At 46.1% G+C, this 71,892-nt stretch overlaps 1 protein-coding gene and 1 long non-coding RNA gene across 3 annotated transcripts in view; one reads left to right on the top strand and one right to left on the bottom strand.

The window, feature by feature from the left end:
* The window catches only part of ELF5 (E74 like ETS transcription factor 5), a 41,091-nt gene extending 31,731 nt beyond the window's left edge, over positions 1-9,360 (bottom strand). For both annotated transcript variants that reach the window (XM_046643072.1, XM_046643073.1), the window contains exon 1: positions 9,260-9,360. In XM_046643072.1, the coding sequence (XP_046499028.1) occupies positions 9,260-9,315 (56 nt within the window). In that variant the 5' untranslated portion in view covers positions 9,316-9,360. The remainder of the gene's footprint in view (positions 1-9,259) is intronic.
* A 16,784-nt stretch (positions 9,361-26,144) lies between these two features.
* On the top strand, positions 26,145-27,463 carry LOC124229139 (uncharacterized). The gene is made up of 3 exons (XR_006885827.1): positions 26,145-26,380; positions 26,683-26,771; positions 27,377-27,463. It is a non-coding gene; the product is annotated as an uncharacterized LOC124229139 (long non-coding RNA).
* The last annotated feature ends 44,429 nt before the right edge of the window (positions 27,464-71,892 follow it).

The raw sequence follows: 71,892 nt of genomic DNA, 5'->3' as shown, positions 1-71,892 counted from the left end.
TGGGGCCACGGGACAGCCACCAGAACCTGTGTCTTTCCGCACGTGTGTCCTGCTCTCGGGCAGCCAAGAAGTGTGGGTAAACTGCAGACGCCAAGCTTGAGAGTGAGAGCAGGGACTGGTTTGTTAGCTTTTCTTGGGAACGCTGGGCACGGGTACAAACACACAACTACAAACACAGTCTGGAGAAACAAAAGCCCGTTCATTAGAGAACTCAGGGTGTCATTGTGGAAAAATGGTTGAAGGCGGAGAGGGGACCACACAGGCCACTGACTTGCTGTGTAACCTCAGGCAAGTCAGGTAGCTTCTCTGGGCTTCGTTTTCCCCAGTGGTAAAGGAGGAGGTCGGCTGAGAACAGTGATGTTCAAACTGTGCTCCGAGGAACCCCAGGGGTTCCCAGATCCCTTGTAAGGGCTGTTGCGGGTGAGAGGACAGGAGCCGAGGGGTCAGGCTCTGGGCCTCTCCTCCCTGGTTCGGTAAGAGCATCTCAGCTTTTACACACAGGTTCAGGGTAAGATTTCATCTGAACAAAAGAATCTGCATTTAAAAAGAGCCTGCAAAGACCTGGATTAGATGGGCTTTGCGTCTCCTTGAAGCTCTAAAACTCTGTGATTTGCCTCTTCCTCCTCGCTGCCCGGGGGACCGGCTTGTCCCCTCCAGCCCCCACTGTTGCCACTTGCCCACCTCGTCGCTGGTCTCTGAAGTGCTTCTCCTGTCTGTGTCTGCCCACATGCGCTCTCAGTGGATGGGTCTTCATGGAAAACAGATTCCTCTGCTGTCGTTTTTAGACAAGACTCTGGGAGAAACCATATTTTTTAGGCTGTCTTGGCTCAACTATTTCAGAGTGAAACGTCTTCTGGCAGTGGGTGTGTATGACGGCAAAATGTTTGTCTCATGGTCCTGAATGTATAATACGGCATCTCTGAGCGCCCATGTGGGAGGTTGCAGGCTCCTGGACCAGCAGATAAAAGGGGCCGGCCCCGTGGCAGAGTGGTCAAGTTTGTGCGCTCCATTTCGGGTGGCCCAGGCTTTCGCTGGTTCAGATCCTGGGTGCGGACATAGCATCGCTTATCAGGCCGTGTTGAGGTGGCGTTCCACATGCCACAACTAGAAGGACCCACAACTGAAATATACAACTGTGTACTGGAAGGATTTGGGGAGAAAAAGCAGAAAAAAAAAAAGGTAAAACCAAAATAAAAGAGGAATTTGACGCTAATTAAGTCTCATTACCACAGTGAACCTAAATTTGATTGGAGTGGAGATCTTGAGTGATATCAAACCCTAAGCTTATAAAAACTGTACTATCAACGCCAGCTGAACACAAGAGCGGGGGGCTGGGGGTGGGGAAGGGGGGCCAGAAGAAAGGATGGAGCATTTTAGAATTTTCAGCCTGTCCTCCTCCTGGTGTCTCAGCCACACAGTGACAACAGGTGACACAAATTAGGTCACACTAGTTACAAAAGCAATGTGGTGAGTAAGCCCAGACTCCAGAGGGAGGCGTCTCAGGTTTGCATCCCTGTTCTGCCCCTCGCCGGCGGGGGGCCTGGGAGGCGCGTTTAGCATCCTCACATCTTCTGTAAAGTGGGGACAAGAACGCCGTCTCTTACGGGTCTCTGGATGAGTTAATGAGCTGCGCCCTGGTGAGAGCGAGGGCTCCGCCATCTGGCGCGGCCTGTTCCGTTGGCGACAGTGGCGACACTGTGTGGTGCTCATGCCCGGGCTGCCCTCGCGAGCCCGAGGAGGCCTCAGCAGAGTCGATCACAAACGCGCTCGGATCCGAGAAAAGGAAACTGAGAGACAACCAACCACGAACAGCCAGCTAGGCTTTCCCAACTGAGGCGCTGCTGAAGCTGGAGGCAGCCAGTGGAGTTCCTCGCTTGGCTCCTGTCTGCTCTGTAAAAACCTTTCCCCCAGCCCTAACCACCTCCAGTGTGGCGATACCCATTGGGATCGATGTTTGCTCAAAGAAACACTTGAAAACATTCATGTGCCTCAGCGTATCTTTTAATACCTTCATTACATTAAATTCTCACTCTCTTTGATGAGGAGGTTACCTATTATCTCCATTTTACAGATAAAGGAACTGAGGCACAGAGAGGTTAAGGAACATGCCCATGGTCACACAGCTAACAAGTGGTAAAGTATTTTAGTCCAGGCTGCCTGCCTCCAGAGCCCGTGCTCTTCACCACCATGCTAACTCATCTCTGGATGCTCCTGGGGTGGTTGTGTGGGACAGGGAGGAGGGAGTCACACATGGGTAGACCATCTACCATGTGCAAGCATTGGCTCTCTCGCTTGTCTCATCTTGGTTATTTTTCACAACAACCCTGGGAAGTAGTTATCATTGTCTTCTTTTTAGCACAAAGAAACAGAGGTGCCAGGCTTGCTGGGCCAGCTGGGCAGTGGCCAAGCCTGGGTTGAACTCGAGGCTGCCTAGTGTTCAAACCACACGATAGACACAGGAGCTCAAGCTGGCTCTCTCCTCTTGCTCTGGCCTCAGCACTGGCCTCAGACGGGACCTTTCCCTCTCTGTGGGTTCAACATCCCTGGTTCTCTTGGTGTCGCAGCCACAGTTGTTTCTCAGTGTCAGTGCAGAGTGGAAATTCTGACCTCGCTGACTCCCTGGTGCCTAGTGTGGTTCTTGGGACAAAGAAGACACTCCATAAACACTTGGATCACGGCAGGGAATTGAAAGACAAGTCAGCTGATCGAAGGCCAGAGGCTCCTCCCCAGCTGTTTTTGCCACATATAATGAGTTCCATGCTGATCCTTGAACCTGTCCCCTTTGACCGAGGCCAACATTTCCATGGTTGCTTCCCTTCTCCTTCAGTCTGCCACCCTCACTACCACCCCAACAGGCAGCACAGGCTGCAAACCAAAGTGAGTCAAAAAATGCGTTTAGGTAAATTCAGAGATGATGCCATGGGCAGGAGAGATCTGCAGGGTGATGGTGAAATATATGAGGTTTGTCTTAGGATTCCTGTCTCCATTATCCTGATACTATTTCTAGAAAAGAGTCTGTTAGAGAAATTACGTTTTTCTATGCTCTTTTGGCTCAAATATTTAAGACGGAAAAGTTTTCTGTCAGTGGGGATGTGTGACAACAGGCTCCTGCCCCCTGCCACATGGAAGACATTACCTGAGGCATCAACTTTGTGGGGCCTCAGCCCCCTCATGCAGAAGTGCACCCTGCAGCCCTGGCACGGAGCGCGTTCCCACTGACGGCGACTGTGGCGGTCTGCACAGAGAAGGCAGGTGTCCACTGAGACGGCCGGCCTCTGAGCACCACCGTACCATGCATGGGAGTTCAGATACTGTTGCCCTTCTGCAAGGAATAGTCATAATCACTGCCGTTTATCCGGCCTTTACGAGGTGCCAGGAACTGTCTAGGCATGCTACAGGTATTAAATCATTTAATCTTTACATCGTTCCTCCGAGGTAGGTATCTAAACTATACTAATGAGAAAACAGGCCTGGAGAGTTTAAGTGGCTTACTCAACACCACACAGCTCATAGAACAAAAAGCATGATGAGAGCTAGGCAGCTGGCACCAGAGTCCACACGCTTCGCCATTCTGCTATCATCTGGTACCTCTGGAGGAGGCAGAATCTAAGGTGAAGAGAGACCAGTTTTCTTAGGCATCCCAGATGGCTGGTGGAATCCTTGAGAGCAAGGACAAGGACCATATTGTCCCCTAAAACACTCAGGGTGGACGTCAGCACAGTTAGTGTTCAAGCGGTTTCTGTTTACTTCTTCTTCAGGTGTCTTTCCCAGCCTTCTGTACTGAACTCACCCTTTGGCTTCACGCTGTCCATCCTCCTGACCGGGAGCCCCAACTCAGTCCATAGCAACAGTGAGGTAGCTCCCCTGACAATCCCCCTTGACTATGAGCCTCGAGGAAGCAACGGATCTTTGTGTGATTTCCAACACAGAAGACAGCGTGGAGGGTAAACAATGGCAAAGTCAACGGTTGGCAGAAACATAATGAAAATGAGGATAACAATACTGATTTTGTCAATATAAGATTGAATTATGATAATGTTTATGAAACAGCTGACACAACTGCCTGGCTATATTTCTAGTCTCCCTTCTTCCCATAAAGATACTGGACGTCGACCGAACCAAAGGCTCCACGCTTTGGGTCAGCTTGAATGAGGCTGAGGAAGGATGCCAGGGGAAATCTGCGACTGGATCCATGCAGATCCATCCTCATCAACCAACCAAGTCTCATTCCTAAGATGCTGTGGTCATAATATGTATCACTGATTTATATAATTACTTTGGAGAGAAGACACTATGTTAAATGTGCAGATGGATTATAAAGCTTATCTGGATTTCAGAAATGTTAAAATGTGAATTTGGTAAATATAGTAATTAAGAAAACATATGTATATAACAGGCCAGTACTGTCAGGAACATAAAAAAGAGTAAGACCTGGTTGTGACCTTCAAGTAGTAGACACCACAACACAGAATTCAAGAGCAAACAGCTAAAGGTAGTATACGATCCTAAGCCAAATTTCGAGCTAGTGGCTGCAGGACTTCAGCGGTAGGGAGGTCAGTAAGAGCTGGAACAGCCAGAAAAAGCATCCTGTGGGATGTGACATTTGAACTGGGCCATGAAAAACTGGAATGTGTCCCACAGCAACTGTGGGAGCAGGGGCCATTATTATCCCCATTTTACAGAAGGGGAAACTGAGGCTCAAAGAGCTTCAGTAATTTGCCCAAGGTCACACAGCTAATAAGTAGCAGAGCCAGGGTTCGATGTGAGGATTGTCTGACTCAAAGCCCTGGGATGACCAGGAGAGGCTCTTTCAAACCAGAGGCCCCTGGAGGGGGACAGGAGTGCGAATGCGTGTGGGACAGCCCAAGGCTTATGTGAAGGCTGGCTCAAGTCTTACATCTGTCCCCACACCGCAGCCCTGGAGTCTGACTCGTGGTGTCCAGGGTACCAGCCCCCGTGGGCACATGGACGGGGACCGTGAGGCCGAGGAGGCCCGGGACCCTGTCTGCTCTGCAGGGGCACATCTGTGCAGGGCAGCAAGGTGAGACATGGTCAAAACCCTCGATTTTCCTCTTACTCCTTGCTCATGTATTTTTCCGGGATCATATTGCTATTTCTTACAGAGGTTGTTGCTGGGTTTTTCTCTTCCACCAATTCTGAAATAATCTTGTTTTCTTTGCCATTGTTTCCTTGTATTCTTTTACTATCTCTCACAATTTAATTTGCCACTAAAAAGTACAGAGGTCTGAATTACATACTCAAATGTCCTGAGTTTGGTTGTGTTCAGGAATTAATTCAGAGAAACAGTCTCAGTTGTAAACACAGAATTAGCATAAGGATTTATACATTGTGCTTCGTACAAAACTCCAGTCTATCGCTATTATGAAGCTTTCTGATTTATCACTATTGCAGAGTTTTCCATCATATCCTAACTGAAACCCAACGATTCCTGGGACTTACAGATGTAAGGAGGGAGCTCTCAAATTGGAGAGGCTGCCCAGCCTCACCAAGCGATCACATCAACATGGACCCATCTGTGAACTTGCAAACCTGAGAAGGTTCGGATCAGGAACACATCCCTCCCCACAGTGCGCGTCCAGGGCCAACGTTGTGGGACACTGTCTGTGAGCTATTGGAGTTGAGAGAAGGCAAGTGTCTTCTTCAGTTCTGGACATTACTCTTGCCTGCATTTCTTTTTATGAAATGATTTTTTTTTATGAGGAAGAGTGGCCCTGAGCTAACATCTGTGCCAATCTTCCTCTATTTCGTATGTGGTATGCCTCCACAGCATGGCTGATAGTAGTGTAGGTCTGTGCTTGGGATCCGAACCTGTGACCCCGGGCTGTTGAAGTGGAGTGCACTGAACTTAAGCACTACGCCCTGGGGCTGGCTCCAGGATTCACTTTTATTTTGAATCAACAGCAATCCTTCTGGCTCCAAAGAGCCAGTGAGCTATGGGACACGGCTGGACGTTTTCAGGTGGTGCAATAACCACAGAGATAACACGGTGCTGCTGAGAGCAAAAGCCAGGCGAGAAGGTGCCTGAGGAAAAGCCAGGACTGGAAAGAGCACCAGGCTCCGAGGCTGAGGGATGTGTGTTTGGAGCTCAGTGCTCCCGCGTGGGAGCCAGGTGCTTATCTCCTGGAGCCTCAGCTTCCTTGTCTCAAAGCCTGGGTAAATAAATAGTTACTTCATTGAGTTCTGGTGAGGATTGAATGAGACAATATAATTTAAGAAGTGCTTAGCACAATGCCTGGCACATATTAACACTCAGTAAGCGATGGCTATGCCACTGCTACTACTAACTACTATCATTATTAAACAACTTATCTAAGCCTTAGTCTTCTAACCAGCGAAATGAGGATAATAATAGCTACTAACTAGGTTAATTGAAATAATACAGTGTGTGCATCTGGCACGGAGAAGAAATCCATCCATCGCTTGTTGTTTTCAGCCTCTTGTCTGGTGTCCAGCAAAAGTCTATCAGCCTCGGGGGTTAGGAGAAGGCCATTCTATATGGCCAATGGTCCTTAATTATCTTAAACAGAGCAATACTTTTATAAGATGTGTATTCCCTCACTCAAACTTTTTTTCCGAGCACCGCTGTGCCCTTCTGGGAGCAAACAAACTCCAGGAATCCCAATAGCGCACTTCACAGAGTGCCCAGCAGATCTGCCACGCGGCCGCGAAGGTCCCAGCTAGCCCGCTTCACACCTTTCCACCCACGCGCTCTGTGCAGAGCTTGCACGAGTTCACCTTTCCGCGTTCCCGGGGGAGAGGGATACCAGCTGCCTCCCGGGGAAGGGCTCCGCGTTCGGGTTGTATCCTCCCCGGGATACAGCTTTGGGCACAGCTCCGGCAGCACCTCTGCGTTAAGGCAGAGAGCAGACTCTGCACAAGGCCTTCTGAGGGAGCAGATATTCAACTGGGGTCAAGTGTTCCAGCTAAAGCAGTGACAAGTTGCACAATCGGCTGGCAGACATGGCTGTGCCGAGAGAGGGCCAGTCCAGGGGCGTAATGTTGCGAGCAGATGGGGGGAGGGCAGAGATGGCCAGGCTGGCACTGTTCCTGTCCTATGGTCTCTGGGCAGTTGCTCCCCCATTGTTGTAGGGGGAACCTAGCCTCGGAGTGTCACCTGACACCCATCTGATCACTGATGTTTAACCGTTTTAAATCAGAACTGAAGACTTTATGGGGACAGTTAGTGGCTGGGCCCCACAGAGTTCATTTCTCCTGTCCAGAGCTTAGTGGACTTGACTTCAGATCAGGCCAAACGACATTCAGGAGGATGGCTACTCTTTTCAGATCCCTTGCCGCTGACAAAGTGGTTTAAGGTCATGGACATTTAAGACAAGCCAACACAGGTGTTGAAAATTTGGCTGAAAATTTGGCTGACAATTAGTGGGTAAAGAGGGCACCTGCAGGTGAAATCTGTAATTAGGAACTCTCTAGGCTCCAGCTAAGTACAAATAGTGAAAAGTCTATTTTTACAGGAAAGAGTTATGACAAATTCACAGTATAGCAGAGAAACAGGAGCAATTTCAAGTCCAGTTGTGTAAACCTGAGCAAACACACACACACTGGCCATCAGTGCCACCGCATGTCCTCACATCCCTCGTGGACAAGCCCACGTGACACCTAGACACAACCTCCCTCTTATACCCACCATGCTCTCCCCGAGACGCCCTGCCCTCCCCACAGACCAACCGCACACAGCACAGACTCTCCCCACGCCATGCACCCATTATACACACAGCCATCTGATAAACACAGTCTCCTTAGGAAGCTGATTAGTAAAACTATTTTATCTATAATTACACTTGACTGATAATAATGTCCTCCGAGCCTGCATGGTTAGATTGGCTCAGATTGAAACATCCAGATTAGGCCTGAACTCGCTTTGAACTCTGGCCGCACTGCTGGTCTCTCCAGCTCAGAGATTACAAGTGGCTTTAGCTGGATTCGCCCCACGGAACCAGAGGGTAAGCAGAATTCCAGCTCTCCTTGGTTCTCTTTTCTCTGCAGTGCTGTACAGATGCTATCTCGGAAAACACATGGCCCAAAGTAGGAGGAAGGCCCAAATCAAACCACTCCTCCACCCACGCTTGCAAAGCACAGTGGGTCCACTTTCAAACCCACGTCACACTCAGCCTCCAGGAAGACAGATGTGTTGCTGTCTTCAAGCCTGACACTTGAAAATAAGCAGTTTAATTCCTGGATCTTGGGCTCTTGGAGACAGGCTCCAGTGAGCCATAATTAACTCTAGAGTCTTCACAGTGCCCTGCAAATAGTAAAATAGCTGATTCTCTATGATGTAACGCTGGATGGAGGCAGCGAGGAGCCTTTTAGGCTAATTACATGTTGGAATGAGGTTAACAACATGCCACAGATTGTTTGCGCGGCTCCTCTGACATCGACAGACAGGTCACTTGGTAACACGCTGGGTAAAGACAGCAATGGCTTCTCGAGAAGGCAGGGGCTGGAGATTGAGCTAGCCGGGCCCCTGCTGTCATCCCCTAATCCAGTCCGGGCCCTAGGACCAGCTCCCTCACCTCCAGGAATTAAAAGATCTTGAGTTTAAACAGGCATTCGATGCCACAGGCCTGGAGATGTGGACTGGCATCTGTGTGGTCTCAGCTCTCTCTTGAGTTTTATAGCAGCTGAATTCAGCCAAGGATGAAAGCAGAAGCCTGCTCTCTAAGGGGATGCTTTCAGGCTGAGCAAAAGGCACAAATAAGCAGGTTGTGCAGAAATAAGGGACAGCCGGATCACAGGAAAACGTTCCATACACAGAACGAGTTCTCACACCCGCCAACCCAGTGGGCTTAAGGCTACGATGATTCCGGTCCGCACATGAGCACACGGGTGTTTCAGAATCGCACGGGGAGATCCAACAGCGCTCCTCTGCCCTCCCTCTGCTCAGGGCCGGGCGTGACTTTAGTCACCTGCAGAGCCGTCCCAAGGGCCTCCAGCCCAGACTCGAGGCGCCATGTGCTGCTCTGCGGGCTCCCCAGTGTTCCCCATCTGGAGGAAACTGGGCCAAGTGGATCTCACAGACAGACCGGAGGGGAGAGGCAGCTGGGGAAGACCACCGTGCTCCCCGAGGAGGCTGGCGGCTGGCTCAGTGTGTGTCTGGGACCTCACACGTCCTGGGCACCGGAGAGAAGGCACCCCTGCCCCGCTCTGGGAGGCCGGGGCCAGCTCTGTGCCCCGGATGCCAGCCTTTGCTCCCCGGCACGCGCAGACTCGCAGCACCCACCTCAGCTCGCCCGGCCGGCCAGGCTGGGCTGGGCTCGGGTCCTCCGACGTGCTCATCACCCTGCCCAGAGAAGGCCCGGGCAGGCCGGGCCCCTGCTTGTCGGCGAGGCCGCCGCATGGCTGCCTCCGGGCCGGCGCGGCCTCCTCCTGCGGGCCCGCCAGCCCCGCGCGGCTGCCCGGCTGCTGCAGGGGCCCGGGCTGGCCGCCGGCAGGGCCTTGCCCACCTCCGTGATGCCCGGGGGGCAGCCTCAGGTTCGGTGAGTCTCCTGTCTTGCCAGGGGCGAAGCAGAAGAGACGGAGAGAGCCGGGAGGGCCACCTGCTTGCTCGTCGCACGTGGTGGCGGGGTCGGCGTGGCGGGGCCCGGTCCCGGCCTCCTCGGAGGTGAGCCCGTGTCTGGAGGAGCCCGGAGAAGCGTGTCCGACGTGGCTTGTCTGCGCCTCTGCACTGTGCCAAGCAGTAATTACGGCGCCGCGTGCCACCCGGGAGAGGGAGGGCCATATTTTCATCCCCGTTTTATAGAAGGGCAAGTGGAGGCCCAGGGAGGCCAGACAACCGCTTTAGCCAGTCCTTCAGAGGCTAAACTTGGCCCTTAGGGGGTGACTCAGAGGTTACCCCTGGAGCTTGGGTGAAGCCCAGCCTGTGGGGACAGCACAGCTGGCCTGCCCCAGGGCAGTGGTGGGCCCCAAGGAGCCTCTGTCCTCCTCGGGGCCACCTTATCTCGGCCACCTCTGCCTCGCCGTGGCCCTATCTGACTCTGCTTTCTATTCTGGCCCGTTTGGCATTTGTTTAGAGCACAGTGTCCCCCTGGGGCAACAGCAGTCTCCTGAAATACTGTGTGAACAAAAAGGTTCTCGGGCTGCTGAGTTAGGACAGGCTGTCCTCTGTATTCCTTGCCCGGATTCACAGACCATGTTCGCCTGTTGAAGCTCTGAGCAGTCTGCCAGGAAAGAAACCTATTGAATTGTGCTTAACCCAGAAGTTCCCAAACTTACTGAGCAACTTTTCTAGTAACACCCATTAGCATTCCACCCAGCTGGTGTCCCACCAGCCATGCGTTGGTTGGGAAGTCCTGATGGAGACGGTCAGCTCCTCAGGAGAAGGGTCTGTGCCTCTTTCGCTGGCTGTCCCTGCAGCCGCGCTCACGGCGGGCTCGGTGGGCTGGCGGAATGGAGCGTGAAAGCCTGCGGGCGTCTCGAGTCTTCCTTCCTCAGGGCCCTTGCCCGAAGCCAGCCACCATGCCTTGTTGACTGCCCCCTCTGCCACCTTTCTCTCCTGTCTGTTGACTGCCCCCTCTGCCACCTTTCTCTCCTGTCTGTCCTCTTTTCTTACAGTCAGTGTCAAATGACGTACCACCTTGCAGAGAGGCCTTTCCTGACCACCCTTTTTACAATAGCACCTCCTACGGGGGTGGCCATGTTGCTGCACCCCGGGGGGTTGCTGCACCCCGGGGGGCGCCCCTTCCACAGACGGCAGCACTCATGGAGCCTGCTGGGATTACGCGGTGTGGCTGCCTGCACTCTCAGGCCCTACTTCACCTTAGTTTTCTTCGCAGGACTCTCCGCTACTTAACTTTCCTTAGATATTTATTTGCTTATTGATCATCTCCAGGGCATCAACTAACTGCTGTGCAGGTTGCTCATTGCCCCAGAGGGCTGGCCAGGCATTATGTGTGTCTTTTTGTATGATTCCTGGACCCACACTGACACTGAAACCCGCGCCCATGGCAGGGGAGGAGGGGGAAAAACAGCCTGAGCTCTGCCTTCCAAGCTGAGTCCTGGAAGGGCCTGCATCTCCGCAGAAGGATGCTGTCTTCAGTTTGCATGAGGGATAACTGCTTGTCCAGCTGTGCACCTGTGGGCTCCTCCACCCAGCGGGCGACACTTTGTCTCATCTACAAAAACGTGCCTTCATGGCCTGTTCTGTAGAATGTGCGCTCCGTGAATTGGGTGGCCATTTAATTTATTACCCAAGCCAGGCAATTTTGAGAATAAATATTGGCACTATTTAATAATTGTGTGGAGACAACAGACCAAAATTGGGACTGTCCTGGACAACCAGAGCATAAGGTTCCTGTGTCCGTGTGGAGTAGACTTTGTTTTGTTTGTTGCTTTCTCTCTGTCGTCTAGGACAGTGTCTGGCACACTATATTTGTGGCATAAGGTTTGCAGGAATGACTCCTCCTCTGATTCCCAAACGGGGTTCCTGTTTCAAGCCTCACCGCCTCCTAGTCCATCTTACCAGATCAATCCTCCTAAAACATCACTGCATGTGCATAAACCTCCCATTCCAGCACCTTTGAAGATTCTGCAGGTCCATTTTCCAAATTGTCTTCAAGGAAACACTAAATCCAATGTGACGTATTTAAAGAAAATAAAGAAGAATGTCGTGGCTTAATGCTTGGGGAACATTTGGATGTGGCAGAGATAAAAGAAAAAATTACAGTAAAGTAATTTGCTAAACTTTGCTTAGCCCCGTGATCCAAAAATGCATTTGAACTTGAAATTCCTGGTTTTGACCTGGTACATCTGATGGAGGTGGTTGGGAAGCGCTTGGGAATACTCCTCAGGAGGCCACAGCCCTGTGCTTGAGGTTCAAAGGCAGTAACTACTGAGCCCACATATTTCTCCATGTTGAGCTCCCCGCAAGTTCCCCTACAGGAACCCTGGTCCATTGGTTCCTCCAGTAAATATTTTCTGATCACCTACTATATGCCAGGCCCTGTTCCAGGTGCTGGGAACGAAGGTGAACCAAGCCAGCAGGGTCCCTGTCCTAGTAGAGCTCACGTCTAGATAAACGTGAAGAAAGATCCTTATTTTAGCTGGACTGGTCAGGGAGGGCCTCTCTGAGGAGGTGACGTTGGAGCTGGATGTCACCTGAATGCCCTTTGGGTTAGCCAACTGGGTTGGCTCTCCGTTCCCCAAAGACATTCCATGCATTCCTGTCTGTCCCCGGACTTTAGATCACACTCTCCTTTAAGTCTGGATTTTCCTCTCCATTTTTCTCCATTTATCTAAATCAGGTTTTCCTTCAATGGTCTCCTCCAGTCTAATTTCCTCCAACAGTCTTCTTGGAGCCCTCCTGGGTCTCCACCGATGTCTAAGCTCCTCCAACACGTGGAGCCATCACGTGTTTGGCCCTCAGCACAGGCTACCTGGCATTGCCTTGTATCTCTTCTTTGTTCCTTTCCTAAAGCCACACCTAGACCAAAAACCCTTGTATACATTAGGAGCTCAATAGATGTTTGTCGATGACGAGGATTATTTTCCAACACAGACTAGATAAGGAATGGAAAATGGCTATTTCACATGCCAAATTAGACAGATGGCTATTGCTGCCTGAGGAGCTATATTTAGAAGGATCCTGATGCTGTGTGTAAAGATTGTCACAATCTATTGGCAATGTTTTCCTTGTGTGTGTGTGTGTGTGTGTGTGTGTGGCAGGCAGAGCATAGGCGCATCTACTTGCCATTCCTGAGCTAGACCTTGCAGCGGTTCCACATTCCTAGCTCCGATGGGGCTAAGTGATGTCTAGGACTGAAGGAGTTCTCCAGTAGAATGCTGGGTAATATAGCCCACTCTCGGGTGCCCAGCCTCTGAGCATGGTTCCCGTCAATGTTCCCCGTGCCAGAAAGGAGAAGGGAAGACGATAGGAAAGAGCCTTTCTTAAGGTGTCAGTCTCTGGCTCCATGTTGCCTTGGGGTGGCTGCAGAAAAGAAGCTGCTGCAGGAGGGCACCAGGGAGTGGGAGTCCATCCTTCATTTAGCCCCTGGGGGTGGAGCCCAAGCCAAGAAAACTCCACCTCCTTCCATGCCATAATATTGGACGATGGGACGGTTTTAGCTTCCTAGCTTTAGAGGGACAATTATTTGAAGATGGGTAAAAAAAAGAAGGAAATACCTTTTAAGTGGCATCTGAAAGCTATAGTAACAAAAAACAACAAAGGAAAAATAAAAAGGAAAGAAATCATTTATAATTCCTTATCCTACTGGGCAGGTTATTCACCTCTTCAACAAATATTTACTTTGTGTCTATCATGAGTCAGGCACTAGGCCCTGGGCTAAAATAATTCACAGAGTGGTGAGTATGTGAAAACATAAGATTTCTTTTTGTTGATTATAAAGTGTAATGGGCCTAAAGGTAGCTTCCCAAAAGCCATGTCCACGTCCTCGTTCCCGGAAGCTGTGACTATTATGTTATACGTTGAAGAGCAAATAAGATGTAATTAAGTTAAGGAGGAGCTTATCCTGGATTATCCAGATTAGCCCTACGTACCATCGCATGTATCCTTATAAGAGGGAGGCAAAGGGCCTTTCAAGACAGACACACAGAGGAGGAGAAGAGATGTGAAGATGGAGGCAGAGATTGGGGTGGTGCGGGCTCAAGTCCAGGGGTGCTGGCAGCCACCTGGAGCTGGCAGAGGCAGGAATGGACCTCCTGTGGAGCTCTGCGGGGAGCATAGCCCTGCTGACACCTTCGTCCAGACTTCTGGTCTGCAGAACTGGGAGAACACACGTTTCTGTTGTTGTACAGCAGCCAGTTTGTGGTCACTTGTCAAGACATCCACAGGAACTGATGCTCAGAGTAACAGGTATTCTCAGCGGAATGCAGACAAAGCCGAAAAAAAGAGAAGTCACAGAGAGTGCACACTTAGTAATGCTGCAGTTAAGACACACACACATACACAAACGCAATGTCTGTGTGTTCACGATCCTGAACACCTTTCTGTGACTTGTTGCTTTTCAACATGATTTTAATGGCTTTCATCCTATTCTGTCTCATGCATGTGCTGTAATTTATTTAATGTCCCTGTGATCGATGTTTTGGTTGTCTCCGGTTTTCCACTGTTACAAACACCATTGCAGATCTTTGTGATAGTAGCAAACGGGGCAGGGCACCTCTCCACCGCCTGGAGTGGGGTGAGCCAGCGAGCCGTTGACTGGCAGGGGAGGCCTTGACAAGCCAACTTCATTAGCATGAGGGAGCGGCTTTAAAACCCACAATAACACATTGTTTTTTCTTTTTTTAATGAATAAGATTAAGGAAAGATTTATGACCCAACTGAGAAGAGCAGGAGGATGTTTTCAACTTTGGATTCAGAGAAAGACTGGTGACCGGGGCAAATGCAGATTTACGGCCGTGCAATGGGGTTTGCAGAGTAAGCATTGGCTGGAGGCTGCCTGTTGCTTCAGCCCTGCCCCACCCTATGGGATGCAAAGCTCAGTGAAGCTATTTCCTGCATGAAACACATCTCTCCTCAAAGAGGCCGTGGAAGGTGATGTGGCCTTCAGAAGAATTTACAGCGATCACCAACTGTCCTACAGGGAAGAATATCCCTGGCATTTGTAATCAGGAAAAACCCATTGTGTGTTTCTTTCACATCTAGACACTGTCTCATGCAATAGCACGTCTCCATATTTCCACCTGGGGGACAGTGACCTAAACTGAGGTGGGAACCGCAGACGCATTTGAGTTTAAAGAGGGACAGAGAGTGAAATTCTGACCCATGCTCCAACCATGAAACATGACAATGAACCTTGCTGACATGATGCTCCGGGAAATAAGCCAGTCACAAAAGGACAAAGGCTGTATGATTCCACTCACGGGCAGTACCTAGGGCAGTCGAACTCATAGAGACAGAAAGGAAAGTGGTGGTTGCCAGGGGCCGTAGGGGGACAGGGAACGAGGAGTTCTTGTTTAACGGGGCTGGAGTTTGAGATTAGGAAGATGAAAAAGTTTTGGAGATGGATGGTGGTGACGGTTGCACAACAATGTGAAGGTGCTGAATGCCACTGAACTGTACAAGTAAAAATGGCTAAAAAGGTAAATTTTCTGTTATATGTATTTCAAACAAAAGAGCTCTTTTAGGAGTCCTAGACAAGAACAGAGGGTGAGAGGGAGACCAAGGGCCTTGTGAACAGAACTAACAGAACGACTACCCACCCTGACGCATCAGGGCTTGATTAAGCGTCCTGTACACCCGTCTCACGAATCGCCGCAGCAACTCTAGGAGGTAGACGACGACTTTCCCTACTTTACAGAGGCAGGAACTGAGGTTCAGTGAGGTCTGGTAGCTTTGCAAGGTGGCATGAGAGCAGAGCTGGAATTCAAACCCAGGTCTGGCAGCCCAGAATCTGCTTTCATTACACTTCTGGAGACTCGACGACTACAGCATGTGCTTTACATATTTGTTTCACTCAATCTACATAACAACCTGGTCAATTTGTTATTATTATTATTCCATTTTATAGACAAGGAAACTAACAAGTTAAGAGGTTTGCCTAACTGTGCACAGCTGATGAGGAGCAGAGCCCCAATTTGACCTGGATTTGTAGCTCATGTGAGGTTTTCCTACAGCTTATTGGCTTCAGCCAAGCTCCGGGTCAGAGGTTCTTATCCATTCTCCTGTCAGTTCGGCTCTCGGCCACATCAGGAGGGGGCAATTACTGCTGGTGTTCTCTTATATTCAAGTTCAGTATTTTAAGATGCTCTTTGGCTGGTAGAGTCTCTTCTCCAGCTTCTTAGAAGTTGTGTGGGTCCTAGCTTTCCTGTCTTCATTACTTTTCTAAGAACTACTGACACCAAGACAGTCTTTACTCTGCGACTCTGTGTTTGACTCATCTGTCTTGTCCACCAGATTATGGGCTCCAGGAGGGTGTGGACTCTATCTGATTTATCTGTTTCCTCAGTACCCAGCACTGTGCTCCATTCAGAGGAGGGACTCATTAAATATTTGTTGAAAGAATGAATGAATTAAGCCAGAGAGGCCAATGAAAGTTTTTGTTTTATTTAATTAACTCTCCATTATAAGCCTTATCTGGTTCATAAATGAAATGATCTATGAAGAACAACAGTCAGATTTGCCCCCAGCCTTGGTGTTCACCCCCATTCATCTGAGGGGTATCGATGGAGTCCTTGCTAGGTGTGTTGGGACAACAGAAATAGACATGATAAGCCCCTGACTTAAGGAGCTTACAGTCTAGAAGGGTGGCACAAAATTACTCACAGATCCTGGAGTAGCGGTGACAAGGTGGAGTGGTGAGTGTCCTGAAGAGAGATGAGAGTTCTGGAGAAGGACCAGAATAGAGACCTAGTTAAGTTGTGAAGACCTTAGTGTCTAGGCTGCTTACTCACTCTGTAACCCAGGCAAATTACATAAATCCTCTGAGACTCAGTTTCCTCATGTTAAAAAAATGGCAGATGTTACAAGACCACCCCTACAAGAAATGTTCAGGAAGACCCACATACTTGAAAAAAAAAAAGAAAAAAGGAAAGGGGTTACAAAACCCAGAGCAAAGGAGGTAAGTAGAAAGACAAAATCAGAATGTTGCAGCTCTCCATCAGAACAGCTTAGCAAATGCTAAGTATAACATTAAAGATAAAAGGAAGGGAAACACCAAGAATAAATATAATCTTGTCCTTTTAACCACAAACTCACAACACAAGAAGGAAGAAAAAAAAAGATCTGACAATAACAACCTAGAAGGGGAAGAGGAAAAGGATGGAATGGCCTAATCTAAGGAAATAAGAGGCTATCAGAAAATGGACTATCTCATCTATGAAATGTTTTATACAAACCACATGGTAACCACTAAACAAATCACAGGAATAAAGACACAAATTACCAATAAGAAGAAAGCCAATATAGAAAACTATCTCCCTGAATTAGTAGTCCAAAAATCATGGGACGAGAAACAAAGGAAATGCAAGAGAACCAGAAAACAAGTGATAAAATGGTAGCATTAGGCACCCACATTTCAATCATCACACTAAACGTAAATGGATTGAACTCTCCAATCAAAAGACGCAGAGTGTCAGGATAGATGAAAGAACAAGACCCAACAATATGCCGCCTCCAGGAGACACACCTCAGCCCCAAAGACAAACACAGACTCAGAGTGAAGGGATGTAAGGCAATACTCCAAGCTAATAATGAACATAAGAAAGCAGTTGTCACCATACTTATATAAGACAAAGTAGACTTCAAAGCCAAACAGATAAAGAGAGATAAAGAGGGGCAGTTTATAATGGTAAAAGGGACACTCCACCAGGAAGACATAACACTTATAAATATATATGCACCCAACACAGGAGCACCAAAGTACAGAAAGCAACTATTAACAAAACTGAAAGGAGATATCAACAACAATACAATAATAGTAGGGGACCTCAGCACCCCACTAACACCAATGGATAGATCATCCAGACAGAAAGTCAACAAGAAAATTGTAGAATTAAATGAAAACCTAGACCAGATGGACTTAATAGAGATATATAGAACACTCCATCCAAAAACAGCAAGTTACACATTCTTCTCAAGTGCGCATGGAACATTCTTGAGGATAGACCATATCTGGGGAAACAAAGCAAGCCTCAACAAATTCAAGAGGGTTGAAATAATATCAGGTATCTTTTCCAACCATAATGCTATGAAACTAGAAATCAACTACAAGAATAAAGCTGGGAAAGGGGCAAAAATGTGGAGATTAAACAACATGCCACTGAACAACCAATGGATCATTGAAGAAATTAAATATTAGCTGGAGACAAATGAAAATGAAAACACACCATACCAACTCGTTTGAGATGCAGCAAAAGTGGTCTGAAGAGGGAAATTCATTGCAATACAGGCTCACCTCAATAAACAAGAAAAATCTCAGAGAAGCAATCTCAAACAACACCTAACAGAATTAGAAAAAGAAGAACAAACAAAGCCCAAAGTCAGTAGAAGGAGGGAAATAATAAAAATTAGAGCAGAAATAAATGAAACTGAAACAAAAAAGACAGTAGAAAGGATCAATGAAACAAAGAGTTGGTTCTTTGAGAAAATAAACAAAATTGACAAACCCTTAGCCACGTTCACTAAGGAAAAAAGAGAGAAGACTCAAATAAATAAAATTAGAAATGAAAGAGGAGAAATCAAAATAGATACCACAGAAATACAAAAGATTATAAAAGAATACTATGAAAAACTTTCTGCCAACAAATTGGACAACCTAGAAGAAATGGATAAATTTTTAGACTCTTACAACCTCCTAAAACTGAAGCAGGAAGAAATAGAGAATCTGAATAGACCAATCACAAGTAAAGAAATTGAAACAGTAATCCAAAATCTCCCCAAAAACAAAAGTCCAGGACCAGACAGCTTCTCTGGAGAATTCTACCAAACATTCAAAGAAGATTTAATACCTATCCTTCTCAAACTATTCCAGAAAACTGAGGAAGATGGAGCACTTCCTAACACATTCTGTGAATCCAATATCACCCTGATCCCCAAACCTGACAAGGACAACAAAAAGAAGGAAAACTACAGGCCAATGTCACTGATGAACATAGACGCAAAAATCCTCAACAAAATTCTGGCAAAGCGAATACAGTAATATGTTAAAAAGATCATACACCATGATCAAGTGGGATTTATACCAAGGACACAGGGATGGTTCAATATCAGCAAGTCAATCAATGTGATATACCACATTAACAAAATGAGAAACAAAAACCACATGATCATCTCAATAGATGCAGGGAAAGCATTCGACAAGCTCCAACATCCATTTATGATAAAAACTCTCAATGAAATGGATATAGAAGGAAAGTACCTCAACATTATAAAGGCCATATATGACAAACCCACAGCCAACATCACACTCAATGGGCAAAAACTGAGTGCCATCCCTCTGAGAACAGGAACAAGACAAGGGTGTTCACTGTCACCACTCTTATTCAACATAGCAGTGGAGGTCCTGGCCAGAGCAATCCAGCAGGAAAAAGAAATAAAAGGAATCCACACAGGCAATGAAGAAGTGAAACTCTCACTGTTTGCAGATGACATGATCTTATATATAGAAAACCGCAAAGAATCCACTGGAAAACTATTAGAAACAATCAACAGCTACAGCAAAGTTGCAGGGTATAAAATCAACATACCTAAATCAGTAGCATTTCTATACTCTAACAACAAACTAACAGAATAAGAACTCAAGAACTCAATCCCATTCACAATTGCAACAAAAAGAATAAAATACCTTGGGATAAAATTTAACCAAGGAAGTGAAAGATCTATACAATGAAAACTACAAGACTTTCCTGAAAGAAATTGGTGACGATATAGATGGAAAGACATTCCATGCACATGGATTGGAAGAGTAAACATAGTTAAAATGTCCTTATTACCTAAAGCAATCTACAGATTCAACGCTATCCCAATCAGAATCCCAATGATGTTCTTTACAGAAATAGGACAAAGACTCCTAAAATTCGTATGGGGCAACAAAAGACCCCGAATTGCTAAAGCAATCCTGAGAAAAAAGAACAAAGCTGGAGGCATCACAATCCCTGACTTCAAAACATACTACAAAGCTACAGTGATCAAAACAGCATGGTACTGGTACAAAAACAGGTGCACAGATCAATGGAACGGAATTGAAAGCCCAGAAATAGATCCACACATCTATGGACAGCTAATCTTCGACAAAGGAGCTGAGGGCATACAATGGAGAAAAGAAAGTCTCTTCAACAAATGGTGCCGGGAAAACTGGATAGCCACATGTAAAAGAATGAAAATTGACCATTCTTTTTCACCATTCACCAAAATAAACTCAAAATGGATCAAAGACCTAAAGGTAAGACCTGAAACCATAAGGATTCTAGAAGAAAATATAGGCAGTATACTCTTTGACTTCAGTATCAAAAGGATGTTTTAGAACACCATGTCTTCTCAGACAAGGGAAACAATGGAAAGAATAAACAAAAGGGCCTTCATCAGACTAAAGAGCTTCTTAAAGGCAAGGGAAAACAGGATTGAAACAAAAAAACCTACCAATTGGGAAAAAATATTTGCAAGTCATATATCCGATAAAGGGTTAATCTCCATACTATATAAAGAACTCACACAACTCAACAATAAAAAATCAAAAAACCCAATCAAAAAATGGGCAGGGGACATTAACAGACATTTCTCCAAAGAAGATATACGGATGGCCAATAGGCACATGAAAAGATGCTCATTATCGCTGATCATCAGGGAAATGCAAATCAAAACTACACTAAGATATCACCTTACACCAATTAGAATGGCAAAAATAACCAAAACAAAAAGTAACAAATGTCAGAGAGGTTGTGGAGAAAAAGGAACCCTCATACACTGCTGGTGGGAATGCAAACTGATGCGGCCACTATGAAAAACAGTATGGAGATTTCTCAAAAAATTAAAAATAGAAATACCATATGACGCAGCCATCCCACTACTGGGTATCTATCCAAAGAACGTGAAATCAGCAATTCCAAAAGTCCCATGCACCCCTCTGTTCATCGCAGCATTATTTACAATAGCCAAGACGTGGAACCAACCTAAGTGCCCATCAACTGATGATTGGATAACAAAGATATAGTATATATATACAATGGAATACTACTCAGCCATAAAAAAGGATAAAATCGTCCCATTGACAACAACACGGATGGACCTTGAGGGTATTATGTTAAGTGAAATAAGCCAGATAGAGAAAGATGAACTCTGTATGACTCTACTCATAGGTGGAAGTTAAACACGTAGACAAAGAGAACAGATTAGTGGTTTCCAGGGGAAAGGGGGGCTGGGGGGTGGGCACAAAGGGTGAAGTGGTGCACCTACATCATGACGAACAATAATGTACAACTGAAATTTCACAAGGTTGTAAATTATCATAATCATAATAAAAAATAAATAAAAATAAAAAAGAGTGGTACTTTAAATGCAAAAAAAAAAAAAAAGGCAGATGTGAGTTGAATTGTGTTCCCCACAAAAGATGTTGACGTCCTCAGCCCGAGTACCTATGAATGTGACCTTATTTGAAAATAAAGTTTTGATGATGATCAAGAAGATGAGGTCCTTAGGGTGGATCCTAATCCAATATGATTCGTGTCCTTATAAAAAAAAGGGAAATTTGGAGACACAGACAGACATGTACAGAGGGGAAACAATGTGGACACACAGGAGAATGCGGTCGACAAGCCAGGGAATGCCTGGGGCTACCAGCAGCTAGAGGAGAGCCCTGCAGCAGATGCTCCGCCTTAGCCCTCAGAATGAGCCAATTTGTCCAACATCTTGGTTTCAGACTTCTGGCCTCCAGATCTGTGAGACGACAAATTTCTGTCATTGAAGCCACTTAGTTTGTGGTGCTTTGTTCCAGCAGCTTTAGCAAACTAAAACGGGGGCAATAATAGGACTTATCCTGTGGAGATGTGCGGGTTAGATGAGATAATATAGGCAAAGTGCTTATTGCAGTTCTTGGCACATAGCAAGTGCTGGATAATTGTCAGTAGGATGCCCACCCTTGATCTGGGGCCAGCAGGCAAGGCCTCACAGACATGGTAGTAATTGGATTAAGGCACAAAGGCTGGGCAGAGTGTGGGCACTGGGAGGAGTGGTAAGAGGATGAATTCATGGAACTCTCATTTGTAATGAAATCATGGTCCCAGAAAAGATACAGCCCTAGTCCTTAGGTTTTTCCTTCTGGCTTGAGAGCAAGTAGTCATTGAGTGATATGGGGGATTCTTATTATTTTGTCTGCCCAGCATTCCTTTTCTTGTCCTCTTCTCTTGGTAATAGCTTCTCAGTTTTCCTTTGGTAAAGCCATCCGTCCTCTGCTCCAATCACGCCTCTGCCCTTCCCCGGGTTGGCCAGTTAGAGGGCTCCAGCCTCCTGGGCCTTGTGATGGGTCCAGGAGGGGGCATCTCCCAGAACGGGGCCAGTCAGCATCTCCCGGGGTGTGGGTATGGACCTGAGATGGGGGACCTCTGTTCCTCTGAGATGAGCAACACCAAGGGCAGTGAACCTGGTGCTTCGTGGGGCCGTTTTTCCTGGCTGCATGGAGGAAGCCCTCTTTGAGATGAGGGAAGGAGGCTACCGTGCCAACAGAAGAACTCTGAGAGTTGGAGAGTGGTGGAGATGGATGGATGGAGATAAGACAGAGAGAGAGAGATCTGAAGATAGTGAGATTGTATCTGAGCTCGAAGATCCAGCATTCCCGAATCCAGGTACCCATGGACATTTAAGTTATGAAAACCGACATATGAGTTTTTCTTACACTAGTTTGTGTTGGGGTCGACCACGAGCATCTGGACGAGTCCTGACCTAGTCGTTGTCTTCAGGTGCCTGCCTTTCCCAAAGTGAAGCAGCTCCTGGGTAAGAATATTCAAGAGCGTAGTGATGGTTGTTGTGGTGGGACGGTGGTGTCCGTCACAGCTCAGTGGGTCACAGAGGACAGGAAAGACCTCCAGTGCAACTCCACACCAGGATGGGCTTCTGTCTGTGACTTCCACTCAGATGTGCTCGTCGGTCTGTGACAGATATCTGGGTCTTCTGTTTTGCCCACAGTCCTCTCTGTGGAACAGGGCTAGCCCCGTGAGGAACCTCAGAAGTGTAGGAAGGCAGTGCTCTCCTTTCTCAAATTCAGTGGAGAATTCCGGGGGTCTGAGTTGGGAAAGCTCTAGGACCCTTGGAATGGCTGGGGAGAGGCATCCCCTTTCTCTTGAGGTGTCAAGGAGCTAGGTCTTCTTGGCATTTATGCTCAAGCTTCATTTCTAGTACTCTTGGCATGTCCGCCTCAGGGACGATTTAGCTGTTTTTCTCATCCTAAGGGATCACGAAAAGCTCTGGGTTCTAGATTTCATTCTACTGACCTTCACCCAACTATGTGCAAATACTCATATGTAGATGGAACTCCAGTTTGTCTAAAGACCAATCACCTCTGAATGTCTTCTGCTAATAAGCTAATATATATTTCCATTTAAACTTCGAGTCTAAAGGTGACTTGTTAACGTACAAGGTTATTGAAGAAGAACTGGACTCCTTCAAAAATGTATTACTCAGCAACTGGATCGTGTGGGAGCATCCAGTACGCAGTGAATTGTAGAGCTGCCTTGACGGTTGTCCACTTTCTGCCAGGAGGCTTGAGGAAGTGATGCATACATCATGGCTGCATTTCAGCCATCCAGCTGCTGTGCTCCAAGAGCTCTTGGGGGAGAATTAGGCTCTAAAACTGACGTGGACCAGGACACAGGAGCACACGGTGAGCACCTGTGAGCTTAGAGACATAACTGTGACAGTGTCTTGACTACAGGTTCATATGAATCCTAGTTACTGATTGAGGACTATTGATGAATTCTGCCTCTTACTGAGTACTCAAAATAGGTTTGTTTTTTATGCCTAGAACAGTGCCTGGCACTCTGGAGGCACTCAATCCTTCTTGGTGAGGAAATGAATGAAGCGCTGGCGTGGACCCTTCTCCCCCAGTGTCCCGGCTATGCTGCCTTCTCCTTCAGTTCCTGGGATGCTCTACACTCTCCCTCTCCTCAGGTTCTTTTGCACATGCTGGTCCCACTGCCTGGAAGACTGTGCATTTATCCAACAAATATTTATTGAGTGCTAAGTATGTGTCAGGCACTTGTACAGGTGCTGGGGGCAGCACAGTGAACAAACAGACAATGGAGCTTACATCCTAGTCAAGGGAGACAGATAATAAAGGAAAATATGTACATACAATACACGTTATGTCAGGTGAAGAAAAGAGCTATAGAGAAAAATAATGCTGAGAGGGGGAATAGGGGTGTGTGTGTGTGGGGGGGGGGTCTGTTGTCACAAATTTTAAAGACAAAGTGACAGCTGACCACCTAACTCCTGCTCGTCCTCCAGGCCCGCCCTGACCCCCTGGACTGGGTGAGTGCTCCCTGTTTTAGGTCCCCATGGCTCCTTTGTTTCCTTTGTCATTACATGCATTATAGCCGCAATTGCTTCACAAGAACTGTCTTCTCTGCTGGACTGAAGCTTCACAAAACCAGGGGCCGTTCCATCTCGTTTACGGCTCTATCGCCTAGGACCGTGCCTTGACCGTAAGAGACGCTCTGTGAATATTTCCTGGGTGAAAGGATGAGTGAAAATAGGACATTACTTAGAAAATACCCCACGTTTTCCTCTTGCTATGTATTCAATATAAATGTCTTGACTCTTTGTTCATCGTACATACTAGGAACTTTGGAAAACAAAGTATCAAATAAGTAGTGAGCCTAAAATTGGTGTAGGATATGGCTCTCAAATTTGAGTGTGCATACCTGTCACCTGCACACCATATTTTCTAGAGATGGCTCGACAAAATATCCAGCCCACGTGCTCTTGTTACACTGTAACTTTGACATTCTCCCATTGACACCTGGGGTCAGATTCTCTCCCCTTGAGTCTAGATGGGCCTATGACTATTGTAGTGACTTTTTGAAATGTTTGCTTTGGAAATCAGCCATCATGCTGTTGAGAGACTTAATTTCAGGGTCTTTCTTGGAGCAATTGAAAAGAATTTCTCTTTTACCTGGCTTTACAAGCCTGGAGCTGCTGAGTGTCTGTCACATGGTAGAAGACTGCTCAAGAGTGAGACCCACACACAGGAAGCAGAGCTGCCAGCGAGAGACCAAATCCTGATGCTTGTTTGAACTCTTTGATCCAGCCGTGCCTGAACCTCCCATACAGTTTTCAGTTAGATGAGCCAATAATTCCCCCTTTCTTTTTTGTTTTAAGCTGGTTTGAGTTGGGTTTCTGTTATGTGCATCAAAGAGTCATGACCCATATAATGGACAGTATTCTTGGCAGCACAGAATCTACAAACCTAGTCTTCAAAACTTCATTGTTGTAGAACACCAATAGTGCTAACCCTACATCCCTAAGAACATCCTTGAGGAGACTTGTTCATCAATTACTATTAATGAGCACGTTCAAAATGCTGGCCCTTTGATGATCTAGTCACCCTCATCAGTGTTTCCGCCCTCTTCCTCCATGACCTCTGAAGTTGCCCAGGCCCTGACTCAAGGATACACACCCTACACCTGTTCTTAGCATCCCTCGCTGGGGGCAGAAGTGGCTCAACCCAGGGGAACCCCTTGGGGCTCCCGAGTGACTCATCTTGAACAGAGCTCCAGGTTTGCCTGGGGACTTCAGGGGAGTTGTGTGAGAAACTCTAGAAAACACATGAATAAATAAGTTGGGATTCGGTGCCAATTGGAGCGATTAAAGGATCCCATGAAAGCTGAACCTCTGGAGAGATGTATACGCTTCTGTTGTATAATCCTCTAAGTTCAAAGGGGCAGAGGAGTAGCCTCTTTCCGTGCGAGCACCTGTGCACACCCACTCTTGCCCCTTGGGTTCTTGGCATTAGCAAAGCCCCTCTCATCATGGCGGCCAGCCCCAGGCTCTTTCCTGTCACCCTGGGAATGCCTTGTTAAGAATTCCCCCAGAGACTTTGTTCTGGGCTGTGCCGATTGCTTTTCCTGGGTTTCGACCCGGCCCCTGGTTCTTAACAGCAGGAACGAGTTGCCAGAAGGATTAAGTTCTTTCTTCGAGGCAGGTCACTCTCCTTTCTGTTGGCAGGAAGACGTGATGTTGTCTCCTCTCCGTGCCTTTCCTCTTTCTCCAAGTCCTGGTGTCCTTCCAAGGCCGTCAGTGCCACCAGCCCTGACCCGACTCCCTCACTCAGGCCTTGGAATCTCTATAGCCTGGCGGCTTCAGGACCTTCATACAGGCTTTAGTGGTGAGCGTTTGGCACGGTGTCGGGCACAGTGCTCCGGAGGTATTTGATGGTGATGCTCCAGGATTCAGAAGCAGCTTTCTCAACTCCCATTTCTCTGAGACAACTTTTAAAAACTGCCCAGCAGAACGCGTTGGGATCCTAAGGGCTCCAGCTAATGGAAAGTCAGTGACTCACCGTCCCTCTTCGGGAGAGCAGGATGGCTGAACTCTGGAGATAAGACACGAGGGTTGGAAACCTGCTCCAGCCCTTTCGAGCTGTGTGATCTTGAGCACGTAGCTTAATTTCTCCTTGCCTCACTTTCCTCATCCGTACCATGGGGATAACGAGGAACCTACCGCTCAGCATTGCTGAGAAGAGTAAATAAAATGATCCAGGTATAGCATTTAGAACAGTGCTTGGCTCATAAGAAGAACTCAGTAACAATGAGCTGTCATTACTATGATAAATCAGTAAAAATCTATTGAATATCTAACAGGAGATAGGGTAGAGTTTCAGGTTTCAGCCTCTGAGCCTCACGTGGAATTGACTTCTTGGTGACATGAGGCAGTACTTGGACCTTGCTGTGACCCTCTGTAAGTTTCTTTTTGGTCATTTGATTCGTTCACTCAACAGATATTCACTGCCTGTCTACTCCGTGTCTACCATACATGAGTTATGGCTCCCACAGTCATGTGGTGGGAACAGGAGTAATGCCAGGAAAATGTTTTGCAGCTTTGGCTGAATGATGGATTAGCATTCTAAACTACTTATTTTTTCACTAGAATTTATTTCGCCAGCTCCCAGCCCTGTGGTCAGGGACAAGAGATCTTTGCTTTCCTTTAGGTGAATGCTGAGGATGAAAATAATACTCCTGTTTCTGCTATTTCTTAAACAGAGGGACGCTAAAGGAAGCTTAAGAAAGAAGCGTGTGGGTTCAGACAATGCTTTCTGGCCGGTGAGGAATGAAACCACAAGGATTAGGAGGTACACTGCACTTTTTTTTTTTTAAACAGGAACAAGAAAGGGACTTAACTCTTTGCGTATTGGGCTGAAGTTCTGTATTCATAATCCACAGTCTTTGGCTAGTGGCAGTATAGTGTTCAGTAAATATGTATATTTATATAATATATATATATTGGTCCTGCAGGTATTGTGTTCAGAATCTTAAACCCTTTGCCTGACTCTAGGTGGAGGAACATTGGTTACACGCAACACTCTGACTGTGGGATAGGATTCTGTAAACAGAACTTCCCCCCTTAAATTCTGTTTGCCGCTTAGAGTCCGGCCAATCGTTCAATGGCAAGCTCATATAAAGCTCTGGCAGGCTGTGATTCAGCATGCAGACCATTCCATCTGCCAGCAGCTCAAGGTTGATTGCTCATAATTCTTTACCAAATCTAGGGGCTGCTAGCATTTTGGGTAGAATGATTACTCTTTTTGCGGGACTGTCCATTGCATTCCCACCCGAAGCCGGTCACACTCTCCAGTTATTACAACTGAAAATGCCTCCTCCCATTTCCAAAAGCCCCATAGGGGGACCGCCCCACCCTCTTTGAAAACTGCGAGATCATACAGCGTGTCTCTGGCAGGGCATCTAATCGGACGGACGATGGTGTGGAGATGAGCGTGGAGCTTGCCCCTTGAGACCAGAGGCTCCATGAACCCTGCACAGACCATGTCAGGTTGTATTCACTGTTGTTTTTTGGTGCTTGGGACAGGGCTAGACCCTTAGTGGATTCTTAATAGATATCTGCACCAAGCTGACGGAAAGACTATGTAGTAAGACATTAATTTTGCATAACTTAGTCAAACTGAACTGCAGAGTTTTTTGGCAAGCAAGGGCAATATTCAAAATATTTAACAATTTGAACTTGCGCAAGTGCTGACCAATAAGCACTTATCCTGGAGCGTCTGGAGGCCCCTTGCTGAACAGCAGTCTTCAGTCGTTGGCTTGTGGGGAAGTATGGGGGCGTCCCAAGAACAGGAGTCAGGGAGGCAGGGGACAATGGGGGACAGCATCTGTTTGTCAACTGAATTTTAACAGCCAGCAAGGCAGTACTAGGAGATGCTGCTGCACGTCATTGGGGGGTCACTGTGCAGAGTGCTTCAGCACGCCCGAGAGCTAGTCGTCGTTCATGACCAAACGTTGAAGTTTCTGCACAAAAGGTTCGCCTCCTGCTCCCAGGCTTCACTGTTTATTTTCCCAGAAGCCTCTATTCTGTTCGTTCAATGACAGTCGAGATGTTCAAGAAAAGAGTGAGCAAGGACATTGGGGCTCTTCTTGCAGTGCGTGGATGCACCTCGCAGACGAACGCCCGGTCCTCCGAGGCTGGCCAAGGCTCACTGCACAAGCAGCGCCCCCACCCCCTCCGCCCCCGCCTGGAAGCCCTCCCCTTTCTTCAGGGAGACTTCTAGACTTCAAGTCTCCTTGGCTGAGCAGTTGACCCCGTGGGAAGGGAGGGGTGGTGACAAATCTTTGAACTCCAGGAGATGAAAAGACTTGGATTTTGGTCCTGCCTCTTCCTTGACCAGATGGGCCATTTTAGGCAAAGAGAGAAAAAGCACACCCTAGTTCTGGGCCCTGTGAAGGAATCAACCAGCTTCTCCCAGTTTCATTAGCCAAAACCTAGGGGCTGGCGTCGGCTGGCTCTCCAGGGCTCTCCCAGTCCAGAGTCCTTTGGTGGCATCTGCTCTGACCATCCCCGGGCTGTGGCTTGTCCCTGTTTCCACTCCATGCTCACTGTTCCGCCTGCGGCTCAGCTCTCCCCCTGGACGCCACCCATGGGAGTCGGGGCTCCGTCCACTCTCCCTTGGCCTGAGCCAAAGGGTCTTCTGGGGGGTGGGGCCTCCAGCCCTAGACCTTAGCTCAGAGGGTCTCCCGTGGGAAACTACGGCCACAACTCCTCTTCCTCCACCTCTTCTGCCCTTGTGTGCTCTCCGGCTCTCTCTCTTGCTCTTTCTTTCTCTCTTCTCTCTCTCCTTCTCCGATCTTCTTTCCTTCTTCACTGTCAGCTCTCTAGGCCTAACAGCTCATCTGTTTCAACTCCAAGGAAACCAAAATGCTCAGGCCTCATCACCGAGGCCAGACTGCCGCTTTCTTACTCTGGGTCCTTGAGAAAGTGGCTTAACCTCTCCCTGCCTCAGTTTCCTCATTTATAAATGTAAAATGCATTCCCACCCCGCAGGGTTGTTGGAACGATTCAAAGAGATTATACATGTAAAATTCTGCGGCAGTGTCTGGCAAATGGGAATTGCTCAATGTTAGGCAGTATTTCTTTTTGTCCCTGCAGCAAGTTGACTTGGCTCATTGTATGCATATGGGTGTGATAAAGTCAATTGTTAATCTGCCCTGGAAGGTTTGCATTATCTTTCCTTCTAGCACTTCAAGTCATGAGCGATTTACTTGCCAAGGTTTCTGCTTTCACTCAGCTCCTGTTCCTATTCCTGCCTACAGACACACACGCTTCAGCCTGGCTATGTGGAGCTCCCAGACTCAGTGGGCTTTCTCAACCTCCTCGTCTCTGCACTTGGCTAGCATGCCCTTTCCCCAGTCTATTGTCTTTGCCTTTGGTGGTTGTGGGACAGGTGGATCTCTTATTAATAGATGCTTCAGAAATTGGCTCACATGCCACCTCCTCCAGGAAGACTTCCTTAACCACCACCACTCCCCAAGGCAGAGTCAAGTGATTTTTTGCACTTTGTAGATACTGCGGTCGTGGGGCTTATACTATGGTGGTATCATCATTTCTGTTTACTTGTCTCTCTTTCTAAACTGGTGAGCCCTTGATGACAGGGACTACGCCTTATTATTTTTGTCCTCAGCATCCAGCCCAGTTTTTGGGTCCATAATGTGTGCCTAGTAAGTATTAAGTGAATGAAGAGGATGGGAAAAGACCTCATAAGAATCAGGAGAGAAGTCTCAAAGTCATTACACCAAAGGGCAATCCTGTTACTAAGAGGAAACCTCTCTGTCCCTATTTCTTTCCAGACACGTGTTTCTACTTTAGGCACAATTATAAGTTTGATTTTTGGAAAATCCATAGCCTTTTAGAAAGAGCAGTTTAGAACGGGTGGGGAAGAAGCTGTTATAGATAAGACTACTGAAAACAGAATTAATACCTGGCCCTCCGATAGGCACAGGGACAGGAGAGTAACGAAGCGCACCATTGGTGCTCGAGGACGCGTACGCTCAGAGTGTGGCGGAAGGGCTTCAGGGAGCCGGGTGCTCCTGCACATGCCAACAGCTGGCGCTCAAAAGGAGCGCCGGCTACTAGGAGGGTAAACTATACCTGCATCCTCTAAGAAAACAAAGCTTTGAAACCTGTTGGGTTTTAATGGAATAGCTTCAGCCACCTGGAACAGCACAGGATTCTTCATTCAGGAAGGTGCTCCCGGGACGTTTTGACACAGAAACTGTGTTGCTGGTCTGGAGACAGTCCTGAAATCTCATAACCACTTTTGGATATGGAGGGTATCTTGCCAACGAACAACAGAATGACAAACAAAACGTGTCTTAGGACAGTGCTTTTCAAATACTTCTCTTTGGAGCCTGGGCATTCCTTGGTATTCTTTCAAATACAGACGCTGGGGTGGGGGAGTGTGGGAGCTGCATTCTCTCCACTTACTGTCTTTAGCCCCTTATTTTCTGTGCAACAGGTTGAGCGTCAGTGTAGGATTTTGATTGAAGAGAAGAGTATTCAGCTAAAAAATGTGGTAAGAGTTTTTTTTTTTAAAGATTATTTTATTGAGGTCACTGGTATATAATATTGTGTAAATTTCAGGTGTACATTATTATATTTCAGCTTCTGTACAGACTGCATCTTTTTGGTCATCAATAGGCTAGTTTCCATCTGTCACCATACACGTGTGCCCCTTCACCCCTTTTTCCCCTCTCCCCACCCCTTTCCTCTCTGGTAACCACTAATCTGTTCTCCTTATCTATGTGTTTGTTTGTTTATCTTCCACATATGAGTGAAATCATACAGTATTTGTCTTTCTCTGTCTGAGTTATTTTGCTAAGCACAATACCCTCAAGGTCCATCTATGTTGTCACAAATGGCATGATTTTGTCTTTTTTATGGCTAAGTAATATTCTGTTGTGTGTGTGTGTGTACACATATATACCACGTCTTCTTCATCCATTCATCCATTGACAAGTGCTTGAGTTACTTCCGAGTCTTGGCTGTTGCTTTATGGCAGGTAAAGCAGCCATCCAGATATAGGAGGCAGTGATTCAAAGCATCTTCTGAGGGAGTTCACGTCCTAGCTCCTGGGTTTCATCTCTCTGTATCCGAGTTTACTCATTTGTTAAATAGAGGTAATTATCGTCACTGTCTCACTGAGCTGTTGTGAGAATTAAATTAGTTAAAATATGTCGGGTGCTTAGAAAAGTGCCAGGCATAGAACACATCTATCCAAGTGTTTGCTATTTGTTATTAAGAAGCCCCTCGATCTGGCATGCCCTGTAAGAGGCCAGGTAAAGCTTTGAAAGCTGGTGCTATCTGAGCCTTGAAGGGTGAGTAGGTGTTTGCCGTGTAGAGAGTGGCAGGGCATTTTAGTTGGAAGAACGAGGGTGAACGATCATGTGTTCACCCCTGACCAGGACCTAGCATGCAGGAGAGGCACGATCAACGGCAAATATGTTCTTACTAGCAGTGTCTCAGGTCAGCCAGTGTGGTCAGGGTGTGAGGATAGGAGGGAGGTGACAGGGAATGACGGGAGAGGGAATGGGAAGTGGCCCATGCCGTGGGGTGGACTACCCATCTTGTCCTCCTCCTAAGGAACCAGAACTTCATTCCTAAGGGTATCTTTGGATCTGAGTTTTCGAAAGATGCTCTGGCAGTGCTGTAGAGGACAAAGAAATTAGAAGGAGAAGAGAAGGAATCAGTCAGTGGCTGTTTTAGAGATAAAATTCAGAGGGTGGGGTGTGAAGCAGGGGAGAGGAAGAGGGAGAGGTCGAAGATGAGTACCCTTTCCTGGTTTGGGCAACTGGGTGGATGTGGCGCTCTTCATCAAGATAGGGAGGCGGGAGGGGGAGCAGGTTTGGGAGGGGAAGATCATTACTTAATTCCTGGGGTTGAATTTGAGGTGCCTCAGGGAAGCTGCGGTGGAGACACCCAGCAGGCAGTTGGATAACTGAGTCTGGGGCTCAGAATGAAAGGGCTGGCTGGAGGTACTCATTCGGAGTTGCTGACTTACATAAACGAGAGTTAAAACTTGGGGAGCAGTGGAGTTCACTGAGAGGATGGACGTGCAGTGGGAGAGGAACAAGCATGGAACGCTGGGGAGCACGGACCACAGGGGCAGGCTGAGGAAGGGGCCAGCCCAGGACAAGGAGGGGCTGCTGTGGGATGGGTCCTTGGCCTGGGCAGACGGGATGCAGGGCCGTCTTCAGAGGTGCCCCCTCCCAGGACTTGCCCGCCCGCCCAGAGAATTCATCCGAAAAGCATTTCTGCTCTCAAAGGGCAAGAAGGGATTTCTGGTGCTGGAATCAGGTTGCTTTGGGGTTGGAAAGAATCCTAGACATTTTATGATCCAGTGGTTTTTTTTCAAGTGTTTAAAGCAGACAACCTTTGGAAAAAATGAAACCTCGTGCCAAATCCCCAGAGATGAGGGAGTGACAAACACAGCGCTGCCGTCACTGAAGCTGGGGCAGAGTGGCTTCTCCCCGGTGTCCTGGAGCAGCCCATGCACCCATTCATCCCACAAGTATTTATTGGGCACCAAGTGTGCAGCAGGCCCTGTGCTCGGCTCTGGCTCTCGCTGTGGACAAAGCCATTTCTGCCCCTGGGGCTTACTGGTTCTCAATCTTGGCTGCACCTTCCAATCACCTGGGGAGCTCTGAAAAATTCCCAGTGCCCACGCCGCGCCCCACACCAGTGAAATCGGAATCCCTGGCAATGGGACCAAGTATTGGCATTTTACAAAACTCTCCAGATGATTTCCGTGCACAGCCACGTTGAGACCCAGCTGAGTACAGATGATCTAGTGCAAAAAGTATTTCCACTGAGCCAACAGCAGAAGCTGGGGCCAGCCCACGCCCTCGACTTAGCCACGATGGGCAGGAGGTAAGCTGGCCGCGGTGGACAGTGAGGGCTTGGCCTCGCGCCTCTGCATCTCCACGGCTCAGCCGATGGTCCCTCTTCCCGCACACCAGCGTGGCCTCAGCCCTGTCCGGTTGTGCGGCCCTTCACCCGGTTGGTCACCTGGCTTTGATCTGGTGAATGGTCTGCATTGTTCTCTCTTTTCACCAGCGCTGTCTTCTTTCTCTAAATGGGGTATTCTTCATTCAGAGACGCACAATGGGCCTCTTTCACCCGCAATTCAGTCTCTAGTAACAGAGATCGGGGGCCTGCCAGCAATCTCCTTGTGAAACTGGCACACACCCGGCTTCTGAAAGTGAACCGTGGGCCCAGACGCCCAGAGAAGCCCCGTGTGGTGAGTGGGGCTCCCTGAGAGCCAGGGGCTGCTCTCATGCTGGCAGGGGGAGCCGCAGGCAGTGCTCCGAGCCCGCACGGGGGTCTCCTGGAGTTGCTGTCCATGAGGGGCAGCCAAAGCAGTTTTCTCTGTGAGGCTGACCCAAAACCTGAGTCTGGCAACCGCTGTTTAAACTGGGGACAGTAGCTGTGTGACTTTGAGTTAGTGGCATAAAATCTCTGAACCTTAGTTTCAGGCTGAAACATTGGGGGTATAGGATTGTTGTGAGGATTAAGTGATGTGATCATGCAAAATGTGAGGCACCCACGCTTATGTGCCAAGCGCTAAGTGAAGGCCCTTTTATGTATCATACGTAATTGAACCCATAGAACTCAATCAGCAAACTGGCTGTTGTGGGTCATTATCCTCAATTTATAAATGAGGATCCTGAAGCCCAGAGAAGTGAAGAAATGTGTCCAATGTTACACAGTCCTCGAAGGAGCTGGACGCTGAGCTCAGGCCTCCCACGGGGAGAGGTCAACAGGGGTAAGCTACTAGATTTTACCTGGTGTTGCTCAGAATTCAGCCGGGAGGAGAGGAGAGACGGCCCGCGGAGGGGGAGACCTTGCCTCTTGCCGCGGATGTTGTGCTCATCGCCCTGACTCACTTAAGCCGGAAGCTGCTGGCTTCTGCTGGGAGCTGGGGGTGGGAACCAACTTTCACCGGGACCAGCTATGTGCTAGGCACTGGGCAAACCTCTTTTGTGTGCATTTGCGCCTTATTTAATCCACAGGGGTCAGTCTCCCGTGGAGGTGTTATGGATTTTTCTCTCTATTTTGGGAGTGAGGATTCAGAAGCTCAGAGAAGTTAAGCCATGTGCCCCATGTCACAGAGTGAGCATTTAAGTTGGACTTTGAAGCAAGTCTGGTTAGCCCAGGAAGCATCTGCCCTCTTGCTCTTGTTGGGTCTGACTGTGTCCTGTTGACCCTGAGAAATGAGGTCACCTCTGTGATTTCAGCTCACTCTCTCACCTCCTCATGGATTTCGTCCCTATGTTCCAGGTCCCGCAACAAACAGAAAGGGCGGTGTCCTAAGCTGGTTCCTTGGCAGCCACGTTGGGAGGAGAGCAGCCCTGATATTAATATTAATAATAATAAAGATAATTCTAACGAACATTGAACACTGTGTTCCAAGTGCTCAATACGTCCTGGGCACTGTCGCAAGAGCTCAACAGACGTTATCTCATTTAATTCTCACAACACTCCTGTATGGCTGAGATGATTACTCTCCCTGTTTTTGAAGATGGGAAACTGGTACAAATCAGTTCAGCAGCTCGCCTAAGGTCACACAGCTAGTCACTGTGGAGCCAGGATTTGAACCGAGCCGCCAGACCCAGAAGCCACTTGGCAGAACTCGCTGGAAGCAGGAGCTGTGGTCTTTGCACCTCCTGACTGGCTTCTGATTGGCAGCTCCCACGAGAGGTGTTCCATGGGGAGCATTCACGGGGGCCGCTTCCTTCTGAGGAGCGGCTGTTCCTGGTGTGCATAGTCTCAGAGTGAGTTTGAGAGGGCTCTCGCTCTTCTCTGCCTGGAGGTTCCCACGGACGTGGGCTTCGTCTCCCATGGCCCTGACCCGCTCGCTCGCTGGGCAGTCAGGCCCACCTGCTACTTCCCTGCCCCCTTTAATGGCGGGGCTCCCTCTGCAGGAGGTGGCTCTCCTGTGCCTTTGCACCGTGCTCTCAGCCACACTGTCCTCTGCAGCCACCTTTGTGTCCCCAAACCTTGGATCCAGGAGCTAAACCCAAATCCCGCCCCGGGTGGCTGGAGAACGCTGGGGTGTCTCTGGCCGACTAGCCAGCAGCCCAGCTCCGGCCTGGGAGAGCTTGCCGCAGTGGGCACGGCACTCCAGCCCGGGCTCGGCGCGGTGTCGGTCGACTGCTGTGCTCCCGGGCCTTGTGTTTCAGGGAGGGGACAATCTCGTTTTCCTCTGAAGACTTTAACCCAGTCCCCTCGCTTTTGAGAGGGTGCAAGTATAGTAGCATTCTTTCTGGGCTTCATAGTCTCTACTTGAAAACCAAACCAAACACCAGGAAACAAACTCTGCCTTAATAAGATGAGCAACAGTGACTTATCAATCATTTGCCACGTGTCGGCACTTGACAACATCATCTCAATTTAACCCTCTTAACAGTTTTGAGGAGAAGGCTTTGATTATCCTGTTTTTGTGGTTGAACAAACAGTGTGGAGAGATTAACTTTTCAAAGGCACACAGTAAGCAGCCCAGCTGGAACTGAGCACCCGTCTGCCTGGCAGCGAAGCTCTCACCCGCTCTCCAGGCAGCTTCCCGCTTCTCTCCTCACCCTTGTTTCTTTTCGTCCTGAAGTCCAATGTGTCCCATGGATGGGCGGGAACTTGGATGATTTGGGGTCAAAGGGAGCTATTCCAGTTGCTATTTTCTCCCTGCCCACACTGGGCGCCTGCAATTTCTTACACCTGGGACCAGGGGCGTCTCGTACAGTGTGTCTGGGGCAGAGTGTAAAGAAGTCATTTGTCTTTGTCTCTTGGCTTGGCAGGAGCAGCTCTGTCATGTGTGAGTGTGTGTACATGTGTGTGTCCCGCCCTTACTTGTCCTCCTGACGGAGAGCTGGTCCTCTGCCTGAGTTCGATACATTTCTAGTGAAAAACAACCCCGGCCCGAAGATAAGGATTCACTCAAGCAAGACTGGAGGCTGAGATGCTGGGAGCTGGCAAAGAGTTCATTCCAACTGGTGACTGATTCCACCCAAGAGTTCTCATGGGTGGGCAGCGCGCCCAGCTCTGCGGGGGTGTGCGGGAAGCTGGGAAAGCACTGAGCTCTCCAGGAGAGCCGAGGCCTTCGCCTGCGAATTCTCAGGAGCCCAGGCCCCGGCCAGGAGCAGATGGTGGGCTGTGGTTGCTGGCGTGGGCTTCTGGGGGCCATTCGTTCCGTAGTGGGCACTTCCCATGCAGGTAGCATTTGCCCTTGGGGATACCTTTCTAGGGTTTGTGTCTGGATTCTGAGTCTTGATTTCCCGACAGCAGAGGGGACTCCTGCCTTCTCAGCACCCATTTGCAACTGAGTGGGGACTCATGACTTAGACTCCTTCAAGGAGATGCCCCAAAGCAGACTTTGATCTCGAAGGGGGTAATGTGAGGAAAGTGGCACTGCGAAGGATCCATTTTCAGGAGCAGCAGTGGTTGGGGTCCTGGCAGAGTCAGTGTGTGGCACAGGCCAGCTGTGACGTCTGTGGCCGATGGTGGTGGCAGGGGCATCTCTGCAGGAGCAGACCTGTGGCGGGGCTTGGATGGTATTCTTCTTCTTCTTGGTGGCGGAGCTTTCACATCTGACTCTCTGACCCTCCAGGAGATTTGTGAGCCACTCGACAGCCTTTAAATCGACTGCACTTTGTTTGATGGCCCAGGATGTGGTCGATCTTTGTATATGTTCCATGGGTGCTTGAAAAGAATGTGTATTCTGCTGTTGCTGGGTGGAGCATCCTACAGATGTTGGTGGTCATGTTGGGTTCTTCTGGATTCTTCTTGATAGTCTGTCTAGTTGTTGTATCAGTTGTTGAGAGAGGAGTGTTGAACTCTCCACCTCTAATTGTGGATTTGTCTAGTTGTAGTTATCTAGTTCTTTGTCTTAGTTCTCCTTTCAAGTTGTATTGGTGATTTTTCTTCACGTGTTTTCCAGATCTGTTGTTTGGTGGATACACTTTCAGAATAGCCATGTCTTTTGTGTGGATTGGCTTTTTAAAATTATCAAGTAATGTCCTTCTCTGCCTCTGGTAATTTTCTCTGCTCTGAAATTTGCTTTGTCAGATATTAATATAGCCACCCTGCTTTCTTTCGATTAAAGTTTGCTTGACATATATTTTTCCATCCTTTTTTACTTTCAATCTACTTGTTTCATTTTATTTGAAGTGAGACAGCATGTAGTTGGGTCTTGTTTTTAAATCCACTCTGACAATCTCTTTCTTTTAATCTCTGTATTTAGACCATTTACATTTAATGTAATTATTGGTATGATAGGCCATAGTATGCCGTTTATTTTTTCTTTTCTGTTTGTTCTCTATTTTTTGTTTCTGTGTTTTATTTTATCTGCCTTCCTGTGGGAGACTTAAACATTTCTTTAGAAGTGTATTTTGATTTATTTGTCGTACTTTTGACTGTATCTCTTTGATAGCTCTTCTGGTGGCTGCTCTAGATATTACAACATATGTACGTAACTTATCGCAGTTTATTGGGATTGGCATTTACTAGACCAAGTGAAGTGCAGAGACGCATCTCTCTCTAAGTCCCTTTATCCTCCTCCATTTATAATACAGTTGCCTTAAATATTTTTCTCCAAATACATTTCATACCACATCAGACAATGTTATAACTTTTACTTCAACCACAAAACATAATTTAGGAAACTGAAGAGGAGAAGGAAAGACCATTGTATTTTGTATTTACTTCCAAGATTCCTTCTTTTGTCATTTCTTTCTGTTTAAAGAAATTTCTTTAGTCATTCTTTTAGGGTAGGCCTGCTGGTAACAAATTCTCTTCATCTGAGTATGTCTTGATTTCTCATTCATTCCTGAAGGATATTTCTGCTGGATTCTGAGTTGACAGTTCTTTTCTTTAGCACTTGAACAATGTTATGCCACTCCCTCCTGGCCTCCACAGCTTCTGATGAGAAATCCACGGTAATTTAATTGTGTTTCCTTTATGGGTGAGCTGTTGTTTGTCTCAGGTGACTTTCGTTTTCAGAAGTGTGACTGTGTTGTGTCTTAGAGTGGATTTCTTTGGGTTTATCCTGTTTGGAGCTTGCTACTCAGCTTTTTAAATCTGAGGTTTATGTCTTTTGCCAAATTTGGGAAGTTTTCAGACATTCTTTGTCTGAATGCTTTTCCATCCCTGTCCTCTTTCTTCTCTCTTTCTGGAACTCGGTTGATGTGAATGTTAGATTTTTTTGTCCCGCAGGTCCCTGAGACTCTCTTGATTTTTTTCACTACAGTCGCTTTCTCTCTGTTGTTCAGACCAGGTTATTTCCATCATTCTATCTTCGTGTTCACTGATTATTTTCTTTGTCCCTCTATTCCATTGTTGAGTCCACCTAGTGAGTTTTTAATTTCAGTTATTACATTTTTCAATTGTAAAATTCCATTTCGTTCTCTTTTATATATTCTATTTATTTGCTGGTATAGTCTATTTCTTTGAGGAAACTTCCTGTTTTTTCACTTGTTTCAAACATATTCATAACTGCATGTTGAAGCATTCAAATGATATCTGCAGGGAAACTTCTTGTCAGATAACTCTAATGTCTCTGTCATTTTGGTGTTGGCCTCTCTTGATCATCTATTTTACATTCAAGTTGAAATTTTCTTGGTTCTTGGCATGAAGGGTTATTTTCTCTTGGAACTAGATCTTTCAGCTCTTGTGTTATGAAACTCTGGATCTTATTTCTCCCTTCTGTTTGTGCTGACTTGTTTGGACGCTGCTCTGCCAGGGGAAGGGGGAGGTACTCCCCCTTGAAGAGGTGGGGTGACACTCCAGGTTCCCCACTTTGTTGACACCGAGTGGGGAGGGGTTTCTCATCACTAGGGTGGAGGTGGGAGTTCTGGTTCCCCATTAGGCCTTTGCCGATCCCACCCTGGCTGGAAGGGGTGGGAGTGCCTTGTTACTCCTCACCACATATCCTCCCCTGACACTGCAGTAAAGGAAGGTGGCCTCATTGCCTCTGGGTGATGATGAAGTCCTGACTCTTTCCTAAGCCACCCCCAACACCACCTCCGTGGTGAGAGTACAGGGCGCCTCGATACTGCTAGGTGGGGTGGCAGCCCAGCTTCCCCATGACAGCTCCACTGACACCGAGGTGGGGCAGGTGCTTGTGAGCATTTGGTGGGATGAAGGTCCCAGCTCCCTACTTGGCCTTCTCTGACACAACACTGGCGCGGGGCTGGAGAGCCTCGTTACAGCCTGGCCAGGGTAGAAATCCAGTCCCTCATTTTATCTTTACTGGCTTGAGTGAGGGTAGGCACAATTTTTTCTGTGATATTTGGCTGGAGTAAAGCAGTTATTGTCTAAAAGTTTCCTGTTTTGTTACCCTGCCCCTTTCCCGGTTTTTGGCTAAAGAAAGCTGGCTTTTAATGTCTGTGCTCATTTGCATTTCTGGGTTACTGGCTTCTTTACCTCCCAGGATGGGATATATGAGACAAGAGGAAAACCCAGAAAACTCACCTGCAAGTCATTCCTTGGGTCCCAAGTCTCTAGCCCGTCTGCCTTCCTGTCTCCACCTTTTACTGTCTTCTTATGATTGTTTTCTACATAACGTCTATGGTTTTTAGTTGTACTTAGTTGGAGGAATGGGGAGAAGAATGTCTATTGTGTCTTCCCCAAAGTGGACGTCCCCAAATCCTTTAATAAATTCCCCTTCTGCTGAAACTGGCCATGTGGGCTGTATGGTTTGCAAAGAAGAACGCTGATGGATACATTATTCCTCTGAGAACGGCCAGGGCACAGCAGACCTGTCCTTGAAGTGGGTATGCTGGTCTTATCAACAACTTTCGAGGATTGGTAGCCCTCTGCTGTGCCGATGAGCGGTTTTCCTCTGTGTTCTCCAAACCACGCAGCTTGTCTGCTGAACACAAGCGGAAACTTTTTTTTATTAAAAAAGGAATACTTATTCTTTGTAGAAAATTTAGAAAAAATATATAAGTAAAACACAGAGGCTGTCACACCAGAGTAGCTACTGCTATGTTTACACACCGTATACATATTTACATACCATATACATATTTACATACCATGTACATATTTACATACCATATACATATTTACATACCATATACATATTTACATACCATATATATATTTATGATGAAGATGCGACCCTGTGGTACTTGTTCTTAGTGATCTGCTTCTTTACTTAACCAGATATCTCAGTATCTTTCTACTTCAATAAGCACAGTTCAGATCATCACTTTTTAATGGTTACATAATATTCCATTGCAAGAGCATGGTTATTTGCATATCTGTTCCCTATTGTTGAACACGTAGATTGTTTTCCATTTTTTCCACTGTAAACAATTCTGTGTGGAACATCTTTACAGATAATCACTGCACACTTGTCTGGTTATCTTGAGATAACCCTCTAGGAGTGGGAGTGCTGGGCTGTAGGGAACACACATTTTCTTAAAAAGAGCTTTTGCTACACGTCTTTAGATAGCCTTCCCGTCCTGCTTCTAGTTGTAGGAGCCCAGGCCACTGCTTAGCTCTTGTTCTGCTCCAGAGCTTTCTCATTCACTGAGCACTAATGGTGTCCAGCCTGTGGCCTGCCCTCTGCTTCTCTTTGTCCACTTGTGCTAGCTCGTGGCAGGATGACATGTGACAAATTAATGCACATGACGCCCTCCATATTCCACTTGTGTACATCCGGAGGGTTTTTTTCCATTCAACATGGTGGAACTTCCAAACTGAAATGGCAAGTATTTGCATTTAAGTTCAAATGCTGAGGGTTCAAATGGAAGATTTTGGAAGTAGATGTGATCAGCTATGTCCTTCTCTCATCACTGACCTCTGACCCTTGGGGCAGACGAGAAACAGAGACGAAGTAAGAGGACTAGACTTGAGTGTGAGTGGCCCTACCTTGTGCGTCCCTCCCTCCACCTCCTGAGATGAATCTTGGGGGGTGGGCATGACAGGACCTTCCTTGAAGTCAAGAGGACCTGCCTGTGGCATGCTTCCCACTGTGCAGTCGGGGATGCTTCAGGTGAGTTCTCCATTCATCATAGAAGGGCTGCAATAGAGTGGAAATGGTATTATGGCATGTCCAGTGGGAAGAAAGAGGTGTAGGGCAGCCTTCTAATTTTCCCAAGGCCTCAGAGTCCCAAGGGTTAGGCATCTGAATGTCCCTGTGTCATCAAGTTGTTGTATAGAGAAGGAGGAGAAAGAGGAAGAAGGAGAGGAGAGGAGAGGAGAGGCGAGGAGAGAAGAGAAGAGAGAGGCAATGAGAAATGAGAGTTGGGAGGCCTGCAAGGGCTCCTTGCCTGAATGCTTGTGGAGCCCATGGCAGAGGGTGGTGGGTGGGTCATCCTTCCAACCATCTGATGAGGACTTGGTTGCATCTCAGAGCATTTACCAGCATGGGACACAACTAAGGACCAGATGAGATGAATTGCATTTGAAGCCGGAGGCCAGCATGGGATCAAGACAGATGCAGACCACGAGGTAACATAGGGTGACATTCCTATCACACACATGCATGAGCACACACACACACGTGTGCACACAAGCTGAACTAAAATGGTGACTAAAAATACTAATTTCCGGGGCAGGCTCCGTGGCCAAGTGGTTAAGTTCGTGTGCTCCACTGCGGCGGCCCGGGATTCGGATCCTGGGTGCGGACATGGCACCGCTCGTCAGGCCATGTTGCGGCGGCGTCCCACATCCCACAACTAGAAGGACCTGCAACTAAGATATACAACTATGTATGGGGGCGGTTTGGGGAGATAAAGCAGAAAAAAAAAAAAAAAAAGATTGGCAACAGTTGTTAGCCCAGGTGCCAATCTTTAAAAAAAACAACAAAAAACCCCCTAATTTTAACTTAGTTTACTTGAAGGTAACTAGATTAATTATTCTACATTGGCCTGAATAGGGATTCCAGGTAGAAAGTACATCCAATTAGAGAAAGAGGGGGAAAAAAAGAAAGGAATTTTTGCAGTCCTGAGTTCACACTGACTGAAAATTCATATCAATTATACTTAGTTCTCTAAATTACCATGGCCTAAGAAAATATACATTCCAGATTTGAATGTTTACGTATCTCCAAACCAAAGCTCCTTTTATTTGTTTCTATGTTATGTATGCACAGTGGTGATCAAACTTTTTAAAATCCCATTTTCTTCAAATGAAAATTTTCATGATGGCCAATATCATGTAAAGCAGTAAAGATCAGTTAGTGTGGTGGGGGACGATGCTTCCCATCTACCCTCCGGGGTTCATGGGAGAGCTCTATGGAACCCCTAGGAGTCAACAGATCCAGGGCTTCCATGTCTGGTTATGCAGTGTGCACACTGCACAAAAGTGTTGACCAAGGGACCTCTTGGGAGTTGAAATGCAGCCCACGTTCGGCTCGTGAAGTCTCGGGCTCTGGGACAGGCCTGTCTCCACCTGGGGATAGGGATGGCTTTTTCTTTGCATAAAGTGCAGTCTGCTTGTTAGCTGTGTGTCCGCAGAGCAGAGCGCACCCAGAGGAGCTTTCCTTTGAAACTGACTCACCCAGATAGGGCTCCTTTTGTACACAGGTGATGGTCCTGCGGGAGTGTGCTTTGACATGACAGTAAGTGTTTACCAGGACTTAGAATTTGGCTTTCTATTTTGAGTCCTCAGTTTGCTGGTAAATTTCAAAACCAGTTCAGTACGTTTCCTTGTCCCAGACTTAGGACATTCCTGCTGAAGTGTGGGCAAGGGGCCAGCAGCCTGTTGGAAGATCAGTGACTGATACGGTCGTTAAACTATGCAGAAATGTGCCACCAAGGCCTTCTCTGGGCAGAATCCCCTGTTGTGATTTTTAGGGTAACTGTAAATATCAGAACTAGGAGACCAAGGGGTCACTTTAGTGACACACACAATCAGGGAATGATAATTCTAAGAAATTATGGCTTAGGCTCAAGGCCACAAGATTCTAGATGGTAGAGCTGGGTCTCGAACTTAAAGCCTCCTAGCCATAATCCCTGGGCTCTGGAGTTGGCTGGGGGATGGTGGGGGCCATATAACCAGAGAGATGGTGGGTCTTCCTCACTGGCCTCCCTGCTCCAAAGACAGATATTTGCCCCTTGGAGATGCTCTAGTCAGGGTCCTACTTTGAGACAGGACGATGCCTCACACCACGTGGGAGCTCAGGGATGTGCCAACATGTGATGCCAATGAAATGGGTGGTCTCTATATCAACGGCTTCCGCAGCGTTAAAATGCTTCTTCATTCTGCCCTGGTGCTGAATCAGCCGTGGGAGTCACGCCTGCTTCCTGGCTGCAACATGGCCACCCCCAACGACAACAATAATAACAACACTAATGATGGCAAGCACCGCCATCATCTTGTTTGGTCCAGGAAGAGCACCTTTGATCTGGGGATCGCTAAGCAGGTTGCCAACACGATCTAGCAGCTAGTGTCATTATCTCCTTTTACAGACAGAGAAAATGAGGCACAGACATTTAAGCTAGAGGCTCAAGTTCACACAGGGCATCATTAATAGAGACATGTGAGGAACTCAGGTTGCTGGCTCTGAAATAAAATCTCTAGGCACTTAACAGGCTTTTGGTTAGCAATGGATACTCTTGATGAGAACTGTGTATTTTTATAAACCATGCCATAAAAGCAAATACCAATCATTAGATTTCATTTCAAGCATGTCTCTCACATCTTAAATGCTGTGAGCCGTGCAGACACTCCCCTGCTCCGAGCAGCCAGTTCCACACACTGTACTCTGTGATACTCAGGGGGGCCCCTGATGGCTCAGGAAGACAAACCTTCTCTACAAGGCATGATGCCACAGAGCAACGCTGGTCAGAGTCTCAGGGAACCTCAATTTGTTTTTTTTCCAGTTTTATTGAGGTACAGTTGACAAATAAAATTGTGTGTATTTAAAGTGTACACCACGAAGAGTTGCCATACATACACTTTGTGAAATGATTACCACAATCTTGTTAATTAAGCATCCATCGTCTCACAAAGTTACCATTATTTTGTGGCGAGAATGCTTAGGGTCTAATCTCTCGGCAGGTTTCCAGTTCACAACATGGTGTGGTTAACTCCAGCCGCCATGCTGTGTGCTCGATTCCCAGAGCCTATTCATCTTGTAAGCGAGGGCCTGCACCCTTTGCCCAGCCTCTCCCATCTCCTCTATTCCCCAAACCCCTGGTAACCACCATTCTATTCTCGCTTTTGTCTGAGTTTGACTTTTTTTTTCAGATTCCACACATAAACGAGATCATACAGCATTTCCTCTGTCTGGCTAATTCCACTCAGTATAAAGTCCTCTGAGTTCATCCATGTTGTTGCAAATGGCAGGATTTCATTCTTTCTCATGACTGAGTAATATTCCATTATATATATGTACCACATCTTTGTATTCCATTCATCCGTCAACAGACGCTTTGGTTGTTTCCATATCTTGACTACTATGAATAATGCTGCAATGAGTATGGAAGATAGATATCTCTTTGAGATGCTGATTTCATTTTTCCTTCGGATATGTACCTAGAAATGGGATTGCTGGATCATATGGTAGTTCTATTTTTAGTTTTTTGAGGAACCTCCACATTCTTTTTTATGATGTCTGTACCAATTTACTCTCCTACCAACTGTGCACAAGTATTCCCTTTTCCCACATCTTTTCCAACTCTTATCTGTTGTCTTTTTGATAAAAGACATCTTAACAAGTGTGAGGTGATGTCTCATTGTGGTTTTGATTTACATTTCCCTGATAACCAGTGATGTTGAGCACATTTTCATGTGCCTGTTGGTCATTTGTCTGTCTTCTTTGGAAAAATGTCTGTTCAGGTTCTTTGCTCACTTTTTTTTGTTCCTCTCCCCAAGGGCCCCCAGTACATAGTTGTATATTCTAGTTGTAGGTCCTTCTGGCTCTGCCATGTGGGATGCTGCCTCAGCATGGTTTGACGAGCAGTGCTAGGTCTGCGCCCAGGATCCAAACCGGTGAAATCCTCGGCCACTGACGTGGAGCGCGCGAACTCAGCCACTCGGCCATGGGGCTGGCTTCTCATTTTTTAATTAGACCTTTTTTTTTGCTATAAAGTAATAGGAGTTGCTCATATATTTTGGATATTAACCCTTGTTAGACATCTGGTTTGCAGATATTTTCTCCCATTCCAAGTGTTCCCTTTTCATTTTGTGGATGGTTTCCTTTGCTGTGCAGAAGCCTTTAGATTTGATGTAGTCCCACTCGTTTGTTTTTGCTTTTGTTGCTTGAACTTTCCGTGTCGTATCCAAGAAATCATTGCAAATAGCTTACCCCCTATGTTTTCTTCTGGGAGTTCTATGGTTTCAGGTCTCACATTTAAGTCTTTAGTCCATTTTGAGTTAATCTTTGTGAGTGGTGTACATATGAGTGGTAGGGGTCCATTTACATTGTCTTGCACTTGGATATCCAGTTTTCCCAACACCATTTGTTGAAGAGACTGTCCTGTTCCCCTTGTGTATTTTTGGTGCCATGGTCAAAGATTAGTTGACCATATATGCATGGGTTTACGTCCAGGCTCTCTATTCTGTTGCATTGGTGTATGTGTCTGTTCTTATGCCAGTACCATGCTATTTTGCTTACTATAGTAGTTTTGTAATATAGTTTGAAACCAGGAAGTGTGATGCCTCTAGCTTTGTTCTCCTTTCTTAAGATTCTTTGGCTATTTGGGGTCTTTGGTAGTTCCATACAAATTTTAAGATTTTTTTTATTTCAGTGAAAAGTATCAACGGAATGTTGATAGAGATTTCATTGAATCTGTAGATTGCTTTGGGCAGTATAGACATTTCAACAATATTAATTCTTTTAATCCGTGAGCACAAGATATCTTTCCATTTGTGTGTGTCTTTCTCAGTTTCTTTCAGTTTTCAGTGTACAGATTTCACCTCCTTGGTTAAATTTATTCCTAAGTATTTTGTTGTTTTTGATGCTATTGTAAATGGGATTGCTGCCTAACTTTCTCTTTCTGATAGTTCATTGTTAGCATATAGAAACACAACTGGTCTGTATATTGGTTTTGTATTCAGCAACCTTACTGAAATCATTTATTAGTTCCAACAGTTTTTTGGTGGAGCCTTTGAATTTTCTGTGTATAAGATCATGCCATCTGTAAATAGAGACAATTTTGCTTCTTCCTTTCTGATTCATATACTTTTTATTTCTTTTTCTGGCCTAATTTTCTGGCTGGGACTTCCAGCACTATGTTGAACAGAAGTGGCAAGAGGGGGCATCCATTCCTTCTTCCTGATCTTAGAGGAACAGCTTTGAGCTTTTCACCACTGAGTATGTTAGCTGTGGGCTTCTCGTATATGACCCTTATTATGTTGAGGTACATTCCTTCTATACCTTATTTGTTGAGAGTTTTTATCATGAAAAGATATTGAATTTTGTCAAATGCTTTTTCTGCATCTATTGAGATGATCATATGATTTTCATCTTTCATTCTGTTAATGCAGGGTCTCACATTTACTGATTGATATATGTTGAATCATCCTTGCATCCCAGGGATAAACCCAGCTTGGTCATGGTGTATGATCCTTTTAATGTGCTGTTAAACTCTGTTTGCTAGTATTTCTTGAGGATTTTTACATTCATATTCATCGGGGATATTGGACTGTAATTTTACTTTCCTGTATTGTGCTTGTCTGACTCTGGTATCAGGGTAATGCTGGCCTCAGAAAATGAATTTGGAAGTGTTCCTTCCTGTTCAGTTTTTTGGAAGGGTTTGAGAATAATCGGTATTAATTCATTTTTAAATGTTTGATAAAATTCACCAGCAAATTCATCAGGTTCTGGGCTTTTGTTTGTTGGGACTTTTTGATTCTTGAGTCAATCTTCTTACTCATTATTGGTCTGTTAAGATTTTCTATTTCTTCATGATTCGGTTCTGGTAGGTTGCAGGTTTTCAGGAACTTATCCATTTCTTCTAGGTCATCCAGTTTTTTGGTGTATAATTGTTCATAGAAGTCTCTTATGATCCTTTTTATTTCTGTAGTATCGGTTGTAATGTCTCTCATTTCATTTCTGATTTTATTTATTTGAGTCATCTCTTTCATTTTTGGTAAGGAAGATTGGCCCTGAGCTAACATCCGTGCCAATCTTGCTCTATTTTGTATGTGGGTCACTGCCCCAGCATGGCTTGATGATTGATGTGTAGGTCCACACCCAGGATCTGAACCAGTGAACCCCGGGTCGCTGAAGTGGAGCACACAGACTTAACCACTATGCCACTGTCCTGGCCCCTCTCTTTTTGTTTTTGCTCTAGCTAAGGTTTTTTCAATTTTTGTTTATCCTTCAAAAAACCAGCTCTTAGTTTTGTTGATTTTTTTAAATTGTTTTTCTGGTCTATTTCATTTATTTCTGCTCTGATCTTTGTTATTTCCTTCGTTCTACTAACTTCGGGCTTAGTTTATTCTTATTTTTCCAGCTCCTCAAGGTATAAGCTTCGATCGTTTATTTGAGATCTTTTTTATTAATGCAGGCATCTATTGCTATAAACTTCCCTCTCAGAACTGTTTTTGCAGCACCCTATAAGTTTTAGTATGTCATGTTTCCCTTTTCGTTTGTTTCAAGATTTAAAAAGTTTCCCTTTTGATTTCTTCTTTGACCCATTGGGTATTCAGAAGTGTATTGTTTAATTTCCACATATTTGTGAATTTTCCAATTTTCTCCTGTTATTGCTTTCTCATTTCACATCATTGTGGTTGGAAAAGATACTTGTATGATTTAAATCTTCTTAAATTTGTTAAGACTTGTTTTGTGACCTAACATAAGATCTGTTCTGGATAATGTTCCATGTGCACTAGAGAAGAATGTGTATTCTGTTGCTTTTGGATGGAATATTTTGTGTATATGGGTCAGGTCCATTTGGTCTAAAGTTTAGTTCAAGTTCAACGTTTCCTTATTGACGTTTTGTCTGGATGATCTTTACGTTGTTGAAGTGGGATATGGAAGTCCTCTCCTATTATTATACTGTCTATTGCTCGCTTCAAATCTGTTAGAACTTGCTTTTGTAGGTGCTCTGATGTTGGGTGCATATATATCTACAATTACTATATTCTCCTGATGAATCAACTTCTTTATCATTATGTAATGATCTTCTTTGTCTCTCGCTTCCGTTTTTGGCTTAAAACCTATTTATCTGATAATATGTACAGTCATGTGCCACATGATGTTTCAGTCAATGACGTACTGCATATATAATAATGGTCCCACAACATTAGTACTGTATAGCCTGGGTGTGTGGTAGGTTATACCAGCTAGGTAAATACATTCTATGATGTTTGCACGATGACGAAATTGTCTGATGACACGTTTCTCAGAATGTATCCCTGCCATTAAGTGACACATGAGTGTATAGCACCCCTGCTCTGCTTTGGTTTCCGTTTGCATGGGATATCTTTTTCCATCCCTTCGGTTTGAACCTATGTGTGTCCTTAAAGTTGAAGTGAATCTCTTGTAGGCAGCATGTAGTTGCGTCTTTTTTTTTTTTTTAATCCATTCTGCCACTCTATGCTTTTTGATTGGAGAGTTTAATCTGTTTAGATTTAAAGTAATTTTTGATAGGTAAGGACTTACTAATACCATATCTTAGAGTTTTCTGGCTGTTTCGTAGTTCCTTTGTTCCTTTCTTGCTGTCTTCCTTTGTGAATTAATCATTTTTCATAGTGGTAAGCTTTGATTCCCTTCTCTTTATCTTGTGTGTATCTACTGTAGCAAAACCTACAAAGCAAAAACATCTTATACGGTCATCCCTCAATACCTGTGGGAGATTGGTTCCAGGACCCTCCATGGATACCGAAATCCAGGAATGCTCAAGTCCCTTATTTAAAATGGTGTAGTATTTGCGTAAAACCTGTGTACATCCTCCTATATAGTTTAAATCATCTCTAGATTACTTATAATACCTAATATAGGTAAATTCTATGTAAATAGTTGTTATACAGTATTGTTTAGAGAATAATGGCAAGAAAAAAAGTCTGTATGTGTTCAGTGCAGGTGCAGCCATCCTCGGCCTTTGATCTGTGGTTGGTTGAATCTGTGGATGCAGAACATGGGATATGGAGGGCCAACTGTAGTTATAATAGTCTATTCTGGGCCGATAACAACTTAACTTCAAGCACATACAAAAACTCTACCCTTTTACTCCCCCTTTATTTTGTTCCTGAGGTCACAATTTACATCTTTTTATATTGTGCATCCATCAACAAATTATCATAGGTATAATTATTTTTAATACTTTTGTCCTTTAACCTTTATACTAGAGTTAAGTGACTAACACATCACCATATTTCAGTATTAGAGTATTCTGAGTTTGATTATATACTTACCTTTACCAGTGTGTTTTATACTTTCATGTGTTTTTATGTTACTAATTAGCATCCTTTCATTTGGGCTTGAAGAAGTCCTTTCAGCATTTCTTGTAGGGCAGATCTAGCGGTGATGAACTCCTTCAGCTTTTGTTTGTCTGGGAAGCTTTTACCTCTCATTAATTTCTGAAAGAGAGCTTTGCTGGGTAATGCGTACTTGGTTGGCAGTTTTTTACTTTCAGCACATTAAATGTATCATCCCACTCTCTCCTGGATTGCAAGGTTTCTGCTGAGAGATCTGCTGATAGCCGTATAGGAGTTCCCTATATGTGTATGTGAGGAATATTTCTTTTCTTGCTGCTTTAAAAATTCTCTCTTTGTCTTTGATTTTAGACAGTTTATTATAGTGTGTCTTGGAGAACACCTTTCTGGGTTGAATCTTTTTGGGGACACATGGCCTTTATGAGCTCAAATGTCCAAATCTCTCCCCACATTTGGAAAGTTCTCAGCCTTTCTTTCTTTCTTTTTTAATATTCAAGTAAAAATTTATTGATCTTCTGAGTAAAAATCCTTACATATTTAATACTGCTTCTAATTTATCATAGCAGTTACTTCCCAAAAATGTTAATCACAGCTGGATTGAAAGAGTATTTCTGAAATGCGGTAATGTTGTTTATACAAGTTTATCACATTATAAGTCTACTTGAGATCCAAAGGGATTTGCCTTTGTAGAATTTGAAACAAAAGAACAAACAGCAAAAGCTGAGTTAGGTCTGGAACCTAAAAAAGAAAGAAAAGCAAAGAAAATTAGCAGACATTTTAAATAGTAACAAAACCTTTTTGCTGATTTCACTTCAGTTTCTTAACAACCCACCAGAAGAAGCTCGAAGAAAGCCTGGTGTATTGCACAAGATAGTAAAAATAAGCCCCTTCCTGCCCTTGAAGTAGCTGGTGAGCTATTCAATGTTAATATTTAACTAGATGCAGCAGAAGTGAAATGAAAACCAATGATAACATGTTACAGAAGAAAAGGAAAAGAAAAAGAAGAAGAAAGGCCAAGTGAAGAAGGAAGACAATATCCAGACCAGGGAGTCAAATGTGGACACGAGCAAGGAGAGTGTCTGTTAAACGAAAAGATCCAGGACCACATCTGAAGGCTCCAAAGTAGAGATTACTGAATCCAAAAAACCGCCCTTAAAGAAGAAGAAAAAGTGAGAAAGAGCTGAAGCATCCATCTTACCTTTAGTCAGAACTGGGAAGAGGAAGAGATGTTGCTCTGAAGATGCAGAATGCCTAACTTCCAGATGAAAAGTAAAGAAAATGGTTCAGAAAGATGACATTAAAAAGGAAGCTTCAGAAGTTTCCAAAGAAAATAAAGCTATTTCTAAGTTTAAGTTTAGGATTCAATAAATAAGATTTTCTTAATTCTTAACTTATGTCTTTTTTTCTTAACTTTATATTTAATTTTACAATTTAGAAGTCTCTGCTGAAGAGGAAAATGATACTGTAAATGTAAAAGATGGATCTCTGCTAAAAGCAAAAAGGAAGCATAAGAAAAAACATAAAGAAAGGCATAAAATGGGAGAATACCGTTCAGAGTACCATCAAAGTAAGTTGATGGTACAAATTCTATTGTTGGCAATTGACACACTCCAAGCCTTTGTTTCTCGAAGTAAGCTTACTCCCTCTTTCTCCTTCTCGTCTCTTTCTGGGACTCCAATAATATGTAGATTGTTTTGCTTGTTAGTATCCCATAATTCACGTAAGCTTTCCTCACTCTGTTTCATTCTTTATTCTTTGTTCTCCTCTGACTGGATAATTTCAAGGGACTTGTCTTTGATTTCACAGATTCTTTCTTCTGCTTGATCAAGTCTGCTCTTGACGCTCTCTATTTCACTTTTCCTTCTGTTCATTATATTCTTCAGCTTCAGAATTTCTGCTTGGTTCTCCTTTATGATTTGTATTTCTCTATTAAACTTCTCATTTTGTTCATGAATTATTTTCCTGATTTCACTGAATTCTTCTCTGTGTTTTCTTATAGCTCACTGACCCTTCCTTAAAACAACTATTTTGAATTCTTTATCAGGCAGATCACAGATCTCCATTTCTTCAGGGTTGGTTATTGCGTTGTTCCTTTGATGGTGTCACGTTTCTTTGTTTTTCATGTTCCTTAAAGCTTTACGTCACTGTCTTTGCATTTGAAGAAGGAGTCACCTCTTCCAGTCTTTACTGACTCGCTTTGGGAGAGAAATACCTTCTGTCAACCCTGCTAGGGATTTGGAGGCTTTTCAGACCTTTTCTATGGATACGACTGCTCCATGCTTCTTGTTCCCTCCTGGTAGGGGGGAATTCTTAAGATTCTATGCCTCCTCTCGATCCTGCAAAGCCTAACCTAGCGCCAACAGCCTCCTGTTTGCTTGTCCAAGGACAGTGTTGAATGCTCAGCTTTCTCCAGGTCCTGCAGAGTTGGGCTAGCCTTCTGTGCGTGCTCACTAGGTGTCTGCGAAGGTTCCCACTCGCTGCCCTTAGGGGTGTGCACAGGGAGCCAGCCACAGGGTGTATGGACGAGGCCCTATGTGAAGCCCTGTGTCTCCACAGTTGTCTCAAGGGTCAGAGGAGGTGAGAAGGAATTGGGGAAAAGCCTCTGGACTCTCCACCCTTGTTTAAACTGGAGCATCCCAGGAAACAGCGAGTTTGGGAGAAGGGGTTCAGCTGTTAAAGTGAACCTCTGAAACCCTCTGACCTGGGTGATCCCTGCCATCTCTTCCCTCTGACACACCACGGCCCTGAGATAGTCATGTTTGTGAAAATGCCTTAACCGTGACAGCACACTGGATTGTTATCACCATCATTTTTCATTGTGATCTTAGCTTGGATTTTGGTCAGAATAGGTTGCACTATCAGCTTCCATAACCCCCAGAGCTCTACCGAATTACTGAGAAGTTCATTTAAGATGAGATTGTTCAGGATAAGGTAAGAACATCCTATCTTTCATTTTCCTAGGAAGGAGTATATTTTTTCAATTCAACTCAATGCATTTATTACTACTACTCTGTGTAACATAGTGATAGGATGCTCTCTCTTTCTGTGTGTGAGTATCTCTGTGTCTCTATCTCTTTCTCCCTCAAAGGAAGAAAAAAGATTATCAAGACATGATATTTCAGAAGGATTTATTGATGTTGACCATTTATATAAAGTTTCAAGTCATGCAACAAATACCAAATATTGCTAATGGATACCCGAATATGTGGTAACAGTAAAAAACAGGTATTGAAATGATGAACCCCGAATTCAGGAAAATGCTTAAAACAATTCAGCATCTAGGAGGCACTCATGGCATGGAGCAGGCAGTCAAACACTGTTGGGTGGATGAATGAATGAATGGCTGGTTCTCCCTGGGGAGGCTGGGGGTAAAGGATCAGGGAGGGGTGCAGAGACTTCAATTTTAACATTTTATTTCTGAGGCTGAGTGTTTGTTACTCAGGCATTTGTAATATAATATACTTTTGTATGTTTGAAATATTTCATGATTTAAAAATACTAAAGTCCTAGTGTCTCCTTTCATGGAGCTCACAATCTAGAACTAGAAATGTCACTTCTAGTGGACATGCATCCTCCCAGTCCAGCACTTTTTGCCTCTGTGTCTTGGGCAAGTCACTCACCTTCTCTGAGACAGTGTCCTCATCGCAACGTAGGGATAAAACAGTTTCTACCTCACAGAGTCCTTAAGATTCAAGGAAGCAACCAGTACAGAGCACTGAGTACCTGGAATATAGTTAGTGCTCAGAGACATGTCCACATACAGCATCTTGGATCTGCCCAGCAACACTATGAAGGAGAGGAGGCAGACTCAGGTAACAGCTGGAAAATGATGTTGCTGGGAGTTGAACCCAAATCCCCCTCCCTCTTAACCAGGCTGAGTACTAGAGGAGCTGTAACATGGAATTTCCCCGCCACCTCTATGCCTCTCTTTCCTCCTGCGTCATCTCTGGACATCCAGCTGCAGGGGGACTTGATGGTGTTGGCGTCTACACTGTAGACTTCCGAGTTAGTATAGTGTTGCCCCAACTCTGCCCTGTGGCCAGCCTGTGTGCCTTACAGCTTTCTATTGTCAGAAGGGAGCTCTGCTCACCCTCCAGATCCAGCCAACAAGGGTTGCCTGCTATTCCTAGAATGCACCCGGGCAGTCAGAGGCACGGAACAACCACCTGTGTGTTGAGCCCGGCAGCCATCTTGCCTGGTGTTAATCAAGAGTGATTGAGTCATCTCGTGGAGCTCAGTGCTGGAGGCTGAGGTTGTGGTTCGGAGCAGGCAGGGTCAATGCCAAGGCTACTTTGTCTCCATCTGATCCACATCCCTCACATTTCTTTCTGCAAGGCTCAGTGCAGACGAATGAGAACTGATCCTGGTACAAGAAGGCTCGGGTTTGAATCTATCTTCTCCACTTCCTCGCTGTGTGAGCTTGGACAAGTAACTTGAGTTCCCTGAGCTGACAATTCCCATCTTAAAAGGTGATGGTAATCTTCCCTTACCTTGGGGTTGTCTGGCAGCTCCGGTGATGGAATGAATTGAAAGCCTTTTGTATGATTTGTTATTCAGATGGCGTTCTATATAGACAAGGGGGTGGAAACTGGAAAGGGAAGCTTCTGAGGCTGGATTCATCCCATTCCTTGCAAACTGCCCCCTTGAGCCCCAACTCCTCTGTTGGCTCAAAGCCACTTAGAGCAAACCCGACTGATTTTCCCGGAAACCATGAACTTTGCCAACATCTCCTCCTCTTCCCAAGGCCAGCTCTGGGCTGGATTGTGGTGGACGAGGGGATGGGGAAGGCAGGCAACGTTATGAATGGATGTTTTAAGAAAATCCAGAGTTCTCTTGGAAGAAGTACCATAGTGAAGTGGGATGGATGCAGACGTGGAAGTGGTGTGACTTTTGGTTAAGTGGCTTAACTTCTCTGAGCCTGATTTCCCTCATCTATAAATCAGAGAACATAATACCTTACTTGTATGACAGTTATAAGGCTCAATTGAGATGGTACATGGAGATGCAGCATGGGCTGGTGGGTAGTAATCACTCAGTGAACAGCACCCATTAACAGCTGGCAATCACTGAGCAGTGGGCTACCTTCATGGGAAACAGACCCACCAAGCTACTATTTGGAGCTCTCTCTGTCCATTTCTTTCTTTCTGAGACTTCTTTGGGTGTTCACTGGACCCCGATTTTTCTAGTATACAAATCTCACAGTGAGATTGGCACAAGGATAGCCTTGGGGGGCTTTTTCTAAGGGCTTGTGACTTTGAATGGTCCCCTAGTTGATGCTGACTGGTGAGGACTGGTGGATGTGAGTGTTTTAAAACGTCTGACATCGAAGGTATAGAGATCTGCACATGGCGCATTCATTCATTCAAGAAGGAATTAATATTGCAGACACAGAAGCAGGGGCTGTGGGTAAAATAGTGAACCAGCTTTGGCCCCTGCCCTCATAGAGCTTACAGTCTGTGAGGGGCACAGAGAAATCAATTCTATGGGATGAGGTCTTGAATTGGGTCATAGGGCTTACAGTTCTGTAGAGGAGAGAGCTAAGCAAATTCAACAGGAGAAAAGCTCTAACTGGGTAAGTGGGCTGCCCACATCCAGGGGGTGGTAGGAAGGCTGCTGGGGTTTTGGCCCAGGCTCTGCTGTTGGTGTGACCTTAGAAAGGTCCCTTCCCACTTCTGGGCTTCCATTTCCCATCTGAAAGTGGGGGCTTGCTCTCCTTCATGCTGTACTCTCTGGGTCCTTTCAGCTCTTGCAAACTGTTTTCTTCTTGGTCATGTCCCAGGATTGGGAGAACAACCAGTATGCTAGTTTAAAGTGGGAATTGGATAATTTCAAAAAAGGAAGGGGTTAAAGGGGACAAGCCTGTTTCTGGGTATTTTTCATTCTTCTTTGGGAAAGTTGACATCTTTGATTGAATACTACTCCTTGGCTCGGCCAACATGGAGACTTCCCGGGGGAGTCCCACTGCCCAGACAAGTGACTAAAATGACCCTAAGAAACCAAAAGGAGAAGAAATCTTCCTTATAATTGCGGCTCCACAGATGGGCAAAGTGTCACTGCAGATGGAGAAAGTGGGTCTGGACATCCAGAGTGAGCTTAGGGGTCTTGAGAACAGACTGGCTGAGCGTGGACAGAGGGACTTCTCCAACTTCATTTGATCCTGGTCTGTATGGTCTCCTTTGAAGGGAGGCTTTTCTCACGGGTGCTTCATTTCTCCGCGAGTATTGGTGACGACACTGCACCGGAGGCCCATTTTGTCTTTACAACAACCTCGGTGGATGCAAAGTAAAATGATGAGGATCAGTGACAGACAGTGGCACACCCAGTGACCAGCAAGAGCGAGAAGTCGTTTCCACCCCTCGGTGGGCGACCCCAGTGAGCAGTGGAGCTCTGGGAGAGGGGCTACGTCATGGGATCTGTGGTCATAGCTTGGGAGACGCACCCTGGCCCGGTAGAAACGGAGTCAGGGCAATAAATTCCTCCTGCTTCCAAGCCTCCTCCTGGCACCTCCTGTTGGCTGAGTGTGACTAGGAGGCAGAGGGCAGAGGAGGCTAGAATGCAGTCCTCGAGGCCGGAGCAGGGCCTGATCCGTGGGAGAGAATTTGCAGGGCTGGGCAGCAGAGCAGAATCAACACCAAGCCAGAGGTTCTTCAAACTCACAGCCTTGGGACCAAGAAACCAGGTCTCTGCCGAGCAGCTGCTCCAACACATGCACCCGGCCCTCTCTTGCTCTCTCTTCCAGAGCAGCGGAAACCAAGCCACGGAGCCAGTGGCTTGGCTGGGCATAGGAGTGTCCATGCTCTAAGAGGAAGCACAGGGGAAAGCCGATTTCTTTGACCTGTCCTTCCCAGAAGAGGAGGGGCAGGCAGGGGCTAGTGCTCTCCCCCGAGACAAATGTCCTTCCGTTCCTGAGAGGGCCAGGACAGACTCACATCTGTGGAGGAGTGGTCATGGTACACGTACATGTACTGGACAAGTAGCGTAGTAGAGGACACGTAGTGGACGGGTAGGCGCTTTGCGTATGTTTCCTCTATGAATCCTTTGGTAACTAATTCGTGAAAATCAACAGCTCCAGAGCCAGCTGCCTTTGGAGGGAGCAGGCAAGCCCAGCTCCAGAAAACCTGATGACACTAACGAAGTTTGACAGCAAAGCCTTCTCTCTTCTCTGATTCCTGTGTGACCCACCCCACCCGCATATCTCTCCTATCAGGAGGAAATAAAATATCTGATAAATTATTCATTACAGGTGTTAGAAACTTAATGCATTACCCCTCCCAGGAGAATTTATGTTTTCCAAGACAGCCAGACAATGGGTGGTGCTGAACCCAAAGGAGTGAATCAGTAACAGTGGAATCCCAGGCATTCGAGGAGGTCATGTTTCTGGGGTGGGTTCCTTCCTGACACTGTTCGTATTGTATAAAGGTGGCAGCCACCTATTATCCCCCGAAAGGAGATTGTCCCTGTGGGGTGGTGATGGTGGAGAAGGAGGGGCACGAGCAACCCGAAGTCAGGGTGGCCTGATTTTCAAAATCAAATCTGTCCCTTTGAACAAGAGGCAGCTGAGATGCCCATGCAGCCCTGCAGTGTGGGGAAGAGCCCCGCCGCCCCCCAAAACTGGATCCCTTGCCCTGGAACACGGTGCTGTCATTATGCAATGTCCCTGTTGGCAGAGGTGTTTGGATCCGTTGTTTCAGGTCTGTGCTGTTTCCAAGAAGGAGTGTGGCCTTTGAGTAGGACCAGGCTGCTGAATAGAGGCCCTGGTGCCAAACGAAGAGGCGAGAAAGGCAGAGCAAAGTCCTGACTTTGATGCAAAGACCGGACAGCTGCCCCTGTGGCAGCCAGATGGCAGCCCTGCTGTCCTGAGGCAGCCTTAGTGTCAGGCGGGGGCCAGAGCTAGGGTGGGGGCAGGGAGGGGACATGCCAGGCCAAGGAGGAGGGAAGGGCAAGGACTCCAGCAACCTGGTGGGAGGATGTGAGAAAAACAACTCTCGTCAGGAGCTGGAGGCGCGACATTCAAGTCCAGCAACCTGTGAATTTATAAAAGCCAGGCTCGTGGGGTGGGTGCATGGAGGGGGGGCTGTTATGCTCAGCACATCATCAAAAACAATAATCACAACTACCGTCTACTGAACCTTTACTCCAAAGCCAGGCCCTTTACATAAGCTATTTACTTAAGTCCTTACCGACGTCCCATTCACTCACCCAGCACATATCCGCTGAGTTCCTAGTTTGAGTCAGGCACTATTCTAGGCTCCCTGGGCAGACAAAAGTTTTGGATAGACACAACTCAGGTCCTCAAGGCAGGGCCACCACATGCAATTAACACTGCACAACTCTAGGGGGCGCCACACACGCACAGAGGGCACTTTGTGAATGGAGTGCCCTGGTGTTGCACAGCCTGGTAACTCCTGTCTGTGGAGCTCCAATTCCGGTGGACACAATGGGTACCAATGAGGTGAGTGTTATTATCCTCCTGTTACAGTTTGAGACAGAGAGGGGTCAAGTAACTTGCTGATTTTTTCAGCCAGAACTGACTGAGCCATGAATTTATACCAGAGTTAGCCTTACCTAAAGCCCTTGCAACTCACCTGTGCCATGTACATGCCATTCTCGCCCTGGTGGTGCAGGGACGAGACGGTAGCCAGAGTGGTAGGGGCAGAGCCGGGTGGTTGGCCCAGTAGAGGCACCACAGCCTGCCTGGGTGGACTAGGACTGGCTCAGAGGTAACAGGGAATCCCTTGGGGGGCCAGCTTAGCTCTAGGAAGGCTTACTAAGACCAGCTGCTCCCTGGAAAGGTTAGGGGGACTAACATTTTATCCTCTCCAGCTGAGGACTTATTCAGAAAGCTTTACCCCTGGGTAGACCTTATGGCCTTGAAGGGCCAGAGTCAGCTACTGGTTCATCCATTTATTTATCATTTGTTATTAAAACTCCTAGCTATATTGGTGGGCAAAGCAGCAGGTCCTGGGACCTAGAGGTTTGCAAGTGTAGCCTCCAAACTTCTTTGGTTCAGAATGGAGAAGAAAGGGTCGTCTGGTTCCCTTGGGTCAGTTTCCTAAATAAAGTGAGCATGTGCAGCCAAAACAGAGATGGTGCTCCCCTCTGGTGAGCTTACCTCGCTAGGGTTGGACCAGTGCTGGTTTTCCCAGCAGTGAGCTTGAGTCTCGTCTTTGGACCAGACATGATTCTACCCCAGACGTGAAAGGGGGAGAGCTTGTCTAAGTTCTCTGCCTTTTGTCCAGGCTTCTATCTTGATGGAGGAAGAAAGGTGGTTTCTGGATGTCCTTGCTCCTCCTCTCTGCTATGTCTTCCTTCTCCCGCCCCAGAGGCACCGAGTATGTAGCAGGCTTCGGAGACCTGCACAGGGCTGCAGGAGACCTAACTGCAGCGACTTTGGAAGGGCAATCCTTGGGACTTTGAGGAGGAAGAGGGATTCTGAGGGACATCTCTCTACGCGGGAGAAAATCAAATGGAGCACATGTGGAATACCCTCGGGAGGCTGAGAGCTAAGTTTGGCTACGCAGAGCTCATTCTTCTTCCACTGTTTGGGTCTCCCTGCTCTGCCCTTCCATCCTTGTGGGCACCTAGAGCCAAGGTCTGGGGTGAGAGAAAGGACCGTTTAGGTGAATTGGTTGTAGCTTCTTGGAGGGAGGCAATCAGCCCAGAAAAAAGCCCACATGACTTCTCTCCAGGGCCCAAAAGATGCTTCCACTCAATGTGTCTGTGGATCCTAGGAGTCTCCCCTCGGCTCTTCCAGAGTCTCTGAAAGATCTTGGTGTTTGTACTTGTAACAGAGGAAGGAAGTCAGAGTCACGGCTGGTGGGATTAAGCAGCGGGAACACTAATTTCTCTTTTCTTCAGTCAGATTCAAGGACTTCCCTTTGCCGGGGCCAGAGTTCGCTACCACTGATGGGGGAAGGGGTGAGTTCAGGGGTAAGCGTAATTCCGCCCCTCAACTCCTCCTGCTGGCTCGTGGTCCCAGTTCCAAGTCTCAGCTCCTTAGAAGGACATTTTGATTCCTGTTAAAGTGTAAACCCTTTAAATTGTTTGTTATGAGCTCCCTGGAGGAAATGGAGGGGCTGAAATATAGTGAGAGAACAGAAAGTTCTTCGGGCGCTGGTGCCTGGGAGAGGGCGACGTCAGAGGGAAGCTTGGTTTGCTGAAAGCAAATTTCATCTTCTTCTCGATTTTGCCTAGACCGGTATTGCCTAGGCAGCCTCTCTTTTGGAAAAGTAATTGTCACGAGAGTTTGGGCCGGGGATGGCAAACACCTGGCACAACTACCGCCATTCTCTTTCCCCCACCTTGGCACACACGGCACTTTTCCTGCTCACTCTGACGGTGGCCTCAGATCCTTCACAGAGCAGTATTCCGCGCAGCCTCCGTCAGTTAGCGCTGACACCTGAGATGCAGTCCCTGGCTATGCCTGCTTGAAATCTTGCTGTGAATTCTTGACAGTTGTCTGTTTCTGAGACATCCTATCTTACTGTTGTGACTTCCACAGCACTTGGAAACTCCGAGCACAATTCTGTGTTAATTGCATAACGTCCTTTGGATCCATGGCGTTCAGTATATATTAAACTCGACTGACTCTGTCCTCCACCCACCAAGCTGGTTCTCTAGGCTCGGCAGGGGTTCTGGCTGAGACTACTCATTGCTCCATATTCTATTACTAATGAGGCGTGTTCCTTAATTACTAGGTGTTGGATATCAGAATTGGTATCTTTTGTTTCAGTGGATTTAGCAAAGGGCTCATGAATATTTCTGGTGCTTGAGATGAACTGCCTGATTTTTCATTTCCAAGAGTGTAAAGGTCACTGAGCTGGCAATCGGAGCAAATTAAAATTAGCTGGGAACCTGCGTGAAGAGAGACTAGAAAAAGTGATCCTAGAATGTTAACAGTTGTAAAATTCGCCTCCGTTGTTGAAGTGTGCAGACCCTCTGATACAAGACCCCTGAATACTGTTGCCTCATTTACAGTGGAAAACAACCAGAACGTGGGAGGAATAGGTGCTCTAGGTAACGCGACATTCGATGAGCAGACGTTTGGTCTGTCCAAAATAGCCAGAAGACGTTGGGTCCACAAGGCCTGTGATCCACAAGACGCTTGGTCTGTGCCGAGGGTCCTTGACCAAATGACTTATGGACCAAATGTCTAGCGGACATTTTAGACAGGACCAAACATCAAAGACTTTTTGGTGTGGATTGAATGGCTGATGGACACTTTGGACAGGAACAAATGTCCTAAAGGCAATATTGCAATTGACGAAAATGAAAGAAATAATGATATTAAATCGTTAATAGCCCTTACTGTAAAAAACTGTTCCAACATAGATGAGTCTAAATTTCCTACCTCAGGGTGTCCCACCTCCTGAGCAAAGCTGAGTCCTTAATGATTGAGAGTTTCAAGGCCTCAGGGTCCTAATCCTGAGCAGAGAGTGGGAGAAGTTTGCTCAAGTTTGTTGGCTGCTTATGGGATCCACTGAGAATTTGTCTTCTTTGGATTAAACTCAAGAGGTTTGTTTTTGTTGTTGTTTTTTAACCAGTTGTTTCTTTCTCATGAAATCTGAAAGGCGAAGGAAGGTAGAGGCCAGCTGGAGTGCCAGTAAATGGCCAGGCTCTTTGCATCTCGGAGAAACTCTTGTCTGAGGGCAAAATGAATGTGTAGTCCTGGTGACCTGAGTTGGCCACATTCACTGCAAATGGCCTGAGGTTGCAACGGTCATTATCATCAAAACGATCCCTGCCAACACACTCTGATCCTGGGAGGTCTCCGAACCTCTACCAGCCTCAATCTCCTCCCCTGTAAACCATCAGGGTGGTCAGGCAAGGTGAAATACTCAACCCACTTGAGGAAAGGGTATTATTATTGCCCAGAAAAACTTGTAGAAAGATGTATTTTTATTCTATCTCACACTGGATTTTGTTTTTTAAAATAAGATGCATTGGGTTTTTCATAACCAGCTAAATATATTCCTTATACACATTTTAGAGAATACAGAAAATTAAAAATAAGAAAAAAAACCAGACAGTGTTCTGCCACCCACATAAAGGTTTTCTTAACTTTTTAGTTTATTTCCTTCTAGCTCTTTTCTTGTGCATTTTTTATTGTGGTAAAATATACATAACATAAAATTGACCATTTTAACCATTTTCAGGGGACAGTTCAGTGGCATTAAGTTCATTTACATGGCTGTGCAGCCATAGCCACTTCCCATCTCCGGAAGTTTCTCATCTTCCCAAACTGAAACTCCATCCCCGTTAGCAAGTATCGCCCCAACCCCCTCTACCCCACCCCGAGGACCGCTATTCTACTTTCTGTCTCTATAGATTTGACTATTCTAGATGCCCCATGTAAATGGGATCATTTCTAGTCAGTTTTATGAATAGGGCTTCTTAAAAAAATATGAATCGAGCCTAATAATATGGAATTCAGTGTCTTGGTTTCTTAACATTTAACATCATGAGAACCTTTTCATATTGCTATATTCTCTATATGAATGTAATTTTTAATGGCTGAATGTTATCAAATGAGTGGATGTATCATCCGTTATTATTCTTCCATTTTTTCCAATTGTTTGCTATTTTAAAGAATGTCGTGAAAATGCAGTTTTGTGTAGAACTTTTATCATATGAAGGATCACTTTCTTTGTGCAGGTTCAATAAATCAATTACTGGCTTAAAAGGAAGGAGAACTTTTTCAGGCTCATAATCTCTATTACCAAATGGCTGGGAAAAACCTTTCAGATGGTGCCGTTCACAGAAGGGAGGGGCTCCCTTGGGGGTCTGTGAGGTCCTAGTCTCTAAGGATGTTGACCCCTTATAGGGTCGGTTCAAGCACTGACTATCTACGGAGGGTGGGAAGGGCAAGGGGCCTTCCAAAATTCCTATCCAGGAGAGGCTAAGGGCTTTCTTCCTAAAGGGAGACGGGCGTTTTCCCGGAAGCTGCACATGCAGAGTCAGCACTGTTTTTCTTTAGATTGTGTGTTTATTTGGGGCAACTTGGAGGCTTGCTGGTGGGAGTTAGAGAATCTAAAGTCACCCCCCAAACCACCCTTGGCTCCTCCAGCAGAGGGAGGGTGACACCAGCGACCTTTTAAACCTCTCCTACCTCTGAGCTTTTACGATTTAAGGATTCTGTACTGTGCGGTCCACCAGCTGGACTCAACAACTTCAGCTTTCTCACATTGGTCTGGCTCATCCATACCCCTCTTTCGTTCTGCCCTAAATGTCACGGAGAGGTGAACCCACCCCCTCCCTTCCCAGGAAAGCCCATGTTGCAATGAGCACTCCCGTGCTCCTCCCCAGCACTTTCTTGGTAGCACAAGCTGATGACGCTGCTCCCGCTGCCCTCAGCATCTCTCCAAGAAGATGTCACAACCGCGAGAGATCCCAATCAGCCCATCTCTCCCTGTGGCACTGTGTGCTTTGGCTGCCTGGCCAGAAAGCTGGGCCTCTTTTTACCTAGCATTTTGATACTATCTTGGGGTGTAATTGGAATTGAGCTCTCAGTGTGGAAATCATTACTCAGAACACAAAGGGTTGAAGAGAGCTCGGAGGCTGAACTCCGAAAGGACTCTTGCCTGAGGCCTCTTGGCAGAGGTGGCTCTGGTTTCTTGGAGCAGTGGTATGGCCAACAGGTGGGTGTTTCCTTTGGGAGTGATTTCCTGCTTTTTCAGTAGCTATGGGCCATGGTGAACACCGCCATGTCCTGCCTTCCCTGTATTATTTGATGAATCTGAGGGCGAAATGCTCTGTGGTTTAAGTCCAATGGTAGAGCAGTTATCATTTCTTGATTCTTCTTGTCCCTGTGGGAACTGTGGTCTGCAATTCACTGTTTCCCTTGAGATGTGTGTGGGGTCCTTCAAACTGCTTCTTGCTGTCCGAGTGATGACACTTAGATGCTAACCAGATTTTAAGTCAATGGTCTCAGCCTTGAGAGCCACCTGTGTGAAAAGTCCTATCGCGTCCCCACACCAATAATATCAGCTGAGAAGTGTTTTCAAAGGACACTCACGTCAATGCTACATGGCGTTTATTTCTTTTCTGAGTTTTCCCCTGCACAGCTAATGCAATGACTTTTTAAAAAGTCAGATTTGATTTTTTCCCTCTTAATTGTATTGTGTATTCTAACACAATAGCAAACAGTGGATGCACATTTACCAAAGTCATGATTTCATGAAGGCGTAAAAGGGCATTCGACAATTTCTATGAAACCTGAATTTGATCATTCTTCTCCTTTCTCAACTGAGATGTGAGTTCTGACAGTGCTCAAAAAAAAAAATCAAGTTGTGACTCCGTTTCTTTTTTTACATTTTAACTACTTTTTATGGAACTAAAACATACGCAGAAGTTGACAGAATAACTAAAGTACCTTAGCAAACCATCTCCAAGCCTCAATAAAAATCAACTCTTAGACAATTCTGCCTCTTCCGATCCCTGTCCACTTCCGGACTCCAGGTTATGATATTGTGTGTCATTTCACACCTAAGTAGTGCACTATCTATCTCCGAAAGACAAGCATTCCCTTTGAAAGTGTGTAACTTCTTTTTAAATGAAGAAGCATTTGAGACCTTCTCAAAGAGGACTCAGAAAGGGATGAAACTATATCCCTTTAATTAAAACATTTATTAGACAGCTAATCCATGTTTGTTGTTTCTAATACAGGAACGTTAGTAATAGGAACTCAATTTGTTAGATAAGCTTAAAGAGGGGCCATTAAGAAGGATATGTCATAATTTTTAGTCACTTGTTGAAGCCAAGACTCTAATTCTGCAGAACACTGCTAGTAATTCAGAATTGCTTACATTGAATATCTTTCCCCAGAAGTGAGCTCAAGTCCAACCGATACGCTTTTCCGTTTGCCCAACTATGTGGTTAGCCATGTTAATCTTGTCCAGATGAGTGGTCTCCAAGCTTTTTCAACTGCACATTTCTATCAATAAAGAGTTAAACGTGTATCTGTAAAATGAATTACTTATTGACAAATTGTGTATATACCTCATTATGGTGGTAAATTAAGTATATTGTAAAACATGTAAAATAGAAACTAAAGGATGAAATGATAAGTAAAAATGAATAACAGTTCTAGTATTTTCTTCCTGCCCTCAATAGCTCTTCTTGTGTGTACCTCAATTTGGAGACCACTGGGAAAGGCTGTGGGAGGCAACATACATCACAGCGAGGTGTCAGTTGTGAAGCTGGACAGCCTGGCTTCAAAGCCCAGCTCCACTATTCCTTGGCTGTGTGGTCTTGGACACATCACTTAATCTCTGTAAATCTACCTTCTCCTCCATAACGTGAGGACGTTAATACCTTACGGCGTTTTGTAAGGTAAGGTTTAATCCTTGTACAGCACCTGGTACATGGTAAGCATTTGATTCCATTTAGCTAACGATGATAACGATCATACTAAAGTGGTCCTAGAGAGTGGGGCTGGGTCTAGGTTCTTCTCACTCTTTTTACAGCGTACCACAGCGTGATGCACACACGGCACTCATTCAGGTGTTGCGGTGCTGCTGGTGCTGATGATGGTGATGCTATAATGATAGGTACAGGGATGGTTGTGTGATCAACTGTACCGTGTACATGTCATCACTCATTCAGTTGAATTCGTACTGATGATGGTGGTGATGGTATGATGATGGTTACAGGGATGGTCACGTTGGGTGATGAATATGACCGGAAGTCCCTACCAGAACTACATCACCAATACTTGAACTTGTCTTTCCTAAGAACCCTTCCCTTGACCTCCCAACAAAAATGCTGACTACCTTGTTTCACCCTGTCTCCCTTCCTGGCCTCTCTGACTTGTGGATCCTTTTCACTGCTGTGCCCTCTTCTCATGCTCCTGCATCTCTTTGTAAAGGCTGGTGCTGTGCTTGCCTGCACAGAGGCCCAAGAGATGGACCGGAGTTGCAGGGCCGTTCATCTGCCAGTGGCTGTATGGTACTCATGTCAAGGAACCTGCCTCTCGACCCCTGAGGACGCTGGGCAGAATGATAGAAACCCACAGAGCGTGGCCCTGTGTGACCTTATGCAAGACGTGGCCCATGTCTTTCCTGTCATGAGAGAGGCAGATGTTGTAGGGAGCAAACTCATATACTTGTGCAGATCTGGGGCAAATGCCCACAACTGGTCAGGCGGGGGTTCCTGGAGTGCATCGGTCCAGGAAACCTGCCAGTCAGCTCTTCTGCCTTCTCTTCTCAAGTGCTCTCAGAGGCCCCTGGGGAGGGCTGAGTGCCCATTGGAAGGGGATGCCAAGGAAGCTGCCGAGGAAAGACTTCCTCCTTTCCAAAATCAGGACAAATGAAGGTTAGTGTTGTACCCAGTGGTGCCAAAGGGTAAGGCTGAATTAAAATAAGAATTTGCCTTAAGCTCTTTTCCTGGGGACTTGTGTTTTTTCCATTAATCTTGTCAGCTGGGCTTTATAAGAATATACCTCACCTTCTCCAGGGGTGGTTCAGATTTTATGTTTTTAAGAAATTCAAGAGTCTGAGGTTGACGCTTCAGTGTAAGCACCCCAAACTCCTTCTTTTTAGATACTGATTTGGGAATTAATCTCTTTAGCAAATTCCAACACAGTAGCACCTCATAACCTTTTATTTTTTATTTTTCTTGTATAGACCGCTTTGTATCCACCTAAGGTATTCTGAAAATGAGCAGTGACACCCTAGAATATACACTTATCCCTTCATATCAATTCTCCAACTAGGGTGTCTCAAAATCGGCTGTGTCTCAGAATTCCCTGGTTCCACTTCCAGGGAAAGGAGTATGTGATTCTGTGGAATGAGATCACGTGTTCTTGGAATACCTAACTACACATGAATTGTATTATTATTATTATTTTTTGAGGAAGGTTAGCCCTGAGCTAACATCCATGCCCATCTCCCTCCACTTTCTGTATGTGGGACACCTGCCACAGCCTGGCTTGATAAGTGGGTGCATAGGTCCATGCCTGGGATGTGAACCGGCGAATCCTGGGCTGCTGAAGTGGAGCGCGTGAACCTATTGCTACGCCACTGGGCCGGCCCCAACACATCAATTATTTTTTAAACACAAAAATGTTCTTGTCTGGATCTGAAATACTTTCTCAGTTCTATGCTTAATTCTAAATATTCTTGGAGTTAAAACCACTTATCTAATAATCAAAGAGTCGTGCTATTCCAAACAATTGGGACTGCCTTCCCAGGCAGCTTCTTGAGGTTCACTCAGCTGACTGAGAGACCTCAGGCCAGGGAAGAGGAATAAATTTCTGCTGGTGACTCTGATGGGGTGGACTACATCCTTTTGATGGTCACTCTAATAAGGCCTGGTCACAGGGCTTATTTTTCAACAGAGGTGAAAAGGAAAGTCAGGCTGTTGTCTGGTTGGCAAGATGGCAGGTGCATCAATACTTAGCAGCATCGTTTTGGTTAAATATGGCAGATTTACCACTCACATTCCCAACTCCAACCCCCCACATTAGGAAAGACATAAAAAAGTCAAATATGCCCATCAACTGGTGGATGGATAAGCCAAATATGGCATTTCCCTATAATGGAATATTATTCAGCCACAAAAAGGAATGGAGTACTGATACATGGATGAACCTTGAAATACCACGCTAAGTGAAAGAGGCTAGTCACAAAAGATCACGTATTGTATGATTCTGTGTGTTTGAAAAATCCAAAATAGGCAAATCTATAGAGATGAAAAGCAGATGGCTGGTTCTCAGGGGCAGGGGGGAAGGAGGAAGAGGAGTGACTGCTTAATGGGGACAGGGTCTCCTTTTGGGGTGATGAACATGTTTTGGAACTAGATAGAGGTGATGGCTGCACAACATTAGGAATGTGCTAATTGCCACTAAACTGTACACTTTAAAATGGTTAAAATGAATTTTATGTTATGTGAATTTTACCTCAATTTAAAAAAGAATAGAATAAAACAAAGACAAGGAGGAAAGGGGAAGAGGAGACATCACTGGGCAAGACATTTCAACACACTTTGGAATATGGAAAACACTTGGAGGAACGGAATCAACAGGAGAGCAGAGGAGGCGGGAACTGAGTGATGGCAGGGATGGGGAATGGGGTGGAGTTGGTACCAATAGAGAAATAGGCTACTTTCCTGGTCAGAACCACAGAAAGGCTGTGGTTTGGAGCTACCTGGAGATACCAAGAGCTACAGTAGGCAGCAATAAACAGGGTGGTTTGTTGAAATTCAGAATATAGAGAATTTGGATGCTAAGGTCTTTTTCCCATGCACAGCAGCCAGCAGACTTTGTTACCTGCCTCTTTCCTCTGGGTCTGGGAGACCACAAGACATCTGAACGCACAGTGAGACCCCATCCTGAAAATGAGGAAGAAGTGCGAGTCTACAGGCCAGACTCAGCTCCCTCATGGGACACTCCCAGCCAGGCCTGGATCAGCACCTGCATACTACCCCAGCAGAAGACTGGGGCGTCCTTTCAGGATGCTTGCAGGCAGGCCTGGATCATCACCTGTGTACTCCCCCAGGGGAAGACTGGGGCGTCCCCTCTGGACAAACTGACTTGACTGAGAGAAAACATCAGATCCTGATTTTTGAGAGCTCCCCAGTGTAAAGGCAGCTCACTATCCCATCAGCCTCCAGGGACGCCCACCAGTCCGGCCTCGCCGTGAACCCAGAGCTTCTCCTCGGTTGGAGCGTACCTCAGTCTTGATTCTGGAAGCACAGGATTGCTTTTGTGAAGCTCCCAACATGAAAGAGAAAATAAAATAAAGAAAGAAGGAAAAAGAAACTTGGCAAAGAGCAGAGAAATATCAGGGAGAAGAAAGTAAATTAAAAAACAGAAACCTTCATATAATTATTATCCTTTGGAGAGATAAGAAAAAGATATTGCATCCCTGAGACAAGTACAGGTTGCCATGGGGACAGATTAATTAGAGAAGACGAAAGAGCTCCTGGAAATTTAAAACATGAAAGATGAAATAAAAATACAAAATTAACGTTGAAACAGTAAAACTTTATATTTAAAAAACAGCAAATGGAGAATCAACCCAGGAGGTTGTGTGTGACCAAAAGAAGTTTCAGAAGGAAAATAGAAGAAATGGAGGGAGAATTATAAGAAGAATTTCTAGAACGAAAGGCCATGGGTCTCCAGATTGAAAAGACCCACTATGTACCCAGAAAAATGGATTTTGAAAAAACCACATTGAAACCCGTCCCTGTGAAACTTTAGGTTGAGAAGATCCTAAAAGTTTCCAGAGGGAAACATGGGCCACATGCAAAGGACTTGGACTCAGAGTGGCATCAGACTTCTCTATAACAATATTGGATGCGAAAAGAAAAGGAGCAATGCCTTAAAATTTCTAAGAGAAAGTGATTTTTAGCTAGAATTCTATATCCAGTTCGACCAAAAGCCTGATGTGAGGAAGGAATTAAAATATTACCAGACATATAAGGACAAAAATTTCACGTCCTCTGCACCCAAGCTCAGAACGTATTGGAAGATGCACTCCACCAGAACAAGGACATAAATCCAGAAAGTGGAAGAAATGGGATCTGGAAGCAGGGAAGCCACACAACACACGGCTCAGCCTGAGGGGTTCCAAGAACGCCTCCAAAATGGCAAAGGAGGGGCCGCTCCAGGGGAAGAAACAAAAGGAGGATCTGATCATCTTAAGCATTTGGAAGTACTATTAAAAGTGCTTGTAAAAAATACTTGGAACATTCATAAGAAATAGTAAAAGGCACAAAAAACGTCAAGCAGATAAAAAGCAAACAAAGCAATTCTTACTCCCGGAAAAACATCAAAGAGCTTTCAAATAAGGAAATGCAGTGGGGCGTACTCCTCGACTAGTCAGTGAAAAATGAATATGTCAGACTCAGTCATTAAAATGCAAACATTGATTATTGGTTAGCCCACGGCGGTGACGTTTGGAGGAAGGGGCGGGAACTGCGGGGTGTGAGGGAGCCGAATCCAAATCTTCATTGACCACAATGTCTAAAATTGACATGGGAAAGAGCAGTAGCAGAGGGACATTATTTAGAAATATGGATGCAAATACCAGAAGAAAACCCAAAACTGGTGAAAGTACTTGCCTCCGGGGCACGGGGCCTGGGAGGGCTTGGTGGGAGAATGGAGGCTTTCTGTTTTTGTTTCTGTTGTTGTTATTGTAAGTCTTTCAGTACCATCAATTATGCTTTCAACAATGTTGAAAATAAACAAATAAATATTAGTTAAAAGTAAAAATTAGTTAAAATATTTGTCCATGAGAGGTGGGTCAATGGCATCCATGCCGAGACTGATCGATGTGTTGACTTCCCTGTATTTATACTCCAAACGAGTGCAGATAGTTAAAATTGTTGGGGTTTGTTGGGCATTTAAGGCATGCCTTGCACTCTGTGTCATCCCCACGAGTCTTCACGATGGCGCTGTGATGGAGGCTCTGCCACAGATGGGTAACCCAGGGAGGGGAGGAGCTTGCCCAGGGTCCTGTAGCCAGCAGCTCGAGGGTGTGAAACCAGGATTCAAACCAGGTCTCAGAGACTCAATAGCTCGCGTACTTAACCTCACAGTTTCACTACCTTCCCTCTGCACCTTCCTGAAGTGTTGTTAGTGTTTCATGGCCGGTGCCTGCCCTGGGTGCTGTGAAGGAGGATGAGACAGGCTCCCAGTGAGCCCTGACTCTCGTGGATGGGCAACGCATCAGGAATAAAGGAACGCACACATTACCTGCTGACTCAGTGCTGGGACACAGTGATGCCCAGGGGAGGTGCGGAGAGCACGGAGGGCCCTGTAATTTGGGGGCCCTGAATGCTGAAGTAATTCAGGAATGAAGCGCTCCCGGGCAGGTTTGTGGGCGGAAGAAGGAGGTTCTTCTGGATCAAACATCTTCCTCGTCCCCTGATCCATCTATCACCAAGGAATCTCCTTTCTCTTCCTACAAATCTCTCCAAGCCCTGCGTTCCCATCTCTCCTCCTGTTCAAGTCTGGTATTCTTTTTTAGGTTTCAAAAAGCTGACCTTATTTTCCTCTCCTATAAAATATAAAGGTGGACTTTTTAAAAAAAAATTGAGAAGTACAGAAAAATAAAAATAAATCACTCAAACACTGTTTGCCACATCTCCTTTACTTTTTCTATTTAATTTTAGTTTTTTATTGAACGAATACCTGCTTATAGTTTAAACAGACAAATAGTAATACAGGCCTATAACGATGAAAAGCTGCCCGCGGGCTCCTTCCCTTCCCAGCTCTACACGCTAATGCTTTCAGGGGCTGCTTCCAGTCTTCAGCTTCATGTTTCAATAACACGTTTAAATGGCTTGTCTTATTTATTTACTTATTGCCACTTAAAATGAGGACTTGAATTACTCGCAGTGCCTTCCTCCAGCCATGCCCACTCTCCCCGCCTGTACATATCACCCCTCTTCTCTGTTCTCCAGGCAGCGATATTAAAAATTTCGGTTAAGTTCGAGGTTGGTGTTATTGTGATAACTAAACAAATGCTGTTTACAGCCGAGCCACATCACGTATTAGGAGTACGTATTCTTTCTTTTACTACTACTCAACCTCCACCCCCAGCCCCCCACCCCACCCTGGGGTTCACAATCACCTCATTTTTCCTTCACTTGGTTTTCTAAATACCTACCACCAACTTTTCCCCCAGCTCTTTCCTCCCACTCTTCCCTCAGTGGGCCTCTCCCGTCAGCTAGACTGTCCCCTCGACCTTTCCCCTGCTGGCATCTCTCCCAGAGCCCTCTCCCCGGCTCGGTGGCGGTTCCTGCCGGCTGCTCCTCTGTCTTCCTGGGTTTTCCGACCTGCCCTCCACCTTCCCCGGAGTTCCAGTCTCCCATTTCCTGTGTTGGATCAGCTGTGCACTGGACCCCATGTCTTTCAGTCTTGGGTTTATGCCCTCGCTGTGATGGAACTCACGACCTGTGGACTTCCTAAGAAAGAGCAAAAGATACATTTTTGGAGTCCTGGGCTGAATTTTGAAGTCACCAGCCTGGAAGCATCACTGTGCCTTTCTTTGTACACGAGGATTCCCTTTGCACTTCCCACCCCTCGATAACCCCCCTTCTTTCTGTCTCTCCAGCTGTGGTGAACCCATCCCCCAGGACAACAGCACTGAGTGTCCCGGTCTGGCACGAGACCACCGTGCCCACCCAGCAAGTGCCAATCAACAGCCCTTGACTTAATAACACCTTAGCCTCAACACCCAAGGTTTCAGTTGCATTAATCACCTAATAAAGAAACCTTCACAAGTGCTAATTAGTAGCCTCGTCTTCATACTAGGCCTATTTAAAGAGGTGCCATTTTAGAAGCTGTAGCACTTACAGTCACTCAACAAACATTTATTAAGTGCTTACCATATACAAGACAGCTGGCTAGAGCTTTAACATGACTTATCTGACTTCACCCCCATGGCAGTCCTCTGAAGTGGGCGTTATCGCCGTTTGTAAATGAGGAAACAGGTTCAGAAAATAAAGCTTCTTCAGCTACTCATCCAACGTATTTACTCTGCACCTACCGTGTGCTAAAGGATGAGGACACCGCAGGGGGCAGACACTCGTGTCCCTGGCGCCTGGGAGCTTCCCGTCCAGCCAAGGGCGACAGA

This window comes from Equus quagga, chromosome 17 (assembly GCF_021613505.1).
Source record: "Equus quagga isolate Etosha38 chromosome 17, UCLA_HA_Equagga_1.0, whole genome shotgun sequence".
NCBI lineage: Eukaryota > Metazoa > Chordata > Mammalia > Perissodactyla > Equidae > Equus > Equus quagga.
This window is presented reverse-complemented; position numbering and strand designations above follow the sequence as displayed.